The following is a 60948-nucleotide window of genomic DNA, read 5'->3' on the forward strand; positions in this document are numbered from 1 at the left end:
CTGTAATAACGCTACTTTTAAGTTCTTGTCCATTTCTCAGGTTCGACCACACCAGGCCGAGTATGACCAAACTTAGACTTGAGACGCAGAACACCTTAATGGCCTCTGATGGAGATTCTGGTGTCCTCGAGATACATGAATGTGTGGTAGCCTCTTAACAGGGAAGCAAAGTAAAAAGTTTGGGCAAAAATGGGTAGAGGAAGGCCTATTTTACACGCTACTCAATGCATCAGTGATGAACGGTTGGGGACCAAGGTAGGCGGTCAACTGTTGTACAAGTTTTACCATTCACTTCTACTTGTAAAGTTGCCTCTCATTGATTAAAGGGGTTATCTCACCAAAACATTTTCTCACTTATGCACAGTATAGGTGGTAAATGTATCACTGGTGGGACTTTAAGAATGTTTCACTACATGTCCCACTAGCGAGTGGATCAGTGGTGCACATGCAAGTCCCCATCTCCATTCATGGTCCACCGAGGTCGTCGAACAATGCACCATCTCTCTTAGTTGCATAGAAGTAAATATAGTAGTAGTGCATACATTCACTCACTAGGACGACTCAGGAGGTGCAGTCCTCATGATCCCTTGGGGGTCCCCAGAGGTTGGACCCCAGCAATCACACATTTCTCACCTATCCAGTGGATAACTGATAAAGAGATTATCCTACCAAGAACATTTAAAGTTGTATTATGTGATTTCAGTCATGTAATCTTCCATTACACACGGATATACAACTGAACTTGTTGTCTAGTTCTGGCCGGTAGAGCTGTACTCCAACTGGAAGTGAAAAGATGGTAGCGCAATGGCTGCAGGATTTCTTCTGCATCTAAATAGGACTTAGGCTTGGTGCACACTAGCAATAACTAAAGTTGTGCCCAAGAGACTCGAGTGCAACTCGCATTGGACAACATATGAACTTTGTGCTGTCCGATCTACATGGACACCCCCATTGGCATGTCCTATTTCTTATCTGTGAAATGGGCAGAATATGACATGCTATGAAGTTTTTCATGTAGACCATGGGTCCGTGTGGAGAAATACAAAACACGATGTGTATAATCTCAAAGGCCATAATAGGGCTGTGTGCTGTCTGTGGAGTTACAGGACCCCAACATATGCTAGAAAACTTGCATCATCAGACGTTAAACTTCTAAAACAGTCCTTTAGCGCTAGCCTAAGGTTGCGGGTCGTTTGGATGTGGAAAAAACTCTGTGCATGTTTTTTAACACATCCAAACTGCCCCGTGTGAATGCAGGGGGTATATAATAACCGTATGCACTATATGACGGCGCCCTAATGATCAAGCCCTGGGTAACTTAAGACGCCTAATGTACTGGGTGTATACTGGTATGAGGCCATGATTTTCTGGCCAACCACAGATTTCCAGCTTTCTAAACCATTAGCAGCAGGTAACCACTTTGCATTACTCTGCCTTGCCGAAATCCATTATTTCCGAGGCTCGGTGCCCGCCTCCGTTCACTGTCTATACATTTTTGGCAAGAAAGTCTCTGAAATGAAACATCCACCTCCTCTCTGCAGCCGACAAACCCTGCTCAACGTCTTGGGCAATTCCAGGAATTTCTGAGCCATGTGTCACCCAGCTGGAAGGAATGACTTCAGTGCTCGGCGGATCCGACTGACTCTCCTGTTCGGAGGCTATTAATAACAATCCAAGGTAATGTCTCTTGGTTGTCGTCATCATGGCTCCCCGCTGTTTTCAGCAATAGGATGCGATCCAGCGCTCTTCTCTCCAAGAACTGATATATTATTAGTGCCATGAATCAGCTGGAAATGTGACTTCAGCCCAATGCAATGGAGGACAAAGCCCCTCGCCTCAGACTTATCTCCTGGTTCAACCCCTAACTTGGCTGATCTCAGAAAAATTAAAAAGGAGCTGGTTCTTTGATATGTGGATTTCAATTAAAAGGGGTTATCCCACCAAAACCATTTATCGCCCATCTATAGGATCACTGGGACCTCCAGGGATCACAAGAACTTTGCACCCCAAGTCCTGCTACTGAGTGGAGCATCTATGGAAGCAATGAGCTCAGCTATCCAACTTGGTCCCATAAAGGTGACTAGAGTGGTGGTCACACTGTAGCTCCATTCACAAGGGGGTGAACCATTCTTGGTATTCCTTGGGCCCCAGTCAGACCCCCAAAGTTTTAATATCTATAATATTTAAAATGTGGGAGAGCCGAAACTCAGATCCATTTGCAAACCATCAAGGATCCCAAAGAGCTCCTTAAGAAAAAAAAAAAAAAGGTTTTCCGGGACTTTTCCTATTGATTACCTATCTTTGAGATAAGTCATTAATAGTTGACTGATGGGGTCTGCCACTGGGATTCCCATTAATCAGCTGATCGCCACACCTGCTGTCAATGCAGAGAGTGCTACAAACAGCACTGTCAACATGCAGTGGCCCACTTTGGTACTACAGATACAACTCCCTTTGAATTCAATGGGAGCTGTGCCTGCAGTACCAAACCTGGCCACTGCAATATGGACAGCAATATCTGCTTTCAGCACTGTCCACGACGACAAGCAGGCACGGCAATCAGCCGATTGATTGGGGGGGGGGGGGGGAATTGATGACCTATCAAACCCTGGACAACCTCTTCAACCCTTCTGAGATCAAGGGGTGAACCGGGAGATGGTCAGTAAGTTGGTAGTGAGGAGCTTTGTCCTCATGTCCCTCTGGCTGAAGTCACTTTTACAGTTTCTTGCATAAAATGAAATGTTCTGCAACTTCTAGAATATTTTGTCTTTCAATTCCTCTGATAACCAAGATCACTGCTTGCAGTCAGTGAATAATACTCCAAAAACCTAAAACCTCACAGCTGATGATTTCCTATGACAAAGGCAGACAGCAAGCACAGATCTTGAAAATGGTCTCAAAAGTGTGGAAGCACCCATGTAGAATGAAAACAGACGGGCAGACGGTGATCCAATTTTGCATGCAAGCTGCAGGGGAAGATGGAAACCTGTTGGGGCCTTGCCACTAACATGATTACTATTTTGAATGCCGCCATCTTGGATTCTGCTCTTTTTTCCAATGGGAAGGTAGGTGTGTGATATATCAGACTGGCAGACAATTTCACCAGAAAAACAATGTTGTGCTTGGATCCCCGTCTGCCAAACAGTTTTCATTCTATATGGACGTTTTCACACTTTTGGGACACCCTGTATATTTAGAAAATTTCAAGATGGGACCTTTGAAATGTCCATGGGTGAACAGACGATGTACATAATTAGAGGGGGGGGGGGGGGGGGGGGGGGGGGGGGGGGGGAGACTTAAGATACAAGCCCAACCCTCAAGATTTGGAAACCTGCTTACTTGAGGATTCTTCCAGAAATGGGATATAAAAGCAATCTGTGGAGATAAGCCTGATGGGCCCCTATTATTGTAGAGATGGAAGGCAGAGCAGTCTGTACGCTGGGGACCCCCTTTATCCTCCACCAGACCCCCATGTCAAACAGATTGGCAGATTTCCTCCTCACCCAGCGTTCACCTCCTTCTATATCTAAAAGGATTGCAGAATTTTGAACATCCTGCAATTTACAGACAATTAGCGTTTCCCGTTGCGCCCCCGCGATCAGCGAGACGAAAGCAGCAGCTGACTGCCAGCTGAGAGCCCGGTCCTAAATAGGAGAAAACGGAAGAATGAGATTCCTGCTCTTTGCAGCAAATGATGGCAGATCCTCCGTGAGTCACAGTGACAAGAGCTGTCAGCCTGCCTCAATGAGCAGGAGGGCGTGAGTACAAATGCAGGAGGGTTGATTCATGAGCAGGCGGCTCTGAAGAACAGAGATAGTGGATATCAAGTAGACAGTCATCTGAGTTTAGTCTAGAGCCACACTTTTTTTGGTACAAAGTGTTCCCCCCCCCCATGCAATTTTTCAGTGTTTGATTGTTTCCACACGACTTTCATCCAATTTTGAATTTTTTTACAACATCGCGCACGTCAGTAAAACTTCTTAAAACAATATGCTTTATTACCATTTAGTTTTTGCGCTCCGCAAATCGGAAAAAAAAATTGCTCGTGTGTAATATACCCATAGGGCGGCTTCCCATGTGTATGCGCAATTGCACACACTTCGGCGCAACGTATTTGCACTATGAATGAGGCAGATTTGGGCACCCATTGGTGCTTTTTGCTGTACTTTTTGTGCACGGGACACCACTACGCCCGATTTAAAAAGCTATTTAGCCTAATAAGGTCCAGTTGTGCCTTTTTATATCCCCAACAGAATTTCACAGTGTTTTGCGCACCTCCCATAGACTTCTATGAGGACCCTTGGCACACAAATATAGGGCATGCCGCTTTTTATGCATGTGAAGAATATATATATATATATATATATGACCCCTTTGAAATCAATGGGTTCTATTCTCTGCATATTGCGCATGAAGCCGGCCTTAAAGGGGTTTTCCAGTGAAAACCTATGGATGTCCCATCATCAGGATAGGTCATCAAGTTAGTCGTCGGGGTCCGTCACTCGGGACCCCAACCAATCTGCTGAGAGGACACATGCTGTCAGCACCGCAAGAACACAGAAGTCAGAGTGGAAGCCTCCACGCCGACCTTTGTGTAGTGGCCGTTGCTTGTAACTGCAGGCACGGCTCTCATTGATTGCCTTCACTTGACCTTTGTTGTTGCGGTGCTGAAAGCATGCGCCTGCTCACTTCATTAGTGGGGCTTCCGAGCGACAGACCCCGACCGATCAACTATTGGTGACCTATCCTGATGATACGTCATCAATAGTATTTCACTGGAAAACCCCTTTAATGTCAAGAATCAGAACTGTGTAGACGTCCTCCTTATCCAGCTTTCTTAGGATCCTGAATGTCAGATCAGTATCGCAGTCACATCTCTGAAAAGCAGATTGGATGTTCATTGTTGGAGCATGTACTGGCAGCCATTGGTGGTCACCCAGCTTTCCCAGGAACCCGCACAGTCATGGTGGGGTATTCTCACCCAGCTTTCTTACAGTCCTGAATGGTAAGCCAATCTAGTTATGTATTAATACACCACCAGTTGCCTTCACAAGATCCGAGTGGCGATTGAGCCTTTTCCGAATAGTCATTTATAGTCAGTCACCCAGCTTTCCTGAAACTGGGTTTAAAAAAAAAAAAAAAAAAGTCTTAAAAAGTTGAAAGGAGTAAATTGGATAAGAAACCAATCGGGATTTCTGAGACACTCAGTCATCAAGTACAAAGACACGACAGACAGCGATGCCGTGGGACTAGAGGTCCTAGCAGATCCACTCCCCCCCCCCACCTAATACAGTGGAACGAATCGAGCAATTAGGACGCGTTGATACAATGGAGAATCACTTAGTATGAGCGCTGCACAGAGGAAACATCCGGATTAGATGCCACAGCTGGGATTCCTGGGAATTGGCGAATGGGGGGGTGGAGGGGGGCGACGACATTCCAGCGCTCGATATAGACGGAGCAGCGTGCAGGGCGGGTCGCTGAAGCAGACGGACACATACAGCTCTGCAGACGCTCGTGATTCATCGCACCCAACCGTTTTGCCAGACTTAATTGGATCCTTGCTTGTTCCACATGGCACCAGCAATCTGGATGGCACCGACGGAGACGATGAGGAGGAACCTGAATGCCATGGTTACCCAGCAGGAGATCAGAAGAAGCCTTGTCAGACGGCACAAGCACCGCCAATCACAGCAGGGACGACGGATGTAGCAGAGCTCAACCATTGTACGATAAAATATGTAATGGGTTAACCTGCAGTCCTACGTAAAGCCAAATTGTGCTACCCCTCCGTATTTGCAGAGTGTGACCTATAGGGTTAATTAGCCCCCATACAATAAAGCATGACATCATTACTCACCACCCATCTTTATCCCCCACCCTACATGTAATTAAAGGGATGAGGTCAAAGCGGGTGATGATTTTCCTCTGCTGTCGATCAGAGGCGTGAATGGACTGTGACCACTAGGCTACCCGCTACCCTCGCCATCAACGGAGCCTCTCCAGCGTGGTAAATCCCCGTGAACTCCTTGGTGAGGACAAGGCGGAAAGAGATGTCTACCAATGTGCCGCTGCTTGGGGAGAACACAATAAGGGAAGGAGGAGGAGGGGGTTATGGGGACCAGACACAGGAGCAGCAGTCCGTGTGCCTTCTTACACCCTGGCTGTTAAGATACAGGTCTAGACTTGCTAGGGTCTTCAAGATCCTAAATATTAGCAGGAAGCCGCCCATAGCTGAAGAGGATAGCACAATGGGGAAGGGAGGGAGAGGGTTAATGACTTTTGCAATGGAGTAGGGAGACCAGATGCAAGAGGGTCCGTGTTCCTTCTTCCTCCCAGCTGTGAGGATACATATCGGGACTCGCTACAATCTTCCAGATCCGAAATATTAGCTTGTAGCAAAATAAGGAGAACACAATATGGTAAACGGGGGAGGGGGGGCAAAGACTTTTGCAACAGACTATGGAGACCCAAGAGCCCCGGTCCATGTTCCTCCTCTCTTCCCCAGTATTTGGGGTCTCAATGCTACGGTCTTCGATACCCCAAATACTGGCAGGAAGACTGTTAATTATATCACTACTGGAAGGAGGCGCCCCAAATCGCTTGTCCTGGAAGAGGGGTCACGGGACGGACCGCGACAGAGTTTGTAACTGCAGGCTGTACTACAACTCCTACAGAGAGGAGACGGGCGTACACCCGGGTCACATGATGCGACTTTTCGGCAAGTTGAGGGATGAGCCCCCTCTTATATAGTCGCGCCAGGGACAGTCATGTGATTATTTCCACACTGTGAAACAGTCGCCGGCGGCTTTAAATTAGACCATGAAGTCTGCAGGACGAATAATGTCACCTAAGGGGCTGGCATCATAATAAGGAGTCCTGAATGATGGGTGACCAGGTTAAGGGGGTGCAAGCAGAGCTGGTCACACATTGGAAATGACAGGAGACAGGCTCCCACTGGAGCAAGAGGTTGTAATGCATATTAAAGGGGGTCTTCTCTGCTGTACAAGGACCCCTGATATGGGGAGTTGAGCCCTTAAGGGTGACACATGCCAGCCCTTGCAGTGTATGGTGTCCTACACAGGTCGCTGTCCGTAGCAGTCGGTGATCTGACCCCGCAGGGAATCATGGTCAGGAACATTTAGGGACAAATGATCAATGTATGTCACACGCATGCGCACAGCAGCGCTCACTTACCCGTCCACCGCCCGGCTGCTTTCTCAGCGCCAACTGAATCACCGAGACGAGTTACCAGCCGGCAACTAACAGCCGCTGTGACGTCACGGGAAACCCGCCCCCGCACCCTGCTACAAGTCGTTTTCCATTGGTCGCAGGTTCTCACATAAAGCCAATCAGCGCTCCGCCAGTTCATAACCCCGCCCCCGTATCGCTTTTAGTCTACAGGGCGGGGTTACGTCAGTTTTTATTCAGAAACCGTTATACTCGCCCAGCTCAGACGCTTCTGATTGGCTACGCGTACGCTGAGACGTGATTGGTTGGCGCTCTGACTTAACTCGTTTGATGATTGGCTTACGGGGCTGAGCGTTGGTTTACACATGGACATGAAGGTTTCTGGCTGCTGCCCACACACCGTGACGTCATCGGGGTATTTGATGTCACGGTGAGGGGTGACATCAACCACTACATATAGTTCACCGTGGAAAAAATGAGGCTGTGGAAGTACGGCTCCTAGGGTGACACTCCAATATATACGAGAAACCTTTAGGTGTGTAAGTACTGTACTGGGTTTAGTCCCATAATCTAAAAGGAATGCTATATCCCTCCTTTTATATGGTATTTTAGGGACACTAGAAGAGATGACGTCATCACAGACAACCTCGGTAATATTGCAGCCTACAGTCTCTAAATACACCCAAAGGGGAACATTCAGAAAGTGTTTTATACCAGTCACTGGTAGGTAAGCTGGGGTTTGGGCAAAACATTGCAACTTTCTTCATTCTGTTCTGGACCTGCCACTTCTTTGCAAAGTGGGCGATGCTTCTCGGCACAAGGGTGGGGGAAGGGGGCATGGCCGCCGCAGACCGACAGCTTTATGCATAACATACAGCAGAAACTGGCGTAAATTATACCAGAAAATTACGCCAGGTCGGACCTGGCGTACATTTCTCAGGAGGCTCATGGAGGTGCCGCGTTGCACCTATTACATGAAGAGGTGCGCTCCTCGTTGTAAAATACTGATGGCCTGTCCTCATGATAAGTCAGCAGTAGTATTTTGGCGGGGTCCGTTGCCCGAACACCCTGACGATCAGCTGTTTGCTGGGCAGCTGCACTCATGCGCTGAGCTGAATCCTGCAGGAAGTGGACAGCTCCGTTCTTAGGCCACTCTCACGCACGGCGTCGGTAAAACGCAGCGATTTAGATTGCAGTTTTACCTCGATCTTTATCGCGTTTTCAACGCAGGTTACTGTGTTCAACAGCGTTTTTTAACGCACTCCATCATTCTGATGGCTGATGAGGTGTATTAAAAAGCTTGAAAAAAAAAGCCAAAATAGAGGAGACAGCGCAAAAAAATGTCACAGTAATCATGGTAAAAAGCGTATGTGTGAGAGTGACCTTACTGTTGTGGCTTGGTGTCGCGTTGTAGGCCAAGTTTGCATTGAATTTAATGGAAACTTTACCTGCAATACCAAGTCTGACCACTACAGTAAGAACTGAGCTGTCTGCTTACTGCAGAAATCAGCTCAGTGCACAAGCAAGTTCGCCTTGTGAAAAGCTGGTTGGCAGTGGCTCTGATGTATCGGATCCTCACCAATCCACTACTGTGTTTCCCTGAAAGTAAGATCTACTTATAAGCCATACCCTGACATTCGGCATTTGCTATCTGGTGGCCAGCGGCACATTCGGCATTTGCCATCAGGTGGCCAACGGCACATTCGGCATTTGCTATCTGGTGGCCAGCGGCACATTTGGCATTTGCTATCTGGTGGCCAGCGGCACATTCGGCATTTGCTCTCTGGTGGCCAGCGGCACATTCGGCATTTGCTATCTGGTGGCCAGCGGCACATTCAACATTTAGTATCTGGTGGACAGCGGCACATTTGGCATTTAGTATCTGGTGGCCAGCGGTGCATTCGGCATGTAGTATCTGGTGGCAAGCGGTACATTCGGCATTTAGCATCTGGTGACCAGTGGTACATTCGGCTTTTAGTATCTGGTGGCCAGCGGTACATTCGGCATTTAGTATCTGGTGGCCAGCGGTACATTTGGCTTTTAGTATCTGGTGGCCAGCGGTACATTTGGCATTTGGTATCTGGTGGCCAGCGGTACATTCGGCATTTAGTATCTGGTGGCCAGTGGTACATTTGTGGTTTGGAATCTGGTGGTGAGTAGTACATTCTGCATTTGGTATCTGGTGGCCAGTGGTACATTTGGCGTTTGGTATCTGGTGGTGAGTAGTACATTGCTGTTTGGAATCGGGTGGTGAGTAGTATATTCTGCATTTGGTATCTGGTGGTCAGTGGTACATTCAGTGTTTGGTATCTGGTGGTCAGTGGTACATTCAGTGTTTGGTATCTGGTGGTCAGTGGTACATTCAGTGTTTGGTATCTGGTGGTCAGTGGTACATTCAGTGTTTGGTATCTGGTGGCCAGTGGTACATTCAGTGTTTGGTATCTGGTGGTCAGTGGTACATTCAGTGTTTGGTATCTGGAGGTCAGTGGTACAGTCGTTGTTTGGTATCTTGATAGTCAGTGCTACATTCAGCAATTGGTATCTGGTGGTCAATGGTACATTCAGAATTTGGTATATTGTCTGCAGTGGTACATTTGCTGTTTGGCACCTAATGGTCATTGGTTCATTCGGTGTATGGTATGTAATAGTTAGTGGTACATATCTAGTGGTCAGTTTTACATTCGCTGTTTGATATCTGGTGGTACATGTCACATGTTATTTGGTATCTGGTGGTCAGTGGTATATTCAGTGTTTTGTAGCTTGTGGTCAGTGGTTCATTCTGTGAATGATATGTGATAGTGGTACATTCAGAGTTTAGTATCTAGTGGTCAGTGGTACATTAAGTGTTTGGTATCTGGTGGTCAGTGGTACATTCAGTGTATGGTATCTGGTGGTCAGTGGCACATTCAGTGTTTGGTATCTGGTGGTCAGTGGTACATTCAGTGTTTGGTATCTGGTGGTCAGTGGTACATTCAGTGTTTGGTATCTGGTGGTCAGTGGTACATTCAGTGTTTGGTATCTGGTGGTCAGTGGTACATTCAGTGTTTGGTATCTGGTGGTCAGTGGTACATTCAGTGTTTGGTATCTGGTGGTTAGCGGTACATTCAGTGTTTGGTATCTGGTGGTCAGCAGTACATTCAGTGTTTGGTATCTGGTGGTCAGTGGCACATTCAGTATTTGGTATCTGGTGGTCAGTGGCACATTCAGTGTTTGGTATCTGGTGGTCAGTGGTACATTCAGTGTTTGGTATCTGGTGGTCAGTGGTACATTCAGTGTTTGGTATCTGGTGGTCAGCAGTACATTCAGTGTTTGGTATCTGGTGGTCAGTGGTACATTCAGTGTTTGGTATCTGGTGGTCAGTGGTACATTCATTGTTTGGTATCTGGTGGTTAGCGGTACATTCAGTGTTTGGTATCTGGTGGTCAGCAGTACATTCAGTGTTTGGTATCTGGTGGTCAGTGGCACATTCAGTATTTGGTATCTGGTGGTCAGTGGTACATTCAGTGTTTGGTATCTGGTGGTCAGTGGTACATTCAGTGTTTGGTATCTGGTGGTCAGTGGTACATTCAGTGTTTGGTATCTGGTGGTCAGCAGTACATTCAGTGTTTGGTATCTGGTGGTCAGTGGTACATTCAGTGTTTGGTATCTGGTGGTCAGTGGTACATTCAGTGTTTGGTATCTGGTGGTCAGTGGTACATTCAGTGTTTGGTATCTGGTGGTCAGTGGTACATTCAGTGTTTGGTATCTGGTGGTTAGTGGTACATTCAGTGTTTGGTATCTGGTGGTCAGCAGTACATTCAGTGTTTGGTATCTGGTGGTCAGTGGTACATTCAGTGTTTGGTATCTGGTGGTCAGTGGTACATTAAGTGTTTGGTATCTGGTGGTCAGTGGTACATTCAGTGTTTGGTATCTGGTGGTCAGTGGTACATTCAGTGTTTGGTATCTGGTGGACAGTGGTACATTCTGTGTTTGGTATCTGGTGATCAGTGGTACATTCAGTGTTTGGTATCTGGTGGTCAGCAGTACATTCACTGTTTGGTATCTAGTGGTCAGCGGTACATTCAAGTATTAGTATCTAGTGGTCAGTGGTACATTAAGTGTTTGGTATCTGGTGGTCAGTGATAGATTCAGTGTTTGGTATCTGGTGGTCAGTGGTAGATTCAGTGTTTGGTATCTGGTGGTCAGTGGTACATTCAGTGTTTGGTATCTGGTGGTCAGCGGTACATTCAGTGATTAGTATCTAGTGGTCAGCGGTACCTTCACTGTTTGTATCTAGTGGTCAGCGGTACATTCACTGTTGGTTATCTGGTGGTCAGCGGTACATTTACTGTTTGGTATCTGGTGGTCAGTGGTACATTAAGTGTTTGGTATCTGGTGGTCAGTGGTACATTCAGTGTTTGGTATCTGGTGGTCAGTGGTACATTCAGTGTTTGGTATCTGGTGGACAGTGGTACATTCTGTGTTTGGTATCTGGTGATCAGTGGTACATTCAGTGTTTGGTATCTGGTGGTCAGCAGTACATTCACTGTTTGGTATCTAGTGGTCAGCGGTACATTCAAGTATTAGTATCTAGTGGTCAGTGGTACATTAAGTGTTTGGTATCTGGTGGTCAGTGATAGATTCAGTGTTTGGTATCTGGTGGTCAGTGGTAGATTCAGTGTTTGGTATCTGGTGGTCAGTGGTACATTCAGTGTTTGGTATCTGGTGGTCAGCGGTACATTCAGTGATTAGTATCTAGTGGTCAGCGGTACCTTCACTGTTTGTATCTAGTGGTCAGCGGTACATTCACTGTTGGTTATCTGGTGGTCAGCGGTACATTTACTGTTTGGTATCTGGTGGTCAGCGGTACATTTGTTGTTTGGTATCTGGTGGTCAGCAGTACATTCAGACTTTGGTATCTGGTGGTCAGCGGTACATTCAGTGTTTGGTATCTGGTGGTCAGCGGTACCTTCCCTGTTTGTATCTAGTGGTCAGCGGTACATTCACTGTTTGGTATCTGGTGGTCAGCAGTACATTCAGTCTTTGGTATCTGGTGGTCAGTGGTACATTTGCTGTTTGGTATCTAGTGGTCAGTGATATATTCACTGTTTGGTATCTGGTGGTCAGCGGTACATTTACTCTTTGGTATCTGGTGGTCAGCAGTACATTGAGGTGTATCCGTCATCTGTGTCCTGCGGTGTGTCGCCGCGGTGCCGTACCGGTCCCAGCGCTGCAGATGATGATCAGGGTTTATGTCACTTTCTAGATTGCTATTTTATCTCCTGGAGAAAGAAAAGAAATCCTTCAGCGGGGAAATGATGTAATCCTGTGAGGGCAGACTTGATGAAGTGTCCCACACAACAGTGGGATGTCACACGTGGGAATAACGAGGCTTGTTAACGAGTACTACATGATCTCATGCCTGTGAAATGTCAGATAAAGGTGAGCTGCGCCCCTGGAGCCGTGAATAAGGGGAATTATTCTAATCTCCATGGTAACTGTGACCCGTTTTTTAACTAATTACTGGTATTTGACTGGAATTACAGAAAGATTTTTTGCAAGTTCAGCACTAATGATAGGATATGTGGTCAGCGTCACCGGAGTCTGTAGTGATGAGCTTATATGGAAGCGCTGTATACACTGTATGGTATTATATAGAGGTATACTGGTTGTATGGGGTTATATGGAGATTTTAGGTTAGATGGTTGTGTATGGGGTTTTATGGAGGTATACTGGTTGTATCGTGGTGCATGGGGTTATATAGAGAGTTCAGGCTATATGGTGGTGTATGGGGATATATGGAGGTGTATATAGCTTGTATGGTGGTGTATGGGATTTTATGGAGGTATACTGGGTGTGTGGGGTTATATGGTGGTATATGGTCTTTTATGGAGGTATACTAGGTATATTCGGTTCTATGGAGGTATGCTGGGCGTATGGGCTTATATGGAGCTATACTGGTTGTATAGTGGTGCATATGATTATATGGGGGTGTATGGGGGGTATATGGTGGTGTATAGGCTTATATGGAGGTATACTAGGTATATGGGGTTATATGGAGGTATACTGGGCGTATGGGGTTATGTGGAGGTATACTGGTTGTATGGTGGTTGACGAGGCCGGCAGTGGGTGGTGACGCGTAATTACGCAATACTTTCTCTGTGCTTCCATTGATTACAATGGAAGCTGGCTGTGCGTTTTTCACAAAGGATAATATCTATATCTATATACAAAGCGTAAGGGTTGCAGACATCACATCACAAAGTATAAGGATGGCAAGTTCCATCACATCATTAGCTACACATTATTAACTGAGAGGTTCTTACAGGTTACCAGGAAACCACTGGGAAGTGAACTCATCTGAAGCGGCAACCGGGGAAGCCAAACAGTGCTAAGATAGAGTATCTTCTCCAGTAGACTGACAGGCATGACATCTCATCCTGGCACCAAAGGTTCCCCTCACTTCTAGGGGTTCCACAGATATGACATCCTCATTCTGTCTCCACAGCTTCCTATTTGACTTGAGAAATTTGAAACTTTTATACTATTCTAATACAGATGACCACATGTCTGGGCTCCAAAGTCTTCTAAAAAGAAATGTATCAGCACATCTCTGTTTGAAGTGGAAATCAGACCTATATTGTATGCATTGTATACACAGCTGCGTATTGTATGCATTGTATACATAGCCGGGGATTATTCTAGAAGTCATAAATATTGGCTCTTCTTTGTTGTATGCAAACTTAAAATGCCTCTTCCCACAAAAAAAGCTCCACTTTTTACCCAAGATAAGATATATCTTAAGTCCATAGACATTCAGCATCCTGCTTTGTGTGCATACACCAATAAACACCTTCTCCCAGATAAGACTCTTTACTTGGTTCTCTGTCCAGAACAATGAGGGCTCCTCCACACTGGCAAGAGCGATATTGGGATGTCATTGACACCCCGATATTGCAATCCTTCTGAAGCCCTGGATGCAAGGCCTCCCATCCCAGCAGGACTGAAGGAATATCCTGCTGTGGCTGTCACAACCACGGCAGGAGAAAGTGATCTTCTCCCATTCATTTCAGTGGGGCCAGTGGCAAGGGACTTCCCACGGTGAAGATTTTCTTGGAGGGGAAGGGGGGCACTTGAAATATAAGCCCTGCCTGGAAAATAATCCATAACTGTAGAAAAGAAATAATACATCACTTTAAAAGCGGTGCCTCTGATTGGCTGAGCACTGTGACCAATCAGAGGCAGCACTCAGCCATTCATTGAATGATAGCTGAGCACTGCCTCTGATTGGTCACAGCGCTCAGCCAATCAGAGGCAGCGCTTTCAGGAGGCGGGGATTTTCAATCCCGGGCCAGAAGAGAAGCTGAAGAAGAGTGACGGGGACCTGCTAGAAGACACGCCAGAGATGACAGCGCTTCTAAGGTGATGTATTTTTTTTTCTACAGTTAAGGATCATTTTCAGGGTAGGGCCTATACTTCAGGACCACCCTCCTTCCCACCCACCCCCCATCCTTCCCACTGCTGCCATCGACACCTGTAAAAGCAATGGGCGAGATCGCAAAAAGAATGGACATGCTGCGATTTTGTTTTAACACTGCATTGCAAGTGTTAACACATCGCATATTTGCATGAAGCCGTCCGCTTAATAATTGTGCGATTTCTCACAGCCTCACAGCGCTGGGAAATCGTGCGATTTCATTGCCAGTGTGAAGGCACCCTGAGGGTTCAAAGTTCATGTCTGAAATAATTACATTCTCACCATATTCCTGACTGAAGGAATTAAAATGAAATTGAATCTAAATAATCATATATTCAATATTTTCCTGACAGTGTTGTATGGGGTTATATGGAGGTATACAGGTTGTATGATGGTACATGCAGTTATATGGAGGTATGCTGGTTATATGGTGTTGTATGGAAATAAATAGAAGTATACTGGTTATATGTTGGTGCATGAGATTATATGGAGGTATATTAGTTACATGGTGGTGTATGGTATTATATAGAGGTATATTAGTTACATGGTGGTGTATGGGATTATGTGGAGGTATACTAGTTACATGGTGGTGTATGGGATTATATGGAGGTATACCGGTTATATGGTGGTGTATGGGGTTATATGGAGGTATACGGAGTTATATGGTGGTGTATGGGGTTATATGGAGGTATACTGGTTATGTGGTGGTGTATGGGGTTATATGGAGGTATACTGGTTATATGGTGGTGTACGGGATTATATTTAGGTATAATGGTTATTTGGTGGAGAATGGGATTATATGAAGGTACAATGGTTATATGGTGGTTTATGAATTATGTGGAGGTATACTGGTTATGTGTATAGAGTCATATTGCTTATATAGTAGTGTATGGGGTTATATGTAGGTATATTGGTTGTATGATGGTGTAATGGGTTATGTGGAAGTTTACTGAATATATGGAGGTATACTGGGTGTATGGAGTCATATGGAGGTAAATTGGTAATATGGTGGTGTATTGGGTTATATGGAGGTATACTGGTTAAATAGTGGTGTATGAGGTTATATGAAGGTGTAGTGGTTATATAGAGGTGTATGAAGTTATATGGAAGAATACTGGTTATATAGTGGGTATTATTGTATCTTGTCACCACCGGAAGTGTGAGTGGCGACAAGATACAGGCTGATTGACAGCCCGTTCACGCTCCCAGAAGCTAAATGGCTAGGATGTCCGCTGCAGCCAGCCAGCAGGTGGATTGCCACGTTGGCACAACCGCCACCCGTACGATCCCATGGGGGGGGGGCACACGGCGGCTATTGGGCTAGGCTGACCCCCACAAACCCAACACAGCGGCCCTGCAGCATCAGAGGGGGGGGGGGGGGATGGAGCTGTCATCGGCCAGAGCATGGCGGGGGAAGCCTTCTCTGACTGCAGCGTCGGGGTTAGGAGCATCGAAGGTGAGCCCGCAGGACTTTTTTCTCCAAAATGTGAGTGCAGCGGGGTCGGGAAGTGGGAGACACCGCTGGACAGCAGCCTCCGGGTGATGTGTGGGTGGCGGAGCCGGGACGCAAGGCACAACTGATGTGAGGGAGCCGCGGAGAGTGACAGTGGGCGGCTGACAGCAGCGGAGGCTGACACGCCAGGGCAATTGTGTGAGCTCCGGAGCTGGGACGTGATGCACACCTGCGGCATGTGGGGAAGCGGGGAACCCAGTCTACAATCCACAGCCAATCGGGAGCTAGGGGTGTGACAAGGTGTTCCTCCATGCTAGCCCTGTCAAACCCCCTAGCTTCCGGTGGTGACAAGCTACAATAATACCTGTATAATGTTGTAGGGGGTTATATGAAGGTATACTGGTTATATAGTGTTGTATGAGGTTATATGGAAGTGTAGTGGTTATATAGAGGTGTATGAGTTTATATAGAGGTATACTGGTTATATAGTAGTGTATTATATGTTATATGGAGGTTTAGTGGTTATATAGAGGTGTATGAAGTTATATAGAGAAATACTGGTTATAAAGTGTTGTATGGGGTTATATGGAGGTATACTGGTTTTATAGTGCCGTATGGTGTTATATGGAGGTATACTGCTTATATAGTGTATGGGGTTATATGTAGGTGTAGTGGTTATATAGAGGTGTATAAAGTTATATGGAGGTATACTGGTTAAATAGTGCTGTATGAGGTTATATGTAGGTGTAGTGGTTATATAGAGGTGTATGAAGTTATATGGAGGTATACTGGTTATATAGTCTTGTATGGGGTTATATGGAGGTATACTGGTTATATAGTGTTGTATGGGGTTATATGGATGTATACTGGTTATATAGTGTTGTATGAGGTTATATGGAGGTGTAGTGGTCATATAGAGGTGTAAGAAGTCATATGGTATTATAGTGTTGTATGGGGTTATATGGAGGTATACTGGTTATATAGTGTTGTATAAGGTTATATGGAGGTATACTGGTTATATAGTGCTGTATGGGGTTATATGGCGGTATATTGGTCATATAGTAGTGTATTAGGTTATATGGAGGTATATGAGGTTATATGGAGGTATATAGCGTTGTAAGCGGTTATATGGAGGTATACAGGTTATATAGTGTTGTATGGGTTTATACGCGGGTACCTTTGTTATATAGCATTGCATGGGGTTATATGGAGGTACACTGCTTATATAGTGTTGCATGGGGTTATATAGAGGTATACTGGTTATATAGTGTTGTATGAGGTTATATAGAGGTGTAATGGTTATATAGAGGTGTATGAAGTTATCTGGAGGTATACTGGTAAGATGGTATTGTATGGGTTTATATATAGGTATACTGATTATATAGTGTTGTATGAGGTTATATGGAGGTGTAGTGAGTATATAGAGGTGTATGAGTTTATATAGAGGTATACTGGTTATATAGTGTTGTATTGGGGTTATATGGATGTTTAGTGGTTGTATAGAGGTTTATGAAGTTATATGGAGGAATACTGCTTACAAAGTGTTGTATGGGTTTATATGGAGGTATACTGGTTTTATAGTGTCGTATGGGGTTATATGGAGGTATACTAGTTATATAGAGGTGTATGAAGTTATATGGAGGTATACTGGTTATATAGTCTTGTATGGGGTTATATGGAGGTATACTGGTTATATAGTGTTGTATGAGGTTATATGGAGGTGTAGTGGTTATATAGTGGTGTATGAAGTCATATGGTATTTTAGTGTTGTATAAGGTTATATGGAGGTATACTGGTTATATAGTGTTGTATGAGGTTATATGGAGGTGTAGTGGTTATATAGTGGTGTATGAAGTCATATGGTATTATAGTGTTGTATAAGGTTATATGGAGGTATACTGGTTATATAGTGTTGTATGGGGTTATATGGAGGTATATTGGTCATATAGTGTTGTATGAGGTTATGTGGAGGTGTATTGGTTATATAGAGGTGTATGAACTTATATGGAGGTATACTGGTTATATAGTGTTGTATGAGGTTATATGGAGGTGTAGTGGTTATATAGTGGTGTATGAAGTCATATGGTATTATAGTGTTGTATAAGGTTATATGGAGGTATACTGGTTATATAGTGTTGTATGGGGTTATATGGAGGTATATTGGTCATATAGTATTGTATGAGGTTATATGGATGTTTAGTGGTTATATAGACGTGTATGATGTTATATGGAGGTATGCTAGTTATATAGTGTTGTATGGGTTTATATGCGGGTGCATTGGTTTTAAAGCGTTGTATGGGGTTATACGGAGGTACACTGCTTATATAGTGTTGTATGGGGTTATATAGAGGTATACTGGTTATATAGTGTTGTATGAGGTTATATAGAGGTGTATGAAGTTATATGGAGGTATACTAGTTATATAGTATTGTATGAGTTTATATGGAGGTATACTGATTATTTAGTGTTGTATGAGGTTATATGGAGGTGTAGTGGGTATATAGAGCTGTATGAAGTTATATGGAGATATGCTGGTTATACAGTGTTGTATGGGTTTATATGGAGGTGCACTGGTTATATAGTAGTGTATGGGGTTGTATGGAGGTACACTGGTTACATAGTAGTGTATGGGGTTGTATGGAGGTACACTGGTTATATAGTAGTGTATGGGGTTGTATGGAGGTACACTGGTTATATAGTAGTGTATGGGTTTGTATGGAGGTACACTGGTTATATAGTAGTGTATGGGGTTATATGGAGGTGCACTGGTTATATAGTAGTGTATGGGGTTGTATGGAGGTACACTGGTTATATAGTAGTGTATGGGGTTGTATGGAGGTACACTGGTTATATAGTAGTGTATGGGGTTGTATGGAGGTACACTGGTTATATAGTAGTGTATGGGGTTATATGGAGGTGCACTGGTTATATAGTAGTGTATGGGGTTGTATGGAGGTACACTGGTTATATAGTAGTGTATGGGGTTATATGGAGGTACACTGGTTATATAGTAGTGTATGGGGTTGTATGGAGGTACACTGGTTATATAGTAGTGTATGGGGTTGTATGGAGGTACACTGGTTATATAGTAGTGTATGGGGTTGTATGGAGGTACACTGGTTATATAGTAGTGTATGGGGTTGTATGGAGGTACACTGGTTATATAGTAGTGTATGGGGTTGTATGGAGGTACACTGGTTATATAGTAGTGTATGGGGTTGTATGGAGGTACACTGGTTATATAGTAGTGTATGGGGTTGTATGGAGGTACACTGGTTATATAGTAGTGTATGGGGTTATATGGAGGTGCACTGGTTATATAGTAGTGTATGGGGTTGTATGGAGGTACACTGGTTATATAGTAGTGTATGGGGTTGTATGGAGGCGCACTGGTTATATGGTGGTGTATGGGGTTGTATGGAGGTACACTGGTTATATAGTAGTGTATGGGGTTGTATGGAGGTGCACTGGTTATATAGTAGTGTATGGGGTTGTATGGAGGTACACTGGTTATATAGTAGTGTATGGGGTTGTATGGAGGCGCACTGGTTATATGGTGGTGTATGGGGTTGTATGGAGCCATACTGGTTATATAGTGTTGTATGGGGTTATATGGAGGTATACTGGTTATAGGCAATGGGTTGTCATTTAAGACAGACGTCATCCATCACATATGTACCTGTGCTAGTCCTATATATACAGGGTGGCCATGTGCTGCTATGTACATACCAAAGTGTACAGAGATCTTGTACAAGGCACAGACTGTGTTTTCGATGGGATGATCAATCATACAGCCCTCCATGGGGATGGCCGCCTGCAGACACAACTGCACATTATCAGAGGCCTTTTGGCACATGTTAAAGGGAATTATATTGAGCTCATCATTATTATGACTCGGAAATGATGCCCCCTGCTGGAAATTGTTTCTTTATGCTCACACAAGGTAGCTGTAAAACTTGAATCACTTCTGTCACATCTGAGGCCCACAAGATCATATATAGCATTTTGTCCCACTTCCTATAGACTGTTTGGGCTGTGAAGAGCGGGCCTATGTACACCGCTGTGCTATTGTGTGGGTGGATTTAATAAGTCTCATGTCCTCATTTCAACCTGCTTAATTTTCTCCGTGTCCTCATCTTCTTCCACTCCTCCGTCTGCTACAGTTTCTTCTCTGATCAGAACAGACAACTTGTTCTGATTGTCAGAAAGCAGCTCAGGTAACAGCGCTCCCCCGAGAACAAGCCTGGATATGTGGGACCCCTTGAGATTATACAGGGACTCTTCAAGTACCGGAAAGCCCCAAATCACTGACTCTGCATATGACATGATCATATATGAAGCACAATGGTAGGATAGGTGAGGATGATGTCAGTTACAGCATCACATCACTGCTGCCTCATTATATTTGCTCTGTACATTTTACAGCATATCTGCATCTTGACAACTAAAGGCCCATTTACACGTAACGATTATCGCTCAAAATTCGTTCAAACCACCGAAAATTAGCGATAATCGTTATGTGTAAATGCAGGCATCATGCAGTTTTCGCTTAAACGATTTTAAGGTGAACTTAACATCCATCGTTCTGCTAGTGAGAGATAAAGTATCTGTCAATAGACCGCACGCTGTTATCTCCACGGGAGTCGGCAGACAACATTGTAGCCTGCCGACAGCTGCGAAGAGAACAATGCAGCTGTGTGCACAGCTGGGCGTGTGATTAATCACCAGCTCTGCAAACGGCTCCTGCAGGCCCTTTTACATGCAAATGAAGACGATAAAGTGTTATGGCCATTAACACTATATGCAAATAGATTGCAAAATCTTTCAATCTTTCTGTTGTTTGAAAGATTGTATTTTCGTGTAAATGGGACTTTAAATACTATATGATCCATAGGCACCACTTATCTCTTTCCTTGCAGTAATAATAAGTTATAGTTATTTCCCACCGACGGTGCCCCCTCCAACTGGTACAAGAAGGGGAAGTGACCCGAGACTGGTCACGTGTAACCAGTAAAGAAGGAACTCGGAGATGAGTATTCTTGCTGTGGTTGAATTACACTAGTTAAAAACAATGGGAAACACTTGCATATCCTCTAATGTGGCTGAAAGGATCGCTACTACGCAGAAGTAATGGCCCAAAAAATACCTTGCACCGTTGTGAAAATGGTGCCCGCCCGTGTGTAGGTAGCGTAGGTCACATGGCTTCCCTGAATACAATTAGCTTATTACCAATGTAAGTCATGGCCAACAATACATTTTATTTTCAGTGGCACCTGCAAAATAAATTGTAGTATTGATGGAGAATATACCGATGAGTGGCCAACATATAATAAATGTATGGATCAACTCCGCCAGAGAGGACATCACACTTGGGTAGGTCTTCATTTCATTCCAGATGCCCCCTACAGTGCTGGTCTAAGATTCCTCTCGATGTGCCCTGTCTGTGCCAATCTTCTTAGCGGAGCCTCTGTCTGTCTGACATGCTGTGCCGTGTGTCCAATATGCTTTTATATTAAAGGGGTTATCTGGGAACACATTTTTTATTACCCCAAACCGGCTCCCCTCTCCTGCTGACTGGTAGCTTTCATGTAGGCGCCACTTGTTTCTTGCTTGTCTTCATTTCTGGTGAGGAAGTAATGATGACACGATCTCAAGTCATTTAACTGCTGCAGCAGTCACTAGTGTAGGTGACCCCACTGCCAGCTCCCTGCACCAGGAAGTGAAGACCAGCAGGGACTGGGCGGCAGAAAATGAAAGCTGTTAGTCAGCAGGGGAAGGGAAGGGTTACATCTAGAGATGAGCGAGTGTACTCGCTAAGGGCAAATACTTGAGTGAGTATTGCCTTTTGTGAGTACCTGCCCGCTCGTCTCAAAAGATTCATTGGGGCGGGGGAGAGCGGGGAGGAACGGGGGGGGGGGGGGGGGGATCTCTCTCTCTCTCCCCCTTGCTCACTCCTGTAACTCACCGCTCATGCTCGCCGGCACCCGAATCTTTTGAGACGAGCGGGCAGGTACTCGCAAAAGGCAATACTCGCTCGAGTATTTGCCATTAGCAAGTACGCTCGCTCATCTCTAGTTAAATCTAATCAGAACATAAAAATGCACAACTGTTGTTTATACTAGACACATAAAAAATGCAAGGTTCTTAGTGGATAACTTAATCAAACTATGTGGGCCCAGCCGCCACAAACATGTGCATTTGTGTGGGATTGGTGGCCTACATGTATTCCATGCACCATCTGTCTGAGGTGGTTTAGTGATAGTATATAACCAGGTATCTATCTTTCCCATCTATATGGAGGCTTTTTAGCCCAAAGAGAGAGTCTATAGAGCTAGGTGCGGATCCATTAAGGTTCAGTTGGATGTGGCGAGTGGGCCCACATAGTTTGAACAAATTATGTGCCAAGAACCTTTCATTTTTATGTGGTTAGTATAAAGAACAGTTGTGCATTTTTTATGCAGATATTAAGTGTTTGAAATGCCGTGCTAATCGCAGTAAAAAGCAGGCTGTGTGAGAGCGGCCTCTGAAGAGCATAACCAGCATCCCATGCTCAGAGGAGCTGGTTGAAATAACCAAACAAGCTTACTGACTGGCTAGCTGGGATGCCCATTACCCCAGCCAGCCAATCAACCAATTAACACCATGAAGCTGTTAACTCCTAGGCACCCAGCACCAAATCACAGTGGGCATGTCCTGGCTCAGTGCATCACGTGACCTGGGGCTGAAGCTGTGACGTCACTCTAAACCTGTGTCTGCCTGCCAGCTGCATCGTGACAGCGAGTATGTCTTCTGTTATGTTACTACAGCAGGCTGAGCCAGTTTGGGAAAAAAATGTGTCCCGATAACCTCTTTAAGGCTGCATTCACACGAACGTATATCGGCTCGGTTTTCATGCCGAGCCAATATACTTCGTCCTCATCTGCAGGGGGGAGAGGATGGAAGAGCCAGGAGCAGGAACTGAGCTCCCGCCCCCTCTCTGCCTCCTCTCCACCCCTCTGCACTATTTGCAATGGGGAGAGGTGGGATGGGGGCGGTGCTAATTCTCTGCACTTAGCCCTGCCCCTGTCCTGCCTCCTTTCATTGCAAATAGTGCAGAGGGGCGGAGAGGAGGCAGAGAGGGGGCGGGAGCTTTGTTCCTGCTCCTGGCTCTTCCATCCTCACCCCCCTGCAGATGAGGATGACGTATATCGGCACGGTGTGAAAACCGAGCCTATATACGTTCGTGTGAATCCAGCCTCATGGTATAAAATAAAATAAAAGTTAAATTTTAGTTCCTTTTTTAGTTCCTCATTGACTGCAAAGGTGATCCGTTGCCACAAGAAAAAACAGTAAGGCTGGTGTCACATGACTGCGTCTTTGTTACGGCCAAAATACTCGCCAGTTACCTCTGAAGTCAGATCACCACAGAACCCTGTGCTTTTCTAAGTTTGTTTCTGCACAGCCTCCTACGCTCTGGTCATTGTCACCGTAACTTGGACACTAAACTGTAGCTGTGTTACTGCCGTGCAGGATAACAAATTTTAACCCCTTAAGGACCCAGCTATTTTGTACCTAGAGGACCAAACACTTTCGGGATTTTACCCATTTGGTAATTTTACTGCCCTATCCTTTTTCCTTCAGCTACCAAAAATATTTTTGCTGTGTTTTTTCCCAATGACATATAGGGCTATTTTTAAAATATCTTTTCCACTGACTTTTTTCGCCCGTCTTTTACTTTTATTGCGGGTAAAAAAAAAAAGGTTTATTTATTTTTTTTAATTTATAGTTATTTTTTTTTAATTAGTAAATTTACACTAAAATAAAGTATAGGAATGGGTTCCTCATTTTGTTTTGGATTGATATATAATATGTATGGTTTTGGATTACAGGGTGCATATGGCGACGGTTTTGGTTGGCGTCGGCTTTGGGTCATTTTCTTTTTTATTCATATATATTTTAATTTTATTCTGTAATTTTTTTAAACTTCTTTATGTAACTATTTTTATACCATATAAGACCTCTGGGGGTCATTCACATTGTAATTTTTTTTATTTGACACTTTTCCACTGTAGCTGAGGCATCCATAGGAGCAACATCCATAGGAGCCCCAGTTACAGAGGAAAACATCCCTCTGTAATGACAATAGTAACTAACAGAGCTGATCAGGGTCTGCTGGGACCTTGCAGCTCTGCTGTAACAGGGGGACCCGGTGGTCACGTGATCACTGGGTTGCGTAGAGGAAGAAACACTTCCACTTTCACTCCCTAGTACATAACGCTCATTGAGCGCTATATACCTAGGAAAGAAGAAGACAGAAGCGGTTAAAAAACGCTTCTCTCTTTTCCTCCGGGTCCTCAGCAGCAACTAACAGCCGAGGACCCAACCTGCTCCTGCTTGACTGCAGAAGCAGGGGCTTTTATCCCGCGCCAAATTTTTGCTTTAGTCCGGGATTAAAGCCCAGGACCAAGCGCCATAAATTTACAGTGCTTGGTCCTCAAGGGGTTAAGGAAGTTAGATATTTCCAATTGTTTTGCAGCTTCTATAATACAATCCACGCTCACTGTATCAGTACGGCTTATATAATGACGTTCCGCTTAGTAGACATGGCCCTGAGCTCCTTCCTACCCCCTCCGTCTTTGCATCCCACCTGGTCCCCTTCCATTCATCCACTTCCTTCCTCTTTTTCCATATCGTATTATAATTTGTAACGGCTGCGATTGTTTCCATGGCAACAGTTAAGAGGTTCTGAGAAAACAGTCGGTACACATAGTGCTCATTCTGAGCGCCGCCGGAACTTCTAATGGAACGTGCCAAAATAGACCAGAATATCTAAATGAGAAGTGGTAGGTGGCAGAGGGGGGTTGTTGTTCTCTGCCAGGGAGCTGCGGACAGCAGGACCCCAATACATGTTATATGGTAACAGTTAAGAGGTTCTGAGAAAACAGTCGGTACACATAGTGCTCAGTCTGAGCGCCGCCGGAACTTCTAATGGAACGTGCCAAAATAGACCAGAATATCTAAATGAGAAGTGGTAGGTGGCAGAGGGGGGTTGTTGTTCTTTGCCAGGGAGCTGCAGACAGCAGGACCCCAATACATGTTATATGGTAATGCAGAAACAGTAGGAGCGCATTACCCCTGATACCTCCCTGTATCTGCAGCAGAGGAAATGTATCGATTTAATAAATACCATCCACACGCTGCAGAAGTTTTCCGGATGGAAATTGACCTGCGGTGCAGATTTTAAATACTGACAGCGCTAACATACACCCACACATGCATCATATACGTAAATACAGCACAGCGTAACGCAGGTCTGGCTGACATATGACAGCAGCCCACGTGTGTATTTAGTAAGCACACACATTCGGCTGAACCGCCACTGTTATTTTGCTTTGGCCGCTACAATTCATGCCACCCACTTATGCCCTTTTTGCCAAATAGTACTTTAATCCCAACCTTTTAGCTCGCTAGAATGAGTGCTTCATGTAAGAGTGGCGCTGTTATCAATCCAAGCGCTTACCCCAATTAAAGTATTTTTGAGATTCGCTTTTTAAGCGACTTGCTATTTTTCAAGCACGTTATGACAGAGAACCATCAGATGTTGTAATCGTCAGGTCCTCGTCCGGAGACCCCAACTGATTGCTAGCACAATAGAGAATCTAAATTTTTTATGTTCCAGCCTAAAGTCGGTCGTATGCATGTTACAGTTAGGGGACCACAGCATGGACTCTGACCCCAATCTCTGCTGATGTTCTCTGGATCTCTCTGTGGCCCGGAGGTTCTACACGCATGCTCTGGTCTTGCACAAAGTACTATTAAGCTCATTCTGATTCTTTGGCTCCTGACATTGGCCATCCCTATGGTCTTTTCTCCGATCATGATCTTGGCTTGAAATTCTGCCTTTACTTCTGTCCGCTGCCTGACCTGACCTCTGGCCTGCATCATCATGCTGAACCTGTTCTCCGGGGGTTGAACCTTGTGGTGAAGTTGTCCTGCCTGCCCCTACCTGGATTGTCTGACTGTGCTGCTTTTCTCACCCTCAGGTATTGCATCATGGTCATGGATCACTTCCTGAGTAATGACACAGGAAGCCTGTAGTGAAGCCCACATCCCAATTGCTGAGCTTAATTGATTGGGGTACCTTAAAGCCCTTTTAGACACAATGATTTTTGCTCAAAAATCGCTCAAAGCCATCTTTTGAGCAATAATCATTGTGTCTAACTGCACTGACATCGTACAGTTTTCATTAAGCCGTCACGGATCGCTGAAATTTCAGCATGGTGAAGGATCAGCGATCAGTTATCAGGAATTCACAGCGGGATACAGCTGATAATGTTGTTTCAGCTTTATCCCGCTCCCTGATGACAGGCGAGGTAAGAAGAACAGAGCGGTCCAGCTGTGTTCTCCATACCTCGCTCGGAACGCTCGACTGTATAACAGCCGGGTGCTCCGAGCACAGAACAGCTGGATGCAGAAGACGAGCGGGGACATCCCGCTTGTCTCCTGCATCCTCCGCTCCGAGCGCAGAACAGCTGGATGCAGAAGACAAGCAGTGACACCCCGCTTGTCTTCTGCATCCTCCGCTTGGAGCACAAGGTGATCACTCAATGTTTGAGCGATCACCTTATGCTGTAAAACGAACACAACGATTATAGCTCAAAAATCGCTCAAAAGATTTTTTGAACGATAATCGTTGTGTCTAAACTAGCCTTTTTCCTCTCTGATCTGGCGAACCCGATCCTTCAGATGTAGAGTCTGGATGTCTCTATGCAGGTGAGATGATTGGCTCGTCATGTTGAACTTGGCAGGTTCAGCTGATATCAGTCATGTAAGAGCAGCTTCAGTGCTTCTTAAACCCAGTGCTCCAAATGGTGTTTTCTACAACATGGCAGAAGGTGTTTAAATAATTAAAGGGGTTTTACTTGCTGAGCATTGGGGGTCCAACCACTGCAACAGTCACCAATCCTGAGAACTGAGCTCAGGAGCGCATAACTGATGCGTTCAAAAATTTGTGCGTCATAACGCCCGTGTGACTGAGCCCTTAGACATTGCCTATATAGACAGCTAGTGTCTAATGCAGTAGAATGTCTTGTGAGTCCTATATCTGCCACCACTGCAGCTGCCAGAAAATGTCAGGACACCATAGTGCAGGAGGGGACGCCAATGATGCGCTATACTGCTGTCAGTAATTGACATTAGTATGAGCCGCCAGAGCTGGATTCGTTCAGCAACTAGTTCCGAGGGCCGCAGCTATTTCCTGGCCCTGCTTTATGTGTGACAGGAGTTCTGCAATAAAAACTAAATTTACACCCTATTTCCATTACACAAACAGAAATGTTAGCGTTGAAGGATAATTACATGACCTCTGACCACCGCCATCCCTGTCTTATATTTTCCAGTCACGAGGAGCAGTTTCCGAGATGTTACTGTGCAGATGGTTTGAGCAGACCGCTCCGGAGTCATGGCCGGGGTCCCAGCCTTTTATCTATGGTAGATCTATGTTCTTTTATCTCTCATTTGTCGGACGGACAGAATCAACAGATTTTCAAGCTATCCTTACAAGGGCTGATAGTCGCCCGAATAATCGCTCAAATGAGTGATTTCGAATGATTGTTGGCCTGTGTAAACATGGTCCTTGACAGAGCACGGAGCGAGAGTTACTCAGTTGTCACAATCAATGAGCGACTCCTGTTTACTGTGGATGGAGGCGGACCGGCTGATCCACAGCCTGCTCCACCTTAATTCACTTGAACCACCATAAAGCAGAGGAACGATAGTCACTGGATTGGCTGCTGGGCGCATACGTGTAAAGAGGCCTTTAGTCTAGGCCAAAAGTAAGTAACCAATTCCCTTTCCCAGGACATTTGGAACCCAGATCCTGATCTGCAAGATATGCCCAGAAGTCCTCCCAGAAACACCCAAGGGACAATCCTGCAAAGGACACAATAGTTGGCAGGTATGTAATGAGCACATTCACAGTTCTTACCTTACCTTGGAGACTGTATCCAACATTCACACAAGTGACTATAAAATGTTTTTGAAAAATCCGCATCGTGGCACTTCACTCGAGAGTTGCAAAGAGGTGCTGACCCCTGTACATTATAGCTTCTATATACACTATACATGTGAACATTTTCAGGTTGCACTGTATCGTTAATGATCCATTATTATTGTACATTGAGAAAATAGGAGATTATAGGACCAACAATGTTAGTATTAAGGCATATCAGTCCTGGCCAACTCTTAAACAGATTTAAAAAACAGCTCCAAAAGTAAGTTATTATGATACTGCTACAATTATGCCCCAATGTACAATAACCTAACTACTATAATACTACCTCCTATTTACAAGAATTTAACTACTATAATACTACCCCCTATGTACAAGAATATAACTACTATAATACTGTCCCCTATCTGCAAGAATAAAACTACTTTAATAGTGCTCCTGTGTACACGAATATAACTACTATAATACTGCCCCCTATGTACAAGAATATAACTACTATAATACTGCCTCCTGTGTACAAGAATATAACTACTATAATACTGCCTCCTATGTACAAGAATATAACTACTATAATACTGCCCCCTATGTACAAGAATATAACTACAATAATGCTGCCCTCAATGTACAAAATACAACTACTATAATACTGCCCTCCTATGTACAAGAATATAACTGCTATAATACTACCCCCTATATACAAGAATATAACTACTATTATACTTTCTCATATGTACAAGAATACAACTAATATAATACTGCCCCCTACGTACAAGAATATAACTACTATAATACTGCTCTCTATGTACAAGAATATAACTACTATAATACTGTCCCCTCTGTACAAGAATATAACTACTATAATACTGCCTCCTATGTATAAGAATATAACTACTATAATACTGCTCTCTATGTACAAGAATATGACTACTATAATACTGCCCCCTATGTACAAGAATATAACTACAATACTACTGCCCTCTATGTACAAGAATATAACTACAATAATGCTGCCCTCTATGTACAAGAATAAAACTACTATAATACTTCCATCTATGTACAAGAATATAACTACTGTAATACTGCCTCCTATATACAAGAATATAACTACTATAAGGCCTCGGTCAGACGGGCGTTTTTTGCCGTGATTTGCGGATCGCATGACGGATACGCATCTGCAAATCGCGTGATCAGGGCCGTAAAATCGCCGGAAAAATCTGCTCCTAGCCGCGTTTCCTTTGAAACGGGCCTGATTGCAGGAGCGCTGTCCAGCCCATTGAATTCAATGGAGCCGGCAATACAGCCGGCTCCATTGAAAGCAATGGGCTGCCGGCAAGCGCAGGATGAATTTTCGGGAAGGGCTTAAAAATATAAGCCCTTCCCTGAAAATCATCCAAAAATGTGTAAAAAGAAAAAAAAAATATTCCTTTTGAATGACAGCTGAGAGCTGCCCCTGATTGGTCCCTGCGCTGAGCCAATCAGAGGCAGCACTCACTCACCCATTCATAAATTCATGAATGGGTGTGAGTGAGAGCTGCCTCTGATTGGTGAAGGCTGTGACCAATCAGAGGCAGCCCATTCAGCAGGCGGGGATTTTAAATCCCCGGCTGCTGAATACTGCTCAGAGCAGTTCAGGAGAACTGCCGGCCGGCCGCGGCTGAACTCCGGCTGCACGGACAAGGTGAGTATAAATATTTTTTTCTTTTTACACATTTTTGGATGCTTTTCAGGGAAGGGCTTATATTTTTAAGCCCTTCCCGAAAATTCATCCCGTGCTCGCCCGCAGCCTATTGCTTTCAATGGAGCCGGCTGTATTGCCGGCTCCATTGAATTCAATGGGCGAATATCATTCTTCTCTGCCACAGCTGTTACAGCTGTGGCAGAGGAGAATTATTTCTGTAGTATATGTTCTCAATGGGGTCGGCGCTGCTGCTGCCGGCCCCATTGAGCGCATATAATAGAACACAAGGAATCGCAGATCGCAGATAGGCGCGATCTGTGATTTCTTGTGTCCTATAATTTATCGGACAAGCGCATAAAAAGCGCCCATGTGTCTGATACCATTGCAAAGCAATGGTTCTAAAAGATTGCAGATCGCAAGCGCATGCGCAAATCGCGCGAAAAAACGCCCGTCTGACCGAGGCCTAATACTGTCTCCTATCTGCAAGAATATAACTACTATAATACTGCCCCTGTATACAAGAATATAAATACTATAAAACTGCTTCCCATATTCAAGCATATAACTACTATAAAACTGCCCTCTATGTATAAGAATATAACTACTATAATACTGCCCCCTATGTACAAGAATATAACTACTATAATACTAACTCTTATATTAAAGAATATAACTACTATAATACTGCTCCTATGTACAAGACTATAACTACTATAATACTGTCTCCTATGTACAAGAATATAACTACTATAATACTGCCCCCTATGTACAAGAATATAACTACTATAATACTGTCTCCTATGTACAAGAATATAGCTACTATAATACTGTCTCCTATGTACAAGAATATAGCTACTATAATACTGTCTCCTATGTACAAGAATATAGCTACTATAATACTGTCTCCTATGTACAAGAATATAGCTACTATAATACTGTCTCCTATGTACAAGACTATAACTACTATAATACTGCCCCCTATGTACAGGAATATAATTACTATAATACTACCCCCTATGTACAAGAATATAACTGCTATAATACTGCCTCCTATGTAGAAGAACACAACTACTATAATACTGCCCTCTATGTACAAGAATATAACTACTATAATACTGCCCCCTATGTACAAGAATATAACTGCTATAATACTGCCTCCTATGTAGAAGAACACAACTACTATAATACTGCCCTCTATGTACAAGAATATAACTACTATAATACTGCCCCCTATGTACAAGAATATAACTGCTATAATACTGCCTCCTATGTAGAAGAACACAACTACTATAATACTGCCCTCTATGTACAAGAATATAACTACTATAATACTGCCCTCTATGTACAAGAATATAACTACTATAATACTGCCCCCTATGTACAAGAATATAACTCCTATAATACTGCCCCCTATGTACAAGAATATATCTACTATAATACACCCCCCTATGTACAAGAATATAACTGCTATAATACTGCCCCCTATGTACAAGAATAGAACTACTATAATACTGCCCCCTATGTGCAAGAATATAACTGCTATAATACTGTCAGTATGATTACTGTGAATGGAAGTGTGCTGTGTACGATTGGTCAGTCTTCCTAGAACATGAATTATTTACATAGCTACACTCCACCATGTTGCTTTTTAACCCTGTAGGGCTCGGTCAGACAAGTGGAGATCCGTGCGTCTTTCTGCAAAAAAAAGGCACCGTGTGCGGAAAAAAATCTGCATGACCACGTCCATTGTCATACATACATTCTATCTTTGGTAGGTGCGTATTTTTGCCAGCACATGCGGTTCGTTTTTTTTTCTGCACGGAAAAACACACGGCTCTCCACTCGTCTGACCGAGCCCTAACCATGATCTGTGCATCCAGAGCTGCCTGAGTACGGTACAGATTCAGCCATTCAATGCAGAGCCATTTCTTTCTCATAGAGACAACTGCTTCTCTGCCTATGAACCTTTGCTTCTTCACTTTTGCCCAATGCAGCGCACTCTCACCAGCTGCAGTAAGCTGCGCTGCCTTTATTAGACGCTCTTCAGCCTGACATCTCCCCCCTCCATCGTCCTTGTTTTCCTTTTTCTTCATTTCCGACTTTCAGATTTTACACCCTGGCTCAGTGTTTAATATGACAGCGCACAGCAGTGACACATCGTTGTAATACCTGCAGCCCACCCACTTGTCACTCGCTGCCGGTGACATCAGCGCTCCGAGCCACGCAGCCCTTATATGGCTTCTGAGAGTTTGGGAAGAGAGCCAAGAGATTATGTTCAGTATTTCTGCCAGTGGGAGTCTGTGTGAAGTAATCTGGGTGGAACAGTCAGAACTTAAATAATGCACTTCCATCCTTAAGATCTTCTTCTGACTCCAATAAGACCTGATGTGTTATTATAAATGCCATAAATATACATTAGTCATCATCAAGCAACCCATTATCTTCTTGCGTATTGTCCTTTAATACTCATTCCTCCTGCCTCTGAGTGATCTTGGTCTCCTGTAACAGTCATTACAGTCTCCATGGGGGCCGGGTCATCACCCAACTTTCCACCAACTCGAAATAGCAGATCAATCCTCATTGTTATACAACTCTGTTTCTTTTCTCCTGTTGAAAGTCAGTCTTTACTGTATTTCTGACATTCTATTCATGAAACGGGTTTAGGATTATTAGTTAATAGGCTCTCCTAGATGGGGAAGCGCTTAAGCTACCCTTGCAAATGAGATAGCTTAACGAACATTTGGCCAACAGTTATCTCTTCTGATTCCCCCATACACATGCTCACTCACTTCAGCCGAGTGTGCATGTCTATGTGTAGTGAGGGAAGTAAGTCATTGCCAGATACCTCTGGCAGCAGTTTACCTCCCAAGAACAAAAGGATTGGGTAGTTGAAATGCAACTGTTTAATCCTTATCTCTCCCATCATCTGTTGTTGGGGGAGAGTTGGGAGGCTGCCATATGCATTAGCCAATTGACCTCTCTTACTGAAATTGGCAGGTTCAGCCTATTAGCCCTTTCCAATCCACTGTCTGTCGTTTGAAGACATTATGATTTAAGGCTGTACAGCTCTGATGTTGGAAGACGTCCATCGCGGTTCTCTTACTGTATATTGCCAGCCTCTCTGCTGTTGGAGCCTATCCAACCTGTCACCTCCAGCAGTACTGGCTTTAGCCAGCATATAGCGCCGTTGTATAATGGTAGAAAAAGAGTAAGCCCCCTAGGAAAACCAGGATACAAATTGGATTGGAAAGGGTTAATATGTAATGTGTATGGCCTCCTTTAAATGGGTTTTCCCACTTCTATCTGTTTTGCTGCAGACAACTAGACAACTCCATACATTGTGCAGTGGCCCTGGTTGTACTGGAGGCTGACTCCTTTAAGTAAATGGGATTCAGCTTGCAGTACCAACCCAGGCCACTGTCCAATGTATGGAGCTGTCTGCTTCCTACAGCAAAATGGCTAGAAGTGAGACAACCCCTTTAAGATCTGGTTAAAGGGGTGTTCACATCTCAGCCAAACATGGTCGCATTGGGAACACCACTGGTTATGAGATAGCCGGGCGGACATAAACAGCCAAGCTTGACAGGGATACGCTGTTTTTATAACTCTGGAGCTCTCCATGACATAGTTTCTACTTACAAACATTTGTAAAGAAGCGGCAGCATGAGCGGTGAAATAAAATCCAAAGACTTTATTATTCTATGTTTAAAACCTTGTGACAAACAAGGTTTCGACCTTCTCAGTCTTTTGTCTAGCCCTGAGAAAGACTGAGAAGGTTGAAGGCTTGCCTGTCACAATGTTTTACACATGGAACAATAAAGTCTTTGGATTTTATTTCACCGCTTATGCTGCTGCTTCTTTATAAATATTTGGACTTTGAAGGGGACAATCGGTTCATGGTTCATTTTTCCATGTCAACCCTGTTTGGGAGTCAACTAACCAGTGTGTGCTGCTGGACCTTACAACTTGTATACTTTCTACTTGCATCTAATTCACTTCAGCTGGTATTTCCATTTCCCTCTATTCATTCTACAAACGTCTGACGAGTTCTTTCAAAAAGATAGATGCTGTTCATACTTCCTGACCCAACACTCCAGTTTGTCCCACAGATGTTCAGTAGGGTTCAAGTCGGGACTCTGTGCAGCCAGTCCAACCAGTGTAAAACAGCATTGGATGTGTGACAAGACACGTTGTCTTGTTGGAAGTATTGCTGACCATTCCCAGAGTATTGCCACATTGTTAGCAGCACATCATTGTCTAGAATGTCAGGGTACTCCTCCGTGTTCATGGTTCTTGTCACTACAATCAACAGACCGTGCCACGTAAAATATCTCCAAACCATAACAGAGCCTCTGCCATATATAGCTTTTGGCACAACACACTCAGACATCGTCCACACCCAGGTACAGACATCTGATTTGAACATGGAGTAGTGGGATTCGTCACTCCGTAGAACGTTCTTCTTGTGCTCAAATGTCCAATGCCATGCTCCTTGCAACATCGTAGACAGGGCATTTCATCTTCTTTGAGAGAACTTACCAGACATTTGCAGGATGAATGGAGGGAAATACAAGCTGGAGTGTATCATATGTTAGGAGAAAGTATACCACGGAGAGTATCTGATATTATTAGGACCAAAGGAGCTCCGTTAAATATTAACATATGGAAATAAATACTACTTTTGATTCTTGCACAGGTGTCCAATTACTTTTGGTAAGATAGTGTATTATGGCATATCGCATGCAGGATGTCATTGTATGTCAAGTAAAGTTGACTGTGCTTTTAAATATAATTTAAACAAATATGTCAGCAGAGACCAGGCAGACTTATACCAAAAGGATACTTTTTGACAAACGCCCAGTTACTTGAAGTTCGTAGATATGACTGATATATATATGTTTAGAAATGTTTCCGGCACTTACGGCATACTTACAGGTTGAACATACTGTACTGTGAACAGAGCCTCAGATACACTAGCTAGGTAGGCAATATCATGTACAGTATGATAAGCTTAGCCGCATGTAGCTCAATTGACAACATCACACATGCCAAGCTTGGAAACACTGGCACAAGTGGCAGTATCTCACAAGATAGGCTTAGATACACTTTTACAATGTTGGCAGGCCTGGGCTTTACAAGTTTGGTGGATGAACTGCTCATCCACTGTCTGCCATCTGGTCATAGTGTATATAACATAATATCTTAGACATGGGCTGTTGCCAATGAGCGCTCTGTTTTGGCCATCGCTGCGGCACGAAATTGATGTTGATGCCAAAGACACGATTGCGAGAGGCTCAGAAAGGGATGTCATGGTTTCTGAAGTAGCAGTAAGAGAAAAAAAAAACAGCTCAATGTCTTCCGTCAGTCCCAGTTCTTGGATCACACTGCATCTCGGCGCCACAAACACAGGCTGGATCTACAATTGCTATTCATGTGATGGTGTCTGCAGCTTGAAAAAAATAAGACATCTCGACTGTAAAAACTTACAATCTAGGGGACTTAGTGCTTGTAACCCAATATATGTCTTAATGGGATCTGGCCCAAGTCAAAAAGATTAGCATAATAATTGTGAAAAATTAATTAGGAACATTGCAGCATCGTCTGATGAAAAGTTACATTGGAAAATTCAGTTTTTTTTCTAGAGTTCCCCTTTGAACTTGTGGTGGTCGTTTGGCTAAATGCCCCACATTACTGGAGGATATTGCCCAGTGGTTTTGATAGCCTAGGCAGTACTTGTGGTGCGTTGGTTTGCTATCCAATCCATGGTGTCTATTGATTAGTTACCCTGGTCCCAGGTGTCCACTGGTTCCCTGTTACAGTCCTGCAGCTGCTGATTTAGTGCCATGGTTCCTCTAGTCCTTGGCGTTAATTGGTTTACCTGGTGGACAATGGTTTAATGCCTCAATCCCTCATGCCCAGTGGTCTAGTGTCTCAGTCACTGCTGGCCGGTAGTTTAGTGCTTCATTCTGTGGTGGCTGATGGCTTTATGCTTTAACTCCTGGTGGCCAGGTGGTTTAGTGCTTCTATGATTGGCAGACAGTAGTCTAGTATCTCAGCCCCTGTTGGCCGCTGGCTTAGTGTCTCTTTCCTTGGTCGCCAAGGGTGTAGTGTCTCAGCCCCTGGTGACTGTTGGTTTAGTTCTTCAGTCTCTGTTTGCCAGTGGTCTGAAGCCTTAGTCCGTGTGTCCAGTAGTTTAGTTCCTCCACCCCTGCTGACTGATGATTTAGTGCCTCGGCCCCTGCTTGCTGGTGGTTTAGTACCTCAGTCCCTGGTGGCCAGTAGTCTAGTATTTCAGCCCCTGCTGGTGGGTTGCTTAGTGGCTCATTCCCTGGTGGCCAGTGATTTACTGCCCCAGTCTCTAGTGGCCCTTGATGACCAGAGGTTTAGTGCCTCATTTCCTGGTGGCGAGTTATCTGGTTTCTCAGTACCTGCTTAGTGCCTTATTATGTGTTGGCCAGTGGTTTAGTGCCTCAGCCCCTAGTGGTCAGTGGTTTAGTGTCTCAGCCCCTGGTGGCTGGTAGTTTAATGCCTCATTCTATGGTGGCTGGTGGTTTAGTGTCTCAGCGGCTGCTGGCTGGTAGCCTAGTGCCTCATTCCCAGGTGGCTTAGTGCCTCAATCCCTGGTGGCCAGTGGTGTGATTCCTCCATCCATGGTGTCCAGTAGTTTAGTACCTCATTTGCTTGTGACTGATAGTTTAGTACCTCTGCCCTTGGTGGCCAGCGGCTTGCTATCTCAGGTCCTGGTTCTGACGATATCTACTGACATAGTTTCTGTGATCCAGAGACCATTTTCCATTTGAGCCAGATCAGCGACTCGTAAAGCGGCATTAAAGTCACTTAACACTCTCTTTGGCCATCAATTCTCTTGTTTGTTTAACAATTTCTTCAGCAGCATGGCCACTTTAATTCTCTGGTTCTTTCCTCCCCATGTTCTTCTGTTGAATTCTCTATTATATATTTCACCCCCTCAATTTCTCCTCCCAAGTTTGTGGGCTTAGTCTGCCTCCAGTATATACACAATCCTGTGCTGGAGCGCTGAACGTCTCTCACGCTGCGCCGACAACCCACACACTACTGTAACACATAGAGGATCTTTATGTAATTGCTGAACTGAAGCTGAAAAGTCCCGAATCCTATTCTCACCACTGCACAGATTCATTATAGCAGAGTCACTTATCATTTCTTCCATGTTTAATTGCTTTTTACAGTCTGTATATAGCCTGGGCATCTCCTGGTATATAATAATGTAGATACAGCTGGTATAACCTGGATATCTTCTCTGTATAATTCTATATGTGCAGCTCATATAAGTTATGCCTCTCCTGTATATAGTGATATAAACCATGCTGGTATAACCTGGGTATCTTCTGTATATAAATTACTATGCAAATGGTTTAAGCAGGTGTGTAAAAAAACTATTTTTGTCAATTAACAAAATGCAAAATGAGTGAACAAAATAGAAATCAAAATCAATTCAATATTTATTGTGACCACCCTTTACCTACACAATGACATCAATACTTTTAGGCACAAACTCCAGGATTTTGTAGGATTATAGTCAGGTTACAGCGTCCCATAGGGTGACCCCAGATACAGGGCATACGTTGAGGAGCGGGGAGGGTAAGATGCTGACATGTCACGTTGGCACTTACCATGCTCTCTCCCGGAGGGACACATATAGCCATGGCCAGGGCAGTGCTGGGCCTCTTCTGGAGACCCCTAGGAGAGGGATGCCCAATAAACGGTAGAACAGGGATAGTAGTTGTCACGGGTGACGCCACCGTTCCGATACACACCGGAATGACCTTTGGTGAAGAATAAATGAGCCTCAGACAGATATAACATACCTCAGGTCCCTGGGAACAGTCAGGGCCTGGAACAACTTTACTTAAACAAACTCCAACAGCACAAGGCAAAGTAGACAATCTTCCAAGTGCAGGCATTTAAACAGACTTGATTAGGAGTACCTCCACACGGCGATCCCAGGCTTCAGTACGCCTGTGTGTGAACAATTGAAGACGCGTACCTCCACCCAGCAGTCCCAGAATTCAGGATGCTTAGGCGTGAACAATTGAAGAAGAGTACCTCCCTCGGTGGTCCCAGACTTCAGGACGCTCGAGTGTGAACAATTGATAAAAGCACCTCTGCACTGGGCCTTGGGGAAAACTCCACTTATTTCTCTCTCACGCTCTCTCTCCAATTGAGGTTCACTCCTCGTTCATGCTAGATCAGGCAATCCAGGGTACCACTCCTCCTCTTCTGTTCTTCACTACATGAGGGTTAAAAGTATCCCCATGTAGCTGGCACTGTTTATTAGGAAACTAGAAAACATAGATCTCTTCCCGCTCTCAGATACTCCTATTTATACTCTCACTCATACCATGTGACAGGACATAAATTAATACATTCACAGGCAATCTGCAGGCTCTTGCAGACACTTAACCCATTACACTCTGCAGCTGTGCAATACACATAACAGAATCACTAGACAGATTTGCACAGCGCACCATACATACTCATACATAGAGGGAAACACAGTCAATAATGGAAACAGAAACTGCTGTGTAGGAGGTTTAAAACTGCGTGAGAAACAGATAAATTCTGCTACAAAGGGGAGGTTGTGGAAGACAGTTTAATTTTATAGGATATAAAAACAGCATTTTACCAGCAGCACACAATGTCAACCAGAAGTGGTGGAACTAGAAACATGTAACAGCCACGTCAGAAACACCATCCATCATTCCAAGACAAAATCCATAATATGACCTCATGCACACGGGCATAAATTCCCACAGAATTTCCGCCCATGCCCGCGGCCATAGGATTGCATTATATGATGCAATCCTATGCAGACAGCCGCGATTTGACCGCGTGAAAACAAGCTTAACAAAGGCCCAGAGGGTCGAAACATAGCTTGTATTTCTTAGCGTGGAAGAATAAAAACTACTGTTTTATTTTGCACCCTTCTTTATTATGAGTTTCATGTCACAGGTCATACATCATGGCAAGACTGAGCACAGCAACAAGACACAAGGTAGTTATTCTGCATCAGCAAGGTCTCTTCCAGGCTACGACCCCCCTCGTACAGGCGTTGTTGAAAGCGGAACGTTTTAAATCGCAGCCCTTTGCCGTGTTTTACTTTAGTTTTCGGGCCCACTGCGATGTTGCGGCTGATTACGACTGTTAGTACTCCTCATCATTGACGAGGAGCGCTAACCGCCGAATATAGAATAGACTCTGCTCGAAAATCGCTGCGTTGAAAAGCGCTGCGATTGAGTGGCTGTCTGCGGCTGTGTGAGGGACTCCATTGAAAACATTGGGAGCCTCTGACAGCGTTTAGTGCTGCACTGAAAAAACATCTGTGTGAGGGAGGCCTAAAACTTTAAAGCAGACTGAAGTTTCAAGGTGCGCTGTAGATGCAGTGGTCGGCCAAGGAAACTTAGTGCAGCAGATAAAAAGCACATTGTGCTTTCTTCCCTTCAAATTTGGAAGATGTCTATCACATTATAATCTAGGCCCCTTTACATGGAACGATATCGTCCAAAAATTGTTCAACAAGCGAAAATGAATGATAGTTGGGCAGTCTAAACGCAGCCAACGCCGGAAGGATGAACGATAATTATTATAATCGTTTGCTTTTTGTACGTCCATTTTATGCAGGCATAAAAATCATCGTTGGCTCGTTCAGCTATCGTTCAGTTTAAATAGCGCTCCTTCAGTCATTCTCATTCACTTATACAATGAATGTGAATGACTAAACGATTTCTCGTTTGAACGAGCCAATAATGTACAGTCAAACCTCTAGTTCCGTTGGTAATCCGTCGGAAAGCAATCGGCTAAACTTGAAACCAATGAAACTAGAGGTAATTATTTCCATAGGAATCAATGTAAATCCAATTAATTTATTCTAGACAATCCAAAAAAACAAACAAAGCACATGTTTGTACAGCGTTTAGCGCTGCTTTTTCAGTGCAGCGCTAAGCGCTGTACAACGCTCCCATTCATTTCAATGGGGCTGTTCACACAAGAGTTTTCAGCCTTGCGTTGACCATTGAAATGAATGGGCAGCGGTTTCAGCACTGCCAAAAACGCGGCACAACTTGGTACCGCGTTTTTGGCAGTGCTAAACGCCCTAGCTACACTGCCTGAGAGAAAAAAAAACAATATACTCACCTAGCAATATACTCTCCGTCAGTGTCCCGAGGGCCGCTCTCCGGAGCTTCGTGCAGGCTTGTCAACCCAGCAGAGCATCTTGCTAGTGACGGGGGATTGAAATCCTCCGCCTCCAGCAAGAGATTGCTCTGATTGGCTGAGTGACAGCCCGCTCAGCCAATCACAGCCAGTGCTGGATGCTCCAATCACAGCCATTCATTCACGAATGGCTGTGATTGGAGCAATCCATGAATGGCTGTGACATCAGCAGCGAGGTCACGTGGACCGCGGGTGAAACCAGAAGGAATTGACAAAAGAAGAGACAAAATCCTGCAGTGGAGGATCAGCAAAAATGGAAACCGGCGAAAGATGAAGGCGATGAAAGTAGATGTATGACTGTATTTGCCAGTATAAACCAGCTGCATGAGTGCACGAGCTTAGGGCTCCCGAACACAGATGCATTTGCATGCTTATTTGCTCCCTAAACATCTGCGCTCGGAATTTACAGCAAATAGAACCCATTGATTTAAATGGGTTCCTTCACACAGTGCGCAACTGCGCACCAAAAAATGACATACGCAGTTTTGTATGGAAAATCGAAAACACCTGGGACTAAGTAGGCTGGCCCACCTACCTAGACATTAAAAAGCGCTGATACGGTCGCAATAGCACACGGCTATGCGCCCTGCATAGCGCATATACATCACTATATCATGAGAGTATATATTCTTACGCCGGTGCGTGGACGTCCTAACTCTGACATTGTTTAAATGAGAAATTGTCTCGCTTGAACGGACCCTTAGAACCTGGTTTTGTATGCCATCGGGACCCGGTGATTTGTCTATTTTAATCTTGATAGGACGGCTCTGCGCTTCTTCCTGGGTTAGACTGGTGACATTTAGTGGAGAGTTTTCATTATCACTCTGTATCTCATCTGACATTTCATTTTCTTCTGTGAATACACTGGAGGGAAAAGAATTTAATATATTTGCTTTCCCTTCATCCCCCTCTGCAATGTTTCCTACAATATTGATTGAAGGGGCAACACTTTCCATTTTTATCTTTTTACTATTTATACAACTGAAGTACAGTTTAGGGTTAGTTTTACTCTTTGGCAATGACTCTCTGTCTCCCTCTTTGCTGATTTTGTCTTCTTTTTACATTATTCTTTTTTCGTTCTTAGGTTTTTAGTGCTTCTTCGCTGCCTTCTTTTTTTTAGTAGTTTGAAAACTTTAGTTTTGCTGTTTATTTCCCCTTTACTTCTTTATTGAGCTCCTATTCCTAACCCTTTTATTCCTGTTTTTAAATATTTCCCATTTATTGTCCATATTCTTAGATTTGGGGACATTGTCTCAGTCAGTATGGTTAAGGGCATCTCCGAACTGATCAAACTTTGCCTTCCTACAGTTTAGTATTTTCGTAGGACCCCTATAAAACTCCCTTTTGAAAGACAAGTTGAAATTTATTATATTATGGTCACTATTTCCCAGGTGCCCCTGAACCCGCACCTGTGTTATCCTGTTAGGTCTAATGAATAGCTAAGCGCTGCCTGTAATTGGCTGAGTGCTCAGCCAACCAGCACAGCCCTTTCAGGAGGCATGGATTTTTTAATTCCCGCCTGCTGAAAGTGCTGGATAGCAGTGTCGGGGAGCCTGAGCGGCGGATAGGGTGAGTAAAGAAGAATTTTTTTGTTTTTTCCAACAGCTAAGAATGATTCTCAGGGAAGGGCTTACATTTCAAACCCTTCCCTGAAAATCATGCTGCGGGGGTTGCCTAAAGAACACAGCTTTCAATGGAGCCTGCAGCAGCAGCGCCGACCCCATTGAAAGCAATGGGATAGCATCCTGGACTTTTGCCATAGCTGTCACAGCTGTGGCAGAAGTCCGCGATATATTCCCTATGTTTTCAATGGGGCTAGCGCTACTGTCACTGGCCCCATCGAAAACACTGAGCGATATCGCAGATTTCTTCTCTGCGATGCGAAGCTCTACTGAAACATCACAAATGAGTATGAAACCATTGAAAATCATTGGTTTCATAATCATCGCTGTCGCATCGCAGGGAAAAAAATCGCAAGTGGGTGTCCACCCTAATAATTACCTCATTGTGAGTTGTCCCTTCATCTATTTGCCTCAGTAATCGATTTTCAGTGACTTCTGTTATATATGGTGGCCTATAGAAAACCCCTTATGAGGATTTCATTATTCCTCCATCTATTTCTACCCATAGAAACTCCACATGTTCATCTCCCTCCCATATATCCTCCTGTAATGTGGGCTTTAAACAGGATTTTGCATAAAGACAAACCTCTCCCCATTGTGGCTTTTTATGGTCCGTTCTGAACAGCCTGTAACCCTGTAAATTCACCACCCAGTTATAGCTTTGTCCAACCAGTTCTCCGTTATTCCCACTATGTCATAGTTTTCCTCAGACATTATTACTTCCAGTTTGTCATCGTTATTGGTCAGACTTCTAGCATTAGTCACCATATAGCTCAGAAGGTTTTGGTTATTTTTTACTTTAAATGTATCCCTATTAAAGGGGTTGTCCTGCGAAAGCAAGTGGGGTTAAGCACTTCTGTATGGCCATATTAATGCACTTTGTAATATACATCGTGCATTAAATATTGGCCATACAGAAGTTATACACTTACCCCCTCCGGTGTTGGCGTCCCCGTCTCCATGGCGCCGACCGAAGCCCTCTTCTCCCTCGATTAGACGCACTTGCGCAGTCTGCTCTTCTGTTCTGTTGAATGGGGCCGCTCCGGCGTGCTCGCGCCACACAGGTCTTCTGCGCATGCGAGCACGCGAGCACGCCGGAGCGGCCCCATTCAACAGAACAGAAGAGCAGACTGCGCAAGCGCGTCTAATCGAGGGAGAAGAAGGCTTCGGTTGGCGCCATGGAGACGGGGACGCCAACTCCGGAGGGGGTAAGTGTATAACTTCTGTATGGCCAATATTTAATGCACGATGTATATTACAAAGTACATTAATATGGCCATACAGAAGTGCTTAACCCCAACTTGCTTTTGCGGGACAACCCCTTAAACTGTTCTGTCAGTTCTAACTGTACTAACCCCTCCCACCACCCCACCCCCATTTCCATTACTTAGTCCCAGATCGCTGTCTGCACTATCTTCCCCGCTATCTCTCTGATTGTCCTCCCCCGAGTCGCAAGTTTAAACATTCCTCCAACCTTCTAGCCATCTTCTGCCCTAGCACAGTTGCACCCTCCCCATTGAGATGCAGCCCATCCCAGAACCTGTAGCCGACAGCAAAGTTGGCCCAGTTCTTCAGGAACCCGAACCCCTCCTTCTTACACCAACTCTAGAGCCACTTGTTTACCTCTCTAATCTCCCGCTGCCTTTCTGGGGTGGCACATGGTACAGGTAGTATTTCAGAAAATACTACTTTGGAGGTCCTTGCCCCAAGATTACATCCTAGTTCCCTGACATTGTTTTTAAGGACTTTCCACCTCCCTCTAACTTTGTCATTAGTAATGTGTACCATGACCGCTGGTTCCTCACCAGACCCTCCCAGTAATCTGTCAATCTGATCCACGATGTGACGGACTCAAACACCAGGAAGACAACACACTGTTTGACAATCACGGTCTTTGTGCCAGTTCCTCCAAAAACTGTGTGCACATATACTTAGAAGAATTGATGCTGTTTTAAAGGTGAAGGGTGGTTACACCAAATATTGATGTGATTTAGATTTCTCTTTTGTTCAATCACTTTGCCTTTTGTTAACTGACAAAATGAACATCTCTGTTTTTGAAAGCATTCTTAGGCTGGGTTCACATGGGACGGATTTCCCATAGTAATTCAGTGCGGAATTTCTGTGCGTCAAATCCACCCACAGCTCCTAATCCTGGGATTAGCCAGCCATGTGGACAAGATTTTGCAAAAATATCGTCCACATGGGGCGGCCAGTCCATCGCGGCAAAGCCGTGGTGAGCTGGCGCTGCGGCGCGGAATTGACAGCACAGCATGTCAATTCCTTTTTTTTTTCCCATTGTGGCCTCTCTCCTCTCTATGGGGAGAGGAAGCCGCAATAGAATGGACGCGGGTTTTGAAGCAGCGCTTATCCTGTGGAAATCTTGCGGTTTTTCGGTACGGCCAAACCGCGAGATTTCCGCTGGATTTCTGTCCTGTGGGAACCCAGCCTAACTTTGCAGCATTTTTCAACACTTACCTAAAATTTTGGCTGGTAAAAGTTACATATTTTGTGCATAGGGATTTGGGCCATGCCGGTATAACCTGGGCACCTTTTGATAAACAGTATAATTCATAGAATCATACACAGTATTATACACCTACAATGATATGAGTTGATGCTGGTATAATATGGGTATCTTCTGGTACATCATTTTATATATACAGCTGGTATAAATTGAGCAACTGCCATGAGTACAGTGAATTGGGCATTGCTAACATATTGTACATAACATCTTGTAAGATCTGAAGATTGACACCTGCAGCTACTTATTCCGACCCCCGTATAATATAAAGCCTTATGACAAACAAACCCGGCAGGATCCCACTTCCTGTTGATACTTGTGTTGCTGTTATTTGTTACATTGTCTCAGCTACAATAGATCCGCATGCAGCTGCTGTCTGGTACATGGAGTTCAGAACGGTTTAATGAGAGGGAGATGGAGAGGAGGGGCGTGATCCGGGGTGGTGCAGAACACAGTGTTATGTATCAGGAGTGGGCCTGCTCGGGATGGGAAACATTCCAGGCAGCAATGAGATTTTTTAAGAAGGAAGGAAAGACGAGAGGGATGGAGGGGGCAAATGGTCTGTGGGTGTGAGGTTGGTCCATCATAGAGGGTACTGGGAAAGCAGAGATCCTGAGCTTCATCCACATAGTACAGAAGAACGACTGATATCAGTAAAGAAATATTCCCACCACAGACACCTTATATCCACAAGATAAGCCATAAATGTCTGATAGGTGCAGGACTTGCACCTATCCCAAGAACTGCTTCCCGCTGATTCCAGCTTGGCTCTCCTCTTCCTTCTGTCTGAGGTGGTCAGGTTTTACAAAAACAGCCAAACGCATTGTTTTATGCTGTTTCCATACTACCATAGCAATGAATGGAAGCTGCATAAATGGTGTAGCACAGTGATCTAGGTTGTTTCCAGATCCTAGAAGTTACTGAAAGCAGAATGCTACATTATTTCCAAAACTCCCATTTACTCCTACCAGGGATATGGAAACCGACCAGAACAGCCGATTCAGAGAATTCAGTAATCCCGGCCACCTCTGCCAAGGCATATAGACAGGTTTACCACACATGATTGACTGAGATAGGAACACCCCTTTAAAGGGATTCTGTCACCAGGTTTCTGAAGTTTACTTGGAGCTGAGCTCTGAGTCATGGAGGCGGGCCGTGCTGGATTCTCCCCACCCGCATGCAGAGTGACAGCTCTTTCCCCTGCAGTGTATAGGGAGAGAACTGTCACTCTGTATACTACAGGCGGGAAGAGGCCGGCCCAACTGGAGGTTCCAACGCAGATGTGAAACTGGCCTAACCCTAATTAGACTGGAGCTGAAGTCCATTAGTGCGTTCTGATTACTCCACGTAAGAAGCTGTATTTAGGGGAAATTCTATAACAAATAGTCCCATGCATTTAGCGCCCTGTCAAATCCAGTACAAGTGCTGATTGGAAGTTCACAAATATCCATCTCCCTCCTCTCACACTTGTAGGGCATGACACAGTTCTGTTCTCAATGTCAGCACTGGCATGGTTGGTAGTGGGTAGCAGAACTGATGGGACTAAATTTGAGCCATGCAAGAGCTTAATGGGTAAGGATTGGATTTAGTGCTGAAAATCAGAACATTTATAAACTATGCAAACGTATTCAGAACATTTGGAACTAAAGCATCATGGGAAATTATTTAGCGGGAAAACTTCAAGTACAATCCTTACCTACTGGTTGGTCACCAGCGTAATATGGTGCTGACTTGAGGAACTTGGGTCAGTTTTGTGGAAGATATTTTCTGAAGGTGTAGTGCTTATTTATATCCTACAGGAAAATATCGGCCATGCGGTTTCCAGCTATTACGGCTCTACTATCCCTCCACATAAAGAAGACCCTAGGGTCTGCATAATGCTACCTAGAGTAACTTCAGCTAGTGTATTTCACATTAAATCAACATTGTATAAAAACCTTCCTGGTGTTATTCATTAGATTTAATAGGACGAAGCATTGTGGATCTTCAGCACTAATAATCACAATGTTCTTGTACTGTCCACATGTCCCATCCAACCATCTGCTCTACATTCTTCCAATTAGATTGCAAGCTGTCATGACGGCCAGACCATTTGTATAATTGGGTGCATTGTTATTTCTTTTTCAGAAACTTCATAAAGATTCAGCATGTGACATAAACGTAAAGCATATCTACACTTTAAGATGACTTTTCAGAATACGCCTTCACGTGTATGCATGAGGAGTAACACAATATCTGGCAATTTTATGACTTGTCTTCTTCATTTTTTAGCAGCTTTCGCCTCTGCAGGCTCCATCACTAATCTTCAGTTGTCCTTGAGCTGGTGGGCATAGAATAGCTGCTTCCCACCTCTCCTTTCCATAGACTTCTATGGACAGCATGTAATCTGATCTATCAGTGAGCTGTTAGTGGATTTTAGCAGTGTTTAAGAGTGAGTAAACAGTTTAGGTGAGAGGAAAAGTACTGATAAGTGAAAAAAACATTTTTCTCTGATAAGATATATTACCAAGTTTTTTATATTTGGTTCCACTATGTCTTGTAACCCCTGGTCTGGAAATGCCACAACAAAGAATACCTAATAGTCCAGCACTGAGGACTACATTGGCAGTGTGATAGTATGTCGGGAAGGCTCAGGATTCTGTTCTGATGGAAGCCCATATGAATGTATGGTACTTTTATTTGCTTAACTATGTATAATATCATAAAAATCATCCAACAATCTAGCATCTCTTCATATACAAACTCCATTCCAGATGGGCACAGCTCAAAATTAAATCCCCAACCTCAATATTGATTGGGGGCAGTGGCTGCTGTATGTACTGTAACATGCCAAGGGGTATAATAGATGAGCCAATGTTACTACCAGTGGTTTAGGCCTGATTCCATGATCTGAGGGCAATGCCTCTTCTCCTGCAATTACGTCCGAGCTTGATGCCAAACACTTTGTTTGGATCGGATGCAATTAGTTCTCTAAAAAGGATGGACAGTATATTAATGGGGAGAACACAAACTATTCATAACAAAGCCAAAAGTGGGGGAGAGGAAATCTGACCCTAACTAACTAGTGTGATGAGACCCTACCCCCTACCTAAAAGCAGATAAGCCGTCCTGATGAGGGCGATCCTTCGTCAGAAACCTGGGTTGACCCTGATCCTCTCTACTTGGAATACAGACATAATATTAGCTGCAGAGAAAAACAAGAAATACAATTTAAATGGAAACTTGGGCACGATGAACTAGATGAAATACAATAGCAATATAGTCAGAGAGTAGCTCTCACAGCACTCCAGAATACCTTTTACACTAAACAGACATATATGACAAATAAGCAGAACAGGAGCTGCCAACGTGACCAGAAACACCATCAGACTAGAAGTATTACTGGCGTCCTCCATGAGGAGGAGCCGAGATAAATGTGTACAGATAGGCGCTGATTGGCCGGTTGGGACACACGTCTCCAAGCCGACCAATCCATCCACAGACCTGCAGAGAAGTGCTCATGTTGGTGCTCAGAGCTGAAATGACACTGAGTATATGCCGGCATGTGGATCACGTCAGCTGGGGCTGACGCCGTGACATCACGCAGGTCATAGTCCGATACAGCCAGCGAGCCGTGACATGATAAGGACTCCGTATGAAACTAATTAAGCTTGTCCTATGTATTTGTCCCAGAACCTAACCTTCATGTGACCTTACAGCGCAAGCATATGACACAGATTTTGAATGCCTCTTCTCCTGCCATACTGTCACCATTTTTGAGCTGTATGTCTGTAACCTATAGATGTATACACTGAAAGGCCACTTTATGGGAAACACCCATCTAGTAGCGTGTTTAACCTCTTTTGGGCTTTAGAACTGCAGAAATTCATCACATCATAGAATATTGGATGTTTCAAGAAAACATTCCACACACCATTACTATACCACCTCTATACTCTCCACAAAGTTGGCAATGAAATCCTGGTCCCAGCTAGTCTAGCACCGATGACCAGGCCTCATTGGAAGAGGCTGCACGCGACCAGATTTGAATTGCAGAATCTGTGGTCGTATTCCGCACCCATTGAAAAAATGGAACATTCGCATGTCCGCTCGGATGAGCAACCAGCGATTTCCGCAAGCAGATTTAAAATTGCAGCATGTTCTATCGTTGTGCGGACTCCGCATGAACGACTTACATTGGAGGCAATGGAAGCCGTCCAACCCGCAGCCCATCTGCAATTGACATTGCGGATAGGCTGTGGGTATTTGCGTCATCGCCTAGCGGGAAAAACAAGTATTTAAAAAAAGAACTGTACTGCACATGACCGATGGCGAGCGTCCGCAGTACAGGAAAAGTAGGTACGCCAGGCCGCCCTCAGAGCCGGATTCCGCTGCGGGCTCCCGCATGTGGAATCCGACTTGTTCGTGTGCAGGCGACCTTATGTGGAATCACGCTGAAACTAATCCACGGACAACTTATCAGGTGAGTTTATGCTGCACTCCGGGGTCACGGGGATAATATTTCATACTGGGAAAGCTCCAATCGGAAAAAGAGCGGGGTCTCTAATAAAGGGGCCATTCATTCTATCACTCTGCGGTGGATGACATTTCACAAAGATCCCCCTCCTGGACATGATGTCTGCCATCAGTCTGTGTCCTCATTTGACCGCCACGACTCAGCAGAACATCATTAGTATGCAGCGAGCGATACAGCAGAGGAATCAGAAAATTAGGTCCACACTGATCCCCTGAAGTGTGTCATTTGAGGGATGATGGGTAATTGGCAAGAGATGAAGGAAACAAGACTCCTGACTGCTCCCCTAAATGCCACCTCCTCACATAAATATAATCAGAGACTAAGTGGAAATATTATACTCCGAGGATTTTTCTTTTTTCTAAAAATGACCCCAATCAATCTGTGGGATCACGATTCTCTGTGGATGCTGCACAGACCATATAATATAATATGCGTAGGAGAGTTATATTGTTGTAGTGTTCTTTTGCTTTTTAATATACATTATTACTTAGGGTGATGGCTAGCATGTTAACCCTTTTATGTTCGGCTGCAGGTTGACTGCAAGTTCAACCTCCAGTGAACCATTCAGATCGATAGGTGCCCTGAAATGCCCCCTCTAGAATAAAAGATCATTAAAGGGACTTCCAGCAGTGGGACCCCTGGACATCAGCTGATCAGAAACACTCCAGACAAGCTTTCTTCATTATTGCCTGGCGCTGGCTGATCGGCCCACACCACCCACTCCTGCGCAGCTTTAACGCGGCCTCATTTGGTAGGTTTTATACTGGTAATAAGCCATCTATTGCAGTTACAGTATTTGAAGAAAGCTGCTGGCACACCTATAAATCTTATCAGCATGGGGCTGCGCTTATACAGGGTGTAGTCAAAAAGACCGATCCAGCGCTATATCTCATTAATGGTGTCCTATATTGAAATTACAGTAGTGTACTTGAATATGAAGACAATGATGCGCTACATGATGGTATGGCTCACGGGCCCCGGGATCCAAGAACATGGATTTCAGTTTTCTGTTGTGGTCCCTGTAAGAGACAGAGTAAAACCAAATTGCAAAGTTGATCGCTGCTATGACTGAAGTAAGGAAAGGGTCACCTTCTGCTACAATAGGGGCAGATCGCCCAGGATGTGATGTACCGTCATCTGCAGGAGATTCAGATACCAATCCATGCTGAGAGTCCCTGGAATGAACACAGGTCCAACGAGGCGATCGCACAATATTCTAAAGCACGTGTTCAAGCTCAAATTTGCATTGTCTTTTGATTTGGTCGTACTCTTATTAGTAATTTGCAGTGTATCTGCACTGAATTGGCGCTTTGCTGTTCACTAACACGGTGCTGCAATGATAGCGTCAGCACTGGACTGCACTGTCAAATAGTTCCATGCCAGTATCATAGCAGAAGGAGGTAACTTCAAGTACACTTCAAATCATTTAAACTTCAAATCACTTAAAATACCATCCGTGGCTATTTAATTAACCGTGGATTGTCAATGCTTTCTTATGAGATGCGGATTTCTGTTTTTTCTCCATGCGCAGATTTGCTAAATATAATTTCCCCATGGACATCAGGCCTTACTACATCAGTCGTAGCAGCAGTCCCACTGGACTTAGGCCTCATGTTCACAGGTGGGTCGGATTCCGCATGCAGGAGCCCACAGCGGAAGGCGACACTTCGTAATTGTGTCTGCAGGTGGCGGCGTCCGTGCGGATCTCTATTCGTCCAGGACATCTGTACGGCGGATGGTCCGCATGGCTCGCTGTTGGACGTGTGCAGTACAGATTTAATTTTTTTAATCTCCTGCTCTTCCTGCAGAATCCACGACCTGTCCGCTGTGTCAACTGCGGACGGGCCACGGATCGGACGGCTTCTATTGACTTCAATGTAAGACATCCATGCGGTAACCGCACTGAATGGAGCATGCTGCAATTCCTTTTCCGCATCAAAAGATCCGCAAAAGAAATCTGCATGCTCTAATTCAGGTGCGGACGCCAATGCTTCTCTATGGGCGGCTTTAACTGCAGATCAAATCCGCCCCTGGACATTGGGCCTTAGGGCGCCCACCCACTGGCGATTTTTTTTTTCTTTGTGTTTTTTCTCAAGAGCAATTAGAATTGAATGTACTGCTGTCCACTGGCGTTTTTTTTTGCGTTGCGTTGCGTTTTTTAACATAGGAACTGTCAGTTGCATATGTGTCCTTATTTTTCTCCTAATGCACCCATGAAAGTCAATGGAAATTAATGGAAAAGCCGCGAAAACACGGCAAAAAACGCAGCGAAAACGCTGCGTTTTTCACGCACGAAAATTGCAAACGCCAGGTGGGCGCCCTTAAAGAGACACGGAAAGCAGATTCCTGCTTCTGATATGCTACTCTTCAATTTTACAATTGGAGTTTACCCTCTTACAGGGGCCACAACGCAAAAAATTGAAATCCATGTCCCGGAGCTGGGTGCCACACCATCATGTATCACATTCATGTCTTTCCATTCAAGTACACTATTGCTATTTCAATACAGGACAGCAGTATATAGATATAGCGCTGGATCCGACTTTTTGACTACACCCTATATAAGTGCGGTGATGGGTGTCAGATCCCCCCACAGCGCAAAACTGAGTTTTCTTTTTTGATCTGCATTATTCCTATTAACACAATCACATCTACAACTTCCATTTCTTCTTGTTCCAACTTCAAAGCCAGCAAAATATTGATACTTTAACTTTTCACATGGGAGTGGGCATGCTGGGAGTTGTAGTTCTACAGAAGTTTGGGAGTTGGCAGGTTATAGATCACTTATGGAAAGTTGCTGGACTCTGCAATGCCATTATACTCAACGTTGTCCTTGTACCGAGTGACGGATGAGCGGGGATCCAAGATAGAACAATGTCTCCTGTGTTTTGTGTTGTCACGGAGATATCGAAGCCCAAATCTTAAGAAAATGAGGCATTTAGAAGAGAACAACTTGTGTCGACATCGTTCTCTCAGCTGATATAAATAATATGCACTTTAAACTCTACTGAGCAATTCTAGTCACGACTCCAATGAGCAGAAGCAGCAGGAACGCGGAGAATGTGGCGAACATGACTAATGTTACAGCGCACACATCAGATACCTGCTCTGAGGTGTTAATGCGCCTGTCTAGTCTTCTGGAAGTAAACTAACCACCTCCTTGGTTTTTACCTTCCCACAGTCCAAACTGCATTATTTTTACACTGATGTAACTGTATGAGTTTTAGCTTTTTTTTTCCGCGGATTTTCCGCAGAATTTCTCTGCGGACCCTCTGGACGGAAATTCTGCAGCATTTACAGTAGGAGAAAGTGGATCAGATTTTGAAAACCTCACCCACACGCTGTGGAAAAAATCCGCACAAAATCCGTGCAGAAATAAACATGCAGTGCGGAATGTAACACCGCAGCATGTCAATTGTATCGCTGTTTCTGCCTGCGGAATTCACCTCTATAACGGGGTGAATTCTGCACAAAAATACCAAAATCTTTCGGGTTTTGAGGCCGACTTTCCCTTGCTGATCTGCTGCAAAATGCCCGTTGCGGACCCCGCCTCCAGGAAGCACCGGCTCTGATTGGCTGAGTTGCGGAGCTTGATGATCAATCACTGCAGTGTTCGATGAACCAATCACAGCTATTCAGTGCTGGTAAGCATTATTTGTAGGAGTCTCTTAGGCTGGGTTCTCACTGGGTGGATTCCCGACGGAAATCCCGCAGTTTGGTCGCAGCGAAAAACCGCGAGATTTCCGCCGCGAGAACCGCTGCTTCAAAACCCGCGGCGGTTTTGAAGCGGCCCGGCGGCTCACTCTTCCGCTGCGGCTGGCGCTCCCATAGAGGAGAGCGCGGCCGCAGCTGGGAAAAAAAATGGACATGCTGCGGTCGGCAAATACACGCCGAAGCGGCGGCTTCTGCCGGCTTAGCCGCAGTGGATTTGCCATCCCGTGTGGACGAGATTTCTCAGAAATCTCGTCCATATGGCCGTCTAATCCCGGGATTAGCGGCCGCATGCGGATTTGCCGCGTGAAATTCCGCACGGAATTTCCGCGGCAAATCCGCCCCGTGTGAACCCAGGCTTAGAATACCCAGAAACCTGCTAGTCACAGACCAGTTATTTGGAGGACTTTTTATTTCCCTGGGGATTCAGCTTGATTGGTACTGTTGCCCTATTCATACCCGCCTTACTGAAACAAGTGAATTGAGACTGTAAGGGCGCCCACCCACTGGCGATTTTTTTTTCTTTGCGTTTTGCGTTTTTTCTCAAGAGCAATTAGAATTGAATGTACTCCTGTCCACTGGCGTTTTTTTTTGTGGTGCGTTGCGATTTTTAACATAGGAACTGTCAGTTGCATATGTGTCCTTATTTTTCTCCTAATGCACCCATGAATGTCAATGGAAATTAATGGAAAAGGCGCGAAAAAGCCGCGAAAACGCAGCAAAAAACGCCGCGAAAAACGCGGCAAAAACGCGCCGAAAATGCTGCGTTTTTCACGCACGAAAATCGCAAACGCCAGTGGGTGGGCGCCCTAACACTGAGCATCAACTGCTTTGTTTAAGCATCCTTTCTGTAGTCCTGAATTTGCCCCGTCGGACTATCACCTGTTTGGTCCTTTGAAAGAAGCCTTAAGAGGAGGAAGATTCATGTCTGATAAAGAGGAGAAGGCAGGGGAGCAGTGGTGGCTTGCAGCTCAGGTAAAACATTTCTCTAATGATGGAATAGGAAAGCTTGTTGATGAAAGTGTGTTGAAAAGCAGGAGATTATGCTGAAAAATAATGTATTTGTCTTTTCTGAAAGTTGATTGAACAGCTTGAGTGCGGATAATTTTCGTTTATCTACCTCATATAGAAGAAAGTTTATGCTATTTTTAAGGCCCGGACATGGCCAATTACTTCTGTTCATTTGTTTTGAAGCAGCATTCTGACTACAAGTTGCATATAGCTTACTCCAGGTGCCTACACTATACAGCCATGCAAACACATTGAAATTAAACACCCCTCTAATTCGATCCTCACACGCTCACCTCGAGCACCTCTCTACTGCAGCACCCATCCTCTGGAACGCACTACCCCAAAACATACGGACAATTCCTGATGCATGGAACTTCAGACGCACCTTAAAAGCACACCTCTTCAGGGAGGCATACCAAATCTCCTGATCTAATCCCCCACCTCCACAACATGCCCCCTGCTCCTGTACCTCCTTATCACCCCCCTCATTCTGTTTCCTAATGATTAAATACCGTATGTACTTTTCGTACTGTTTGTGTTCCCCCGTGGCTCCTCTCTTGCCCCTGTACCTCCTGAACCACTCCCACCAATCTCTCTCCAAATAAGTGTATACCACATGTAATTGTCATCTTGTTTGTGTTCCCCTGTACTTAGAAAGCGCTGTGGAATAAGTTGGTGCTATACAAATAAAAATTATTATTATCACAGAAGGGACAAAGGGTTTCAATAATGATTTATGAAAAACCCTGTGAATCCTCCATGTAGCTGGCAAATGAAGTTCATAAGGAAGCGGGTTTACTACACACGTGATGACAAAGGGACCCACGTAACGCGGCGCCAGTTTCAAAGATGGAGCCTTCAATTTGAGATTTCTAGAAGACAAATATACCTTCTGTCCCATCCTGTAAGGTTCAGATACTGATAGACTCTTCCCACTACGCAACTGCATACGAGCCCCTGTTGCTTCCAGGTTCTTCTGTACTTCTTTCCATACTCCCTGCAGCGCATCTGTGGCGACATCAGCTGCAGGACAGGCAGACGGAGTAGAAATAGCTGTAAGGAAGTGAGGATGCTGACCATATATGCAACGGAATGGCGATACCCCAGTGGAAGAACAAGTACGGTTGTTTAGCGCAAACTCTGCCAGCGGCAGGAACTCTGCCCACTGATGAGCCTTTTCGCTAGAAAACAACCGTAAATATTGCACTAAATCCTGGTTCTTCCGCTCCGTCTGACCATTAGTTTGCGGGTGGAATGCTGACAAGAAGGAAAGCGACGTTCCCAGGTTTCTACAGAAGGTTCGCCAAAATTGTGCAACAAACTGAACCCCGCGATCAGATACAATGTTCTTGGGAACCCCATGTAGACGAATGATTTCTTTTACAAAAATCTTGGAAAATTCTATCGCAGAAGGTAGCTTTTTTAAAGGGGTTGTCCCGCGGCAGCAAGTGGGTTTATACACTTCTGTATGGCCATATTAATGCACTTTGTAATGTACATTGTGCATTAATTATGAGCCATACAGAAGTTATCAAAAGTTTTATACTTACCTGCTCCGTTGCTGGCGTCCTCGTCTCCATGGTGCCGACTAATTTTCGGCCTCCGATGGCCAAATTAGCCGCGCTTGCGCAGTCCGGGTCTTCTGCTCTCTTCAATGCAGCCGCTCGTGCAGAATGCCGACTCCGTGTAGCTCCGCCCCGTCACGTGCCGATTCCAGCCAATCAGGAGGCTGGAATCGGCAATGGACCGCACAGAAGAGCTGCGGTCCACGGAGGGAGCAGACCCTGGCGGCCATCTTCAGCAGGTGAGTATGAAGACGCCGGACCGCCGGGATTCAGGTAAGCACTCTCCGGTTTGTTTTTTTAACCCCTGCATCGGGGTTGTCTCGCGCCGAACGGGGGGGGGGGGTTAAAAAAAAACAAAAACCCGTTTCGGCGCGGGACAACCCCTTTAACGCCACAAAATGTGCCATTTTTGAGAAACGGTCTACAACAACTAGGATAGTGGTGAATTTCTGAGACTCAGGTAGATCGGTGATAAAATCTACCGATAAATGCGACCACGGACGAGAATGCACCGGTAACGGTCTCAGAGGACCCTCTTGACGCCGCCGACGACTTTTACTGCGTGCACAGACAGAGCATCCCTTAACAAAGTTGCGGATCTCCCGAAACATGCCTGGCCACTAGTAGTGTCTAGTACAAAGATCCAGAGTTCCCTCAACCCCTGGATGACCTGCGAGAACAGATGTGTGAGACTCTTCAATGACTCTAAGATGCAAGGTCTCTGGCACAAACCATCTGCCCTCCGGCACCCCCGAGGGGGCATCCTGCTGACAATTTTGTAGATGAGGAACGAGATCAGATTCTACAGCTGCCACCACCACCACCCCAGGTGCCAAGATATTCTCAGGAGCCACTGTCTCACTTTTCGGCGAACCGAAACTCCGTGAGAGGGTGTCTGCCTTCACGTTCTTCTCCCCTGGAATATATGTAACAACGAGGTTAAATCTGGCGAAAAACAATGCCCACCTGGCCTGATGAGCTGTGAGTCTCTTAGTGTTGGCGAGATATACCAAGTTTTTATGATCAGTATACACGGTAATGTGATGCATTGCCCCCTCAAGATGGTGACGGCACTCTTCTAGAGACCACTTAATCCAATAACTCACAATTACCCACGTCATAGTTACGGTCTGCCAAACTGAACTTCCGCGAGAAGAATGCACATGAACTATACCCAGATCTCCCGCTGACTTTCTGAGACAATACAGCCCCCGATCCCTCCGCAGATGCATCAACCTCAATGAAGAATGGTCGCCGCGCGTCAGGCTGCACTAGCACCGGGGCAGCAGTAAACACCCTTCTAAAATGACTAAAAGCCTCTAAGGCTTCTGGCGACCATCTTACCAAGTCGGCACCCTTCTTGGTAAGATTGGTCAGGGGTTGAGCAATAACAGAATAATTCTTAATGAATTTACGGTAAAAATTTGCGAAACCTAAAAACCGCTGGAGAGCTTTCAGGTTATCTGGTCTGACCCATTGGGGGATTGCTGCCACTTTATCAGACTCCATTTGAATCTCCGTGGGTGAAATCACATAACCAAGGAAAGACAAGTTTAGTACCAAAAATGCATTTCTCCAACTTGACAAAACGGGTCAGAACCATCCTCAGGTGCAGCACATGTGAATCCCAGTGAGGGAAATACACCAGAATGTCATCGAGATATATGACCAAAAATACCCCCAGGAAGTCATGGAAGACTGCGTTCATAAGCCCCTGCAACACAGCAGGGGCATTAGAAAGGCTGAAGGGCATGACTAGACATTCAAAATGTCCGAACGAGGTGTTGAACACAGTCTTCCACTCATCCCCCTTTGGGATGCAAATTAAATTGTAAGCCCCACTTAAGTCCAATTTGGAAAACCAGTGGGCCCCTACCAGCTGATTCAATAAATCAGGAATCAGGGGCAAGGAGCACTGGTTCTTCACTGTCATTTTATTCAAAGCCCGATAATCCACAAAAGGCCTCAATGTCCCATCCTTCTTCTCTACAAAGAAGAGACCTGCCCCGGCAGGGGAATTGGACGGCCTGATATGTCGTTTGGCCAGAGACTCCGAAATATAGGACTTAAGGGCTTCGTGCTCACGCTCAGACAAGTTAAAAATGGCTCCCTTAGAGATGGGACTGTCGGGGATCAAATCAATACCATAGTCCCACTTCCTATGGGGAGGCAAAGTCTCGGACAGTTTCTTGGAAAATACATCATGAAAAGCAGACAAATACTCAGGAATCAGTATGGTATCTGCTGAACATATGGATATAGGAGCTAAGTGACTATGACAGGACAACCTGCAATGTGTCAATTCCCGAGTGGATCAATCAAATCGGGGATTGTGCAGTGCCAACCAGGGCATACCAAGCACTACATCAACAGATATCCTTTCCATTACCAAGAACAACAGATTCTCAGAATGGAGAACACCCACAGTGAACTGTAAAATGGGAGTCCTCCATTGTACAACCCCTGCAGAAGGAGGGGTAGAATCAATACTAGAGAAGTGTAAGGGAATCTTTAACGCCGAGAATTCAGTCATCAGAGGTCTGACAACACTTAAACTAATCAAATTGGCGGTAGCACCCGAATCAATAAAAGCTTGACCGCACCACGTAAAATTCCGGAAGCCAATCTGACAAGACACCAACAACTTAGAGAGTACCTGTGACCCTAGGCGATCCTCCCAAAAATTTGCCTAGGATCTGAAGTTTTCCACCGGTTCGGACTTATGTTGTAGACACTTCTGAGGACAGATGGCTACACGATGTCCGGCTTTCCCACAATAGAGGCAGAGATGATGAATTATCCAGAACCGTCGCTGTTCCTCGGGACTTAGCGGGTTCACTTCCATAGGCTTGGCACCAGAAGTTGGCATGGGAGAAGTGGGAGCAGGTTGTTACTATGCAGGGCGGCGCAGGGTCCCGCGGTCAGCGCGCGCCACCACGGCGTCGGCTCCGGCGTCCTGGAGCCCTGACGTCAGGGCCCTCCTGGCGACGTGGAACGGCTAGTGTGCGGCGGCGTGGGCGTGTCCGCCCGTAGGGCGCCACCCGCACTCCCCCACCTCTCTTGTGCTGTAGTGGGGGATCTGGCTCCTCCCACTCTCCGCCCCGGGGCGGAGTCTTTCGTTTATAAGGCTGGCAGTGACCTGAGCTCACTGCCAGTTATTTGGTTCTGTTAGCCTCTAGTCAGGTCTGTCTCAGTCTGCTCTAGTTGCTAGTCAGTGTCTTTCCAGTTTGCCTGTGAGCCCCATCTCCAGCCTTGCTCTGCCTTGTAGTTCTGTTGGTCTGTTCCACCTGCCTCCTCTGTCGGCACTCTGTTCCCCCCATTAGGTAGTTCTCTTCGTGTCAGTCGCCAGGTCCCTAGCTAGGGCAGGGACCGCCGTCCAGTTGTCCGCCTGGGGTTAGCCAGGGCCGAGGCAAGTAGGCAGGGACAGTGGGGGGCGGGAAGATCAGGGCACCCCACCTGGCGCTCGGGGGGGTCAGAGTGCCGTAACATAATAACTGGCCCTTTAAACTGTTTTTTTTTGCCATGGAGGCGATCAGCTCCCTCACAAACCAGCTGCAAGCCCTGGTGCCGGTGATCCAGGATTTGTCAGCTCGCATGGTGGCCCAGGAGCAGTGGGCATTGTCGCAGGGGCGGGACGCCTCAACCAGTCCCGAACCCAAGTGCCCTCTTCCCGAGGTGTTCTCTGGGGAGAGGAGCAAGTTTTTTGTTTTTGAACAGGCGTGTCGGTTGTTTTTTCGGATGCGTCCCCGTTCCTCCAGGTCGGAGGCTCAGAGGGTCGGGCTTATAATGTCCCTGCTGCGGGGCTCTGCCCAGACCTGGGCTTTTTCCCTCCCCGAGGGTTCCCCCGGCCTGCAGTCGGTGGACTCCTTTTTCCAGGAACTCGGGGGTATCTTCGATGAACTGGACCGAGTGGGGTTGGCGGTTTCTTGGCTGTTGGCGTTGCATCAGGGATCGCTTTGTGTGGATTGTGTGGATTATTGCTCCAATTTCAGACGCTATGCGGGTGATACTGCATGGAACGATAGCGCTCTGAAAGACGTTTTTTTGCAGGGCCTCTCGGACGCGGTTAAAGAACTACTGATTTCCCATCCCGTTCCCGGGTCCTTAAAGGAGGCTATGGAACTAGCGGTGAAGGCAGATAGGAGGCTCAGGGCTGGGAAGCAAGATAGCCAAGCCAGCAGGGTCAGGGAGGTCATTTGTCCTGTTCCCTCCTCTTCCGTACCAGTCTCTGTCCCCGAGCCTATGGAACTGGACGCGCTGGACCCCAAGGAGCGACGCCGGATTCGTTTATTGCATCACCTCTGCCTCTACTGCGGGAAAGCTGGACATCGGGTGATAACCTGCCCCCTGAGGCCTCAGCGCCCACAGTCTGAATCGGCAGAAAGACTCCAAGTCCTAGGCGATTGCAGGGAGGATCGCCTAGGACCACAGGTATGTCCTAGACTTCTGGTACCCTGCCAGGTTAGATTCCGGAACTTCTCCCGCCCAGGGCAGGCGTTTATTGATTGCGGAGCAGCCGCTAACCTGATAAGCATGCGTTTCGTTAGACCCCTGATGGCTGAATTTGTGGCGCTGAAGACGCCAATTCGGTTTGCCAGCATTGATGCTACCCCTCTTACTTCGGGCTTGGTACGATGGAGGACCCCAGTGTTACAGTTCACGGTGGGGGGTCGCCACTCGGAAGATCTATCATTCCTGGTGATGGAGAAAATGTCGGTAGACATGGTACTAGGGATGCCGTGGCTGGCGTTGCATAACCCCCAATTCGATTGGGCCACTGGGGAGCTGACCCAGTGGAGACCATCTTGCCATAGCCATCTTGCTCCCCTTCCTCTCTGCTCAGTTGATACCGCGCTCAGTCCCCGTGGTCTGACTTCCCTTCCTACCCCGTCTGCCTGTCCTGCTGCTGATGTCGCCACTGATGTGCTGCAGGGGGGATGGAAGGAAGTGCAAAAGAATCTAGAAGTGGTGGGGTCCCGTATGCAGTTGCGTAGTGGGAAGAGTCTGTCTGTATCTGAGCCGTACAGGGTGGGACAGAAGGCGTACCGGTCCTCTGGAAATCTCAAAAAGAGGGTTCGCAGGGTGCTCCATAAGTCCTTATTAAAACCTTGTGTCCCTTCGGCCACCAGCACCATGCCGCCCAAGCCGCCCAGGTACCCGCACCCCCGGCAGCCGGACAACAAGCTGGGGGGATGCACCCCGACTGCGGGACCCCGCACACAGCTGCCCGGGAGGACCAGCAACTGCCGCATGGTAACAATCTGTGTGAAGGAGGCCTAAGTAATTACAATATCAGAACAAAAGGAGAATTTATTGCGGAAACCTAAACCCTTGTAGGGAGGCTCTAGTACCCTGTTCTACTGCCTATAGCTTGGATACAAGATTTGATACAGGCGGGCATGGAGGCTCTAGTACCCTGTTTTACTGCCTCTAGCTTGGATACTAGATGTGATACAGGTGGGCATGGAGGCTCTAGTACCCTGTTGTACCACCTCTAGCTTGGATACAAAATGTGATACGGGCAGGCATGGAGGCTCTAGTACCCTGCTGTACTGCCTCTAGCTTGGATACAAGATGTGATACAGGTAGGCATGGAGGCTCGAGTACTCTGTTGTACCACCTCTAGCTCGGATGCAAAATGTGATACGGGCGGGCATGGAGGCTCTAGAACCCTATTGTACCGCCTCTAGCTTGGATACAAGATGTGAAATGGATGGGCATGGAGGCTCTAGTACCCAGTTGGGCCACCTCTAGCTTGGATACAAGATGTGATATGGGTGGGCATGGAGGCATACAGGTTCCGTATGGTATCCTGTGGCATATCGCTCCACATTTGTTGTAACAGCCTCTAGATCAGACTGTCAAAGTTGGCGTCCCAGATGGTCCCAGATATGTTCTATTGGTGATAAATCTGGTGACCGGGTAGCCATGGAAGTGTGACAGTGTTGTGAAGACATTCCTGTGACCCCCTTGTGTGTGCGGCT

At 45.4% G+C, this 60948-nt stretch overlaps 1 protein-coding gene and 1 long non-coding RNA gene across 3 annotated transcripts in view; one reads left to right on the forward strand and one right to left on the reverse strand.

The window, feature by feature from the left end:
- The window catches only part of DNAJB5 (DnaJ heat shock protein family (Hsp40) member B5), a 23635-nt gene extending 16386 nt beyond the window's left edge, over nucleotides 1-7249 (reverse strand). The window contains exon 1 of one of the 2 annotated variants that reach the window (XM_066602694.1): nucleotides 7198-7249. The gene's annotated coding sequence lies outside the window, so the exon portion shown is untranslated. The remainder of the gene's footprint in view (nucleotides 1-7197) is intronic. The other variant, XM_066602693.1, reaches the window with a different exon arrangement.
- Nucleotides 7250-27509: 20260 nt separating this feature from the next.
- On the forward strand, nucleotides 27510-46363 carry LOC136626894 (uncharacterized). The gene is made up of 3 exons (XR_010792706.1): nucleotides 27510-27569; nucleotides 27939-28035; nucleotides 46289-46363. It is a non-coding gene; the product is annotated as an uncharacterized lncRNA (long non-coding RNA).
- The last annotated feature ends 14585 nt before the right edge of the window (nucleotides 46364-60948 follow it).

This window comes from Eleutherodactylus coqui, chromosome 5, assembly GCF_035609145.1.
Source record: "Eleutherodactylus coqui strain aEleCoq1 chromosome 5, aEleCoq1.hap1, whole genome shotgun sequence".
NCBI classification, from domain to species: domain Eukaryota; kingdom Metazoa; phylum Chordata; class Amphibia; order Anura; family Eleutherodactylidae; genus Eleutherodactylus; species Eleutherodactylus coqui.